The 72089-nt window shown below is 33.1% G+C and overlaps 5 protein-coding genes, 2 non-coding genes and 1 pseudogene across 8 annotated transcripts; 6 read left to right on the top strand and 2 right to left on the bottom strand.

Moving 5' to 3' along the window:
- Nucleotides 1-648: 648 nt before the first annotated feature.
- LOC133677050 (peroxidase N1-like) lies at nucleotides 649-2184 on the bottom strand. Its single transcript, XM_062098892.1, has 3 exons — nucleotides 1645-2184; nucleotides 1333-1495; nucleotides 649-1248 (listed from the first exon to the last, which is right to left on the bottom strand). The coding sequence occupies exons 1-3, from the start codon at nucleotides 2032-2034 to the stop codon at nucleotides 827-829; spliced, it is 975 nt and encodes a 324-aa protein (XP_061954876.1). The 5' UTR covers nucleotides 2035-2184; the 3' UTR covers nucleotides 649-826.
- A 32520-nt stretch (nucleotides 2185-34704) lies between these two features.
- LOC133677259 (small ribosomal subunit protein eS4-like) lies at nucleotides 34705-36490 on the top strand (annotated as a pseudogene).
- Nucleotides 36491-38430: 1940 nt separating this feature from the next.
- Nucleotides 38431-40409, top strand: LOC133677258 (uncharacterized). The gene is made up of 2 exons (XM_062099174.1): nucleotides 38431-39336; nucleotides 39816-40409. The coding sequence occupies exons 1-2, from the start codon at nucleotides 38548-38550 to the stop codon at nucleotides 40017-40019; spliced, it is 993 nt and encodes a 330-aa protein (XP_061955158.1). The 5' UTR covers nucleotides 38431-38547; the 3' UTR covers nucleotides 40020-40409.
- A 202-nt stretch (nucleotides 40410-40611) lies between these two features.
- On the top strand, nucleotides 40612-40682 carry TRNAG-GCC (transfer RNA glycine (anticodon GCC)). Its single transcript has one exon. It is a non-coding gene; the product is annotated as a tRNA-Gly (tRNA).
- Nucleotides 40683-41549: 867 nt separating this feature from the next.
- Nucleotides 41550-43874, bottom strand: LOC133677260 (uncharacterized protein At5g01610-like). Of its 2 annotated transcripts, XM_062099176.1 has the most exons (4): nucleotides 43620-43874; nucleotides 42778-42832; nucleotides 41730-42121; nucleotides 41550-41611 (listed from the first exon to the last, which is right to left on the bottom strand). In XM_062099176.1, exons 1-3 carry the CDS (start codon nucleotides 43704-43706, stop codon nucleotides 41751-41753), a joined length of 513 nt encoding a protein of 170 aa, XP_061955160.1. In that variant the 5' UTR covers nucleotides 43707-43874; the 3' UTR covers nucleotides 41550-41611; nucleotides 41730-41750. The 2 variants fall into 2 exon arrangements, with proteins under 2 accessions (XP_061955160.1, XP_061955159.1); XM_062099175.1 differs by having other exon boundaries at nucleotides 41550-42121.
- Nucleotides 43875-56227: 12353 nt separating this feature from the next.
- LOC133676744 (abscisic acid receptor PYL4) lies at nucleotides 56228-57321 on the top strand. Its single transcript, XM_062098474.1, has one exon. It carries the CDS (start codon nucleotides 56487-56489, stop codon nucleotides 57150-57152), a length of 666 nt encoding a protein of 221 aa, XP_061954458.1. The 5' UTR covers nucleotides 56228-56486; the 3' UTR covers nucleotides 57153-57321.
- An 11901-nt stretch (nucleotides 57322-69222) lies between these two features.
- On the top strand, nucleotides 69223-71853 carry LOC133676545 (protein trichome birefringence-like 34). Its single transcript, XM_062098227.1, has 5 exons — nucleotides 69223-69679; nucleotides 69851-70028; nucleotides 70635-70831; nucleotides 71169-71327; nucleotides 71415-71853. The coding sequence occupies exons 1-5, from the start codon at nucleotides 69336-69338 to the stop codon at nucleotides 71761-71763; spliced, it is 1227 nt and encodes a 408-aa protein (XP_061954211.1). The 5' UTR covers nucleotides 69223-69335; the 3' UTR covers nucleotides 71764-71853.
- Nucleotides 70080-70160, top strand: TRNAL-AAG (transfer RNA leucine (anticodon AAG)). Its single transcript has one exon. It is a non-coding gene; the product is annotated as a tRNA-Leu (tRNA).
- Nucleotides 71854-72089: the final 236 nt, after the last annotated feature.

Genomic DNA, 72089 nt, shown 5'->3' with positions numbered 1-72089 from the left:
TTAAAATGTCAACAAAATTCAACTCTAATTCAGTAGACAGCACGTGCTAAAGAAAGCTGAGACAAATAAATGTCTTACAAGCATATTTCTTAAAATTCATTTCTAAAAAAAAAAAAATTAACTTTGTATTTTTCTTTATTTTTTTCTATTGAATTATTATAACTTCATAACCTAGATCATAAAATTAACATGTTAACTCAAGTTAACTAACCCTTTACTATTCAGGTTACAAGTTTTTTATATTAGCTCAGATTGATTCGGGTCGGTTTTTTTGATATATTTTTATTTAATTTCTTGCTTTTATATTTATTTGGCTAATAATTTAGCTACATTATTTTTCTTTTTTTGAGAAGCTTTTTTTTTCAAGTTATTGTGATTTTTTTTAATTTGATTAATTTATTATCATTGTGTATTTTTTATCATTTAACTAAAATAAAAATAACATATTTAATTTAATCGGATTTATAACTTGAATAGAATTGTTTTTCTTCCTTTTTATGTGTTGGCAGTATCTAAATATTATTTTTTACGAAAAAAAAAATCTGAATGCACAACGTAGCACGGTGTCACAATATCTAGCATATACTAATACAAATGTAATGACCCAATCTTTTGGTTCAAATGATAAGCTTTACAATTACACGAGAGTTGAAAAGTAATCAACCTTATCTAATTAATTCTTGACCTTTTGATTTGTGTCCCATTCTTGCAATAGGATACATATAATTATTATGAACTTTATCGCAGATCTTGTCGGGTAAACAGAAAAATGGAAAGATTAAGATGAAAACAACGATACATTAATAGATTTCGAAACGAATATTGTTCAATTTATAGCAGAACACACTCTTCGAATTTCACCATTAGTGCCGGTTTTCACACCGATGTTACTCATCTTGACCATGGACCTGCCGAACTCCGCACCAAACGTAAGCCCAGCCAGGCCTCTGACACCAAGGAAGCGCTGGACAAAAGTTCTTGTGGTTGCATCAGTCCATAACTTTTGATCAGATTCAAGTATTCCTTGACCATTTCTCAAATTTGAAAAGAAAGATGAATCAAAACGATTTTGGCTACCAGTGTCTAGAGCAATACGCCTTGACCCATCACCATTCTGTGGACAGAGTGTCTGTAGTTGAGAGACGAATGAAGGGTTGATGGATGGGTCCGCGCCATTTCCTGTTGTAGTGAAATTGTACAGTCTGTACCTGAAGAATTGACAAGCAGTGGTTCCTATGGTGTGTCCTCCTGTGATAAAAAATTACAAACAATAATCAAGACGTGCATGGTTTGAAGTTGATGAGCTTGCTTAGTTAATTTTTTTTTCCTTACCAACAAGGGTAACAAGATCTTGAGCGTTGAGACCAAATGCTGCAAACTTCTGTTTCTGCACGTCAACGGAGTCGGTGAAACCTGGCAAATTAGATGTATCGGATGCCAATGAAACCCTACCGTCTCTCCGTCCTGTGGGCACTGGCCAAGTGAGTCCATTTGCCTGCATGCATGAACATTATATTTATATGGGTATAAATTAGAGTAATGTTGATGCAAGCAAAACTCTTATATAGACGGAGAAGCATTAGATCGGGAGTACCTAAAATATCTATAAAAAAAAACAACAACAGCTAGCAAGAAGGTGAGTACCAAAACAACAGAATCACGAGCAGCAAGGGCTAGAATGTCTGCACATGAGACAACGCCAGGGCACTCAGCTTCAAGCCGAGTCTTGGCATCAGCAATGACCTCATATCCTCTCAACAGAAGGTTTGGCGTAGCAGTTTTTTCAGTATTAGAGCCATCAATGAGGATGGAAGCATCACAACCATTCACAAAGCAATCATGGAAATGCATCCTGAGCAGCCCAGGTGCAATAGAGGAATCAGACGTGAAATGAGACTGGACTGTTGCCCGAACAATGGATTCAGCCCTACGGCACGTCGTTGCATAAAACCCAACACGAGTGCCTTGGCCTTGCACCATGGTGGTGCCAACCATGGCCACCAAAAGAAGCATTAAAACTATTTTTTGGCTCATTATATATGCTAGCTAAGAGACTATAATTATTCTTCAAACGCAATTTTAGTAGCACACAAGCTTTTAGCTAGATTTGTGAGTTCTTCTGGGAGGTAAGCGCGCTAGGTAGCTAAGAGTACTAGAGTAGTGCATATTGCCATTGTTTTTGGTAACATATATAGGCATTTTTAGTCAGCTAAGCTGAGGCAGGAAGTAAGCAAAGTCGGCTATATAATAGGCAAAATAAGTCTGATTAAAATTGGAAGGATTCAAAGTTGAGTGGAAGATACAGACGAGAGGTGAGTGGGAAATGATAAGGTTGCAATGTTCATCTTTGTCGTGTTACGCCGAAGGTTTTGCATGCCAGTAGGTCTCACGCGGTGGAGAGAAGACTTAGTCAACCCTCCTTCATTTTGTTTGTTAAAGTCAACTATTCAACTCTCAACTCTACGTAGGGATTATTTTCATTTTATCCATAAAAATGAAAAGAGTTGGTTTACTTTATAATGACCAACCTTTGTTTAAAATCATTAAGTGAATCTAATTTGTAATTTTATAGAATATACACAGAGCCGGCTTATTTGAGGACTTGAGCAAATTTATAAATGAAGACTTTTAAAATATATATTTTTTATGTATATGTGACAAGTAAAGCTTTAAATAATTTTTATTTTGTATTTGAAATTTTTTTAAAGCAAGTGTAATTCTTATTTTATAAAGCATAATTGATAAACATATCTTACTTTTTTTTTTTTTTATCAAGTGGGGGTTCTGAATCATTACTAAAATTGTTCACGTGGCCGACTTGCTCATACACACCAAAACAATTATCATGATAATAGAAAATTAAGGAATAGCAAACTTTTTTTAATATGAAAATTTGAGAAATCTGACTTGTCATTATAAAATTATTTATTTATTAGACTTTACTTAATATATAGTTTAGAATTTTTGAATTAAAATAATTATTTGATATGGTATTATAACTGTAATGATCAAAGATCATAAGTTAAAATGATAAATTTATAATAATATCATATTAATTACTTCATAGACTTCATTTTGAAAATAAAATAGACATAAAAAAATATAAAATTTATAATTTATTTAAAATATTATTTAAAATAATATGTTAGGAAAAATATTAAAATTTTGATTTGTATTTACATAAATTTTTAAACTACTCTTGAAATTGAATCAATAATGTTTTAAAAAGGAAACGAGAAATCCAACAAGATAGTGTGATATATATGAATTGGCTTTGGACCCAAAATAAGCTAGACTCTTATCCATTTTCAAATATCATCTCACTTTTTTTTTAACTTGAAATTTTTAAGTAAAAATCACAAATCTTTACTTTTTTAACTATAAGGATTAAAAAATTTCAAATCAAGCAATACGTGATAAATAAAATTTGAAATTTTCTATTGTTAAAATAGACTAGCCTTGGTGCTAGAGTTTTGTAATGGGTTAAACTATTTTCTACATAAAAAATAATGTTTGGTTGCCTTAAACATGTTTTAAACAAAGAAATAAAATGTGACTTGAGTTATATACCTAACAATGTTGAATAAGCTGGTTTCATTGCAAACAATAATAAATAAATCATATTTAAAAAGAAAAGTGATTAGAATAACATGGAAAAGAAATAGTTTTTCAAAATGGGATAAATGAGTATCTTAATTCACATCTCATTAAATACAGAATAACAAAATGGAATAAAAAATAGACATACATTTTTTTATCTTGGTTAACCAGAGTTAGCATGATATGCTTATAACCCCAATAATCAAGGCCAAGCCAAATTAAGATATTCTTTCAAATCTGCAGCTTAGATCATGATATATGAATAAACTGATAAAAAAATTAAAATAATTATAAAACTTTATTTTAAAAAAAATATGTTATTTTTTCAAACTCATAACTTGGGTCATTAAATCCAAGGCATCCTATTTAAAAAAAACCATGAAATTTAATTCTCAATCAATCAAATATTGAAGGATGAAATTGATAAAAATAAATTTTAATTATACAAAAAGAATTAAAAAATAGCAATAAAAAGAATGAAGATCAAGATTAAAATACAAAATAAATTTTATTTTTGATTGAATGGTGAAATTGAAAAGAAAAATCAATTTAGCAAAAAATCAAAAAACAATTTTTTGATGAATGATGAAATTGAAAAGAATAATAACTTTTACAAAAGGGCCAAGAAAGAAATTAAAAATCAAAACAATGAGGACTAAGTTCAAAAATATAAACCATCAATTTGGATTGAATGACAAAATTAAAACCAATAGAACTTTTATAAAAGGGTCAAAGAAAAAAATTAAAAATTAAAAGAATAAGGATCAAATTGGAAAATATAATTTTTGGTAAGTTAGGATTGAAAGATGAAATTGAAAACAAATAAAACTTCTACAAAAGAACCATGAATAAAAAATTAAAAATCAAAAGAATAAGGACTAAAGTTGAAATACTAACAATAGAAAGGATCCAGCTGTGGTTTTCGGGAGATGAGAGAGAAAAATAATTAAAAAAAAAAGGTTTATCAATGGCAAATCAAACCACCAACATCGACATGTGTTGCTCCACAAATAAGAGAACATGACAAAGCTTTCAACAAAGCGACTGAAAGGCATTAAAAAAAAGCATGTTAACTTTAGTTTTAAAATTTTTATTTTTAATGGTATTTTAGTCATTTTACTATGCCTTTTAATTGTTTAATATTTTTTATATTTGATCAACTACTAAAATCACCTCTGACCTAACATTATAATAACAAAAAAAATCATTATGAAAAATATAAAAATATCAATTGACATCAATTTTAAATTGTTTGTTTTTAAAGGTATTTTTGTTGTTTCACTTTATATTTAAGAGGAGAAAAGATTTATTTATTCCTGGTTAATGGGTTATGATTAATGAGCCCTATGAAGATATTATAATGTCCTTGATTGCAAACGTTAGGTTTTTTCGGTTGAGAAGTAAAATCGATATTATATTGATACAGTGAACAATATAAATGAAAATGAAGCTAACATTTTCACCCAATTGAATTTATTTTTTATTTTTTATATGTTTTACTTCAAAAAATAGTTCCACCGGATTGGAAACATGGAATATTCAAAGGCAGACACAGTCCTTAGGCAGTGCATAAAGAAATAGTTCCATTCAAAGGCAGACACAGTCCTTCGGCAGTGCATGAAGAAATAGCTCCACCGGACTGGAAACATGGAATATTCAAAGGCAGACACAGTCCTTAGGCAGTGCATAAAGAAATAGCTCCACCGGACTGGAAACATGGAATATTCAAAGGCAGACACAGTCCTTCGGCAGTGCATGAAGAAATAGCTCCACCGGACTGGAAACATGGAATATTCAAAGGCAGACACAGTCCTTGAGCAGTGCATAAAGGAACTTCTTTAATAGACATATTGTAGAATGGGTAATATTTCCACACAAATTAAAGTAAAAAACTCTCGCAGGATAAATATTTTTCAAAATTTCCAAGTGATCTTGTCATTTGCAAGTTGACTTTTATCAAGCATTTCGATCCCCCCTTGCAACCTGCACATATATATGACTTTTATAATTCTATATATTATATCTATAATAAGATTGAGTATGAGATTCTACTTACTCACTAAACAATGATTTTAAGTCTTATTGTAAATCCAGTTGTCATCTGCAAACAAAGTCAACAATTTCAAAACGTCAACATGTATTTACATAAAGATTATATATAAAAAATCCACTTTATTCAATTTATTTCATAATTAACTAGTCTAAGCTAGTTTAATTTTGTTTGGGCACTTTATTTTATTTGTTTATTCAGGATATTTGTATTATTAGTACCTTTTTTTCAATTCAGTATATAAGCTATATTTTATTGTTTTTTTATATATAGTAATGATTTTTTTACTGTGTCAATCAAATATTTTCATTTAAAAAAACTATTTTTTCCTTCATATTCAAATGAGATAAAAGTCAACTTTGAACAATCAATTTTAATTTCGAGATTTATGTTGTTTCTTTTGAAATGATATTGTATTTAATGAAAAAGAATTTATTTTTCAATTAAAATAAATCTACTCATTTGACAAAGAAAAATAACAATTATTTAGCTTATAATTAATATTTAATTTTTCAAGATATGATTATGTTAATTTGATTAAAATAATAAATCCTTTTATTTTATTAATAATTTATTAATTTAGATTTATAGTTTTGACTATTCTAAACTAATCTAATTTTGTTTCATGCCTTTTATTTTTCTTATTTATTTGTGATATTTGTATTATTAATATTTTTTTTCAATCCAGTATATAAGCTATAATTTACTTTTATATATATAGTAATGATTTTTTTACTGTGTCAATCAAATACTTTCATTTAAAAAACATTTTCCTTCATATTCAAATGACATAAAAGTCAACTTTGAATAATCAACTTCAAATTCCAGGTTTATGTTGTTTTTTTTAAAATGATATTATATTTATTGAAAAAAGAATTTATCTTTTAATTAAAATAAATCTACTCATTTGACAAAGAAAAATAACAATTATTAAGCTGATAATTAATATTTAAGTTTTCATGATGTTGTAACCTATTTTTGGGTCCCCCACAAAATATATATATATAAAAATATATATAGCCAAAGGAGGTTAAGAAAAAATAACAGGAGGCAGAAGCGCTCAGAAAATTGTCGGAAAATTGTTCAATGAGGTTAAAAATACAAAGATTGGATTTTTGACAGTATATTATTGAAGGAGGAGAGCCATGTTGAGAAGGAAAATTTGGATTGGAGGAGAAAAGCCCAAATTTGGATGTTTTTGGATTTAATTGGATTTTTAAATGATTTTATAGGGGATTTGATTGCAAGAAAAATTGATTTTTAAGTCAATTTGGGCTTTAATTGGAAGAAATTTAAGTTCTGGAGCCAAAATATATTTTTTAGGAATTTATTAAGTCAAATCAGGGGCTTAATTGCATAAATATTGAAGTTGAAGGGCCAATTAGGGACTTAATTGAAGAAATCCGAAACCAGGGACCAAATTGAAGAAGGCGCGTAAGTATAGGGGCTGGAATTAATTGATTCAGGGGCCTAATTGAAGAAATTGGAAGTTATTTGATCAATTAAGGGCTCAATTGCATAATTCAGAGGCCAAGGACCAAAGTGAAAAACGCGGCCAAATATAGGGACGGGGTTCGAATTCGGCAGGGATGCAATTGAAGGGACAAAAGATGATTGAGGGCTGCTTTGTAAATTGACGCGTTTTGGCGTTTTGCAGGTTTTAAATGAAACGGCGCGTTTTCTCCAAAACGACGCCGTTTCATCCGTTCAAAAAAAAAAAAAAAGAGGGTAGAACGGTGTCGTTTTGAACGACACTGTTCATCTTTCTTCTTCCCCCCGAAACAGACAGCGGGGAAGAGGGAAAACGATGCTTTTTTTTGAATTTTTGCCGGCCCCCTCTCTTTCTCTCGCCTGGAGCCCACCGACCGAACACAATGGCCGACCACCCACCGCGCACCACCCGCCGAACCTCGACAGCCGCGCCCATGGCCGACCAGCCGGCTGCCCCCCCCATGTGAGCTGTAAAAAGCCATGCCCTTGGCTCTATAAATGGGATCCAAGGATGCTGAACCGAAGAAGAAAAAGGAGGAGGAAGAGACCCGAAAGAGGGAGAAAAAACGAAAAAACAGAGGAGAGAAAGGGAAGACCGAGAGAGAGGACCAAGAGAGGCGAAAAAAAAAAGAGAGAGAAAAAAAGAAAACAGACCGAGAGAAGAGAGGGAAGGGAAGAAAGAAAAAAGACCGAAACATTGAAAGAGCAAAGGAAGAGTTGAAAACTTGAGGGAAACCAAACCGGGGAGGGTCACCAGAGCACCGCCGCTGCTGCCTGGAGCCGCCGTCCGTGAGCCACGACACCGCCACCGGCCTCCGCCACAGCACCGCCAGAAACGCAGCAAGCCGCCGCCTGCTCCGCGTCAGGTAATTTTTCTTCTCATCCGTTGCTGCATTTGGTGTTTGTTTCCTGCATGCAGAACGAATAACGTTCTGCATGCAGGAGGGTGGAGGGGAAAATAATCCCCCCCCCCCCGCCAGCATTGTTGCTGGGCCAGGCTAGTCCTGGCCCAGCCTAATCTTCTGGGCCGGGTCCGGCCCAGAAGAAAGTAATAGTTTTTGGGCCGAAATCGGCCCAGTAAATTCTGGGCCGAAATCGGCCCAACACTTGGGGCTGAGACCGGCCCAACCCAGTTAGTTGGGCCGGCCCAGCCCGATTTAATATTATATATTATATATATTTTTGTTTTATATATATATATATATAAATTTAAGAAAATTCTGTAAAAATTATTTAAAAAATATGTTTTTTTTTGGTAATTTTATTATTGTATTTTGATCAATTTTGGTTTGTATTTTTATGTTATAGAAATACAAATTCGGTTTTAAAATACCCGGTTTTCGTCAAAACATCAAAGATTTTCAAAATAAAAATGTTTTTTTTGCTTTCAAAAAAATTTCTAAATATTTTTAAAAATATTGTTGATTTTTCTGCATTTTTTTTTATCAAAGTGGATTAATATTTGGTTATATTTTTATACCGTAAGAATATCAACCCGGTATTAAAGTACCCAATTTGCGTCAAAACAACAAAAAAAATATATATACATAATTAAAAAATGTTTTGTTTTAAAATACGGCCTAGTCTCTCCAATATATATATATAAATATTACAACATCATATTTTTTCATACAACAAAGAAAATTTCAAAACGATATATGTATTAACATGCATTTTGGCTTTAATAACCAGTTTATTCAAGCCATGAGAACTAGGCCAATATTTCAAAAATTCTAAAAAATCTTTTTGTTTTATTTTTTAGATATGGGATTATGAATTTATACACAAAACTTTTTCCTGATATTAAATATGTTTTTTTTGTCATAGACATTAGCACGGTTAGGTTTTACCCGATAAGATAAGGACCTCCTTATTGAGGAGGACTTTTCTTGAACCATAGATGGACCAACAACTAGGAAACACAACGGGACCTTGGTTTTATCAGACAAACAAACAAAGCAGCTTACCCTAGGTAGGGCGTATTTGGGGTGCTAATACCTTCCCTTTACGCAACCAGTCCCCGTACCCGATCTCTGAGACCAGTTAGGGTTCCTAGTGACCAAAATACTAGGTGGCGACTCCCACACCATTTTTATTGCTAAGAGACAAAGAACTCCTTGTCTCTCCATATTTACCAGATATATCTCCCCATACTACACACCTGAGGGTGGACGATCGCCGCGACGTCGCGCACCCCGCGACAGAATGGCGACTCCACTGGGGAAAAAGTGGACTAAGCTTTGTTTTTTGTCTGATTTATTTGTGTCTTCATGCGTTATTGTTAATTTACCTTTCCTTTGGTTATTTGCTTATATGCTTTAAATATTTTTACGCAATATTGTTCATACATTTGTATAGAACTGTTTCATGCATTTGTATAGAACTGTCACATGCATCACATATTTTGATTATTGAGAGCACACACAAACTTTAAGTTAAGTGGGGGACTAGCAGCTTACCTTACGACTTTTAGTCAAGGTTTAAGTTTGTGTAAACCCCAACTCTTCGCTGAGTGCTTAGACTGGTAATGGTTGGTACATGTGCCATCTCATTGCCTACAAGCCCCCATATTGCCTCCACGAGGGCAATCACTGGGACAGCAAGAGACCCTTTTTAGAGACTGAATAGCCAACCTACCCTCGTCAAAGCACAAAAAAATTTAGAACTGACTATAGGGTGTATGCTCCACAAAATGCATTTTGCATAAAACCATCTAAACCATAAAGCATTTGGTTTTCAGGTCTTTTGAAACGAAAAGATGGCCATCATTACCAAATTTTCTACTGTGGAATATGGGCAGAATTCTGAATTGTCACAACTATCAGAAGGAAACTGCTCTAGATATGATGCAAGGAAGCTTCCAGTAGTCAAAGATCTGAATTGCATAGCATATGAGATGAAGAAAATATTAGGCCATAGTCAGAACATTGATGAGGCATCATTTTTTGGGAAGTATGGGCGATTGTTAGAAATTGCAAGGATAGAAGTATTGAACCCAGCAATCAAAGCCTTGATTAATTTTTGGGATCCCGATTACAGATGTTTTTCCTTTGGAAATGTGGATTTATGTCCCACTATAGAGGAGTATGGAATGTTGATGGAGTTTCCCAAACACCTACACCGGGTTTACTTTCCTTTGAGAAATGACAAGGTGATTCCTGAATTGTCGAAATTATTGAAGATTCCACATCTGAGCAGATTTTTAGAGAAGAATGGCAGCGGTTTAAAGTGGAAATTTTTGGAAGTTGAATTAGAAAGGAAAAAAGAACAATACGACTCAGTGCTGGAAAGAGACAGGTTAATCGCTCTGGGAATCTATGGTCTTGTGTTGTTTCCAAGCTTAAAAGGGGTTATAAGTCTAGAAGCTGCTGCTGCATTCGTGGAATATGAAAATACTCATGTCAACCCTACAACTGCCATATTAGCTGAGACTTTGCTGACCCTCAACCATTTTAGAAAGACAGGGAAAGGCGCAGTAAGATGTTGTACTCAGTTATTATACATCTGGATGGTGAGCCATGTTGAAACCAAGAAGCCGATCTTTAATAATTTTTGGTGGTTTAACCAAAAACCCTTGAAGATAGTGGAGGAAGAAGAATGGGGAATCCTGGGTGATCAAGGTTGGATGGAAAAACTGCAAGAGTTACCTAGTAGCAGCTTTAGTTGGAAGGCCCCTTGGGTTAAATCAGTTGATGTCATAGTAAGTTGTGGACAAAAATGTTGGGTACCTTTAATTGGGATCACAGGTTATGTCAGCTACGCTCCGGCTCTGGTGATAAGACAGTTAGGTGGCATACAACACATCCCAAGAACTGTGGGACTTGCTGAATTTTTTGGGTTTTTCAAGGATCAATCCGCGAGAGAAGTTCTTGAAACCATCAAACAAGATTGGTGCCATTTGACTATGATTCAAAAGGAGTCAGAAAGTTTGAGAGACCCGAGCTCAAGTGAAGGATATGAAAGGTGGAGGAATTTGACCCCGATTGCCGCTCCGAAAAAGCCATGTCCAGAAGATGGGTCTTCACGAATTGAAGAAGGGACATTGAAAAGAAAAAAGGTCAGTAATGAGGAAGACCTTATGGAGCAATTAGAAAGGCTCCAAATAGAATTGGGAAAGAGCAAGGGAGATAAAGCAGCATTAGAAAGGATGATGATGGAAGGAGATAAAAGCAGAGTGTTTCTAAACGAACAGCTCGAATCCAGAGATGCGAAAATAGGGGTGTTGGAGTTGTAATTGAGCAAAAGAAAGGCTGTAATAGAAGAATCTGAGAAAGAAAAAGGAAAACTGATTTTAGATTGGATGCAAAGCAGCTCTGAATTGGAAGCATTGAAAGCCGACTTCAACGGATATCAAGAGAATGTCGAGGACAAATTCTTGCATGTTCAAGCGGAGTTGTTGGACCGAATTGAGAAGTATGATGAGTTAAACAAGAAATACGTGATGAGAGAGAGTCACCTAGCTGAATTACAAGAGTTCGGAAGAAAGGGGAATGAAGAGGAGGTTTTGAAGGCAGATTTGGCAGCTAAGAAAATTGAAATTAGAACGCTGAAGATGAAGTTTGACAAAGAACGAGAAAAGGTGAAACAGTTGACCAAAAAGTTAGAAGTTTCAGAAAAACATAAAGAACAGATCGACACCAACAACCATACCTTGAATCGTAACAACATGTTGCTTATAGAGAAGATGGCCAAAGTAGATGAGCAAATGGGTGAAGCTGCCATTCACGCACGGATTATTAGAGCCAATGCTCGAAGGGTAGGAAGGGACATTTTTCGTTATCGACGAAGCTTGGCTGAGACGGACGCCTTCTTAGAAAAAATTGAGAATCGAGGTCTCGCTTTTCTACCAGTGGCTAGAGATATGAATGAAGAGGAAGATTGATGTATTTTTCTTTTTTATTTTGTACCATCTTTTTAAGAGATGTATTAGCCAATATTAATGAAAAGGGGCTTTGACCCATCTTTTGTAAAAAATATAAGCCTACCAAAGCAGCAGCTTGAGCAGAAATTACTCCTGATAAGGAATGCGACAAAAAGAGTCCATGCCCATTATACAAGAGGAATGTTGGCCATCGATCGTTTTTTTTGAAAAAAATTCATATGCATTCATATATTGTTTCTTTATCATACATTCATTTACATTTCTCCATACCGCCAGACCGTGAAACATAGGTCCCACATCCAAAATCCACAACACCCGGTCTCGAGCAAGAATGGAGAACGAAGAGAGAGCTCACTTAGAGTCACATTATCAGACCGAGTTGGAGTCCGTAAAGAATGAAGTTTCTCGGCTAACCGACTTACTGGAGCAACTTCTAAGAGCTAAGAATGGGGAGGGAACATCAGCACAACAGCTTGAAGGAGTACCAGCAGTTCACATTCCTCAAACATCTCAAAATCAGGGGGCAAACTCGGCCAATGGGCAGCAGTTTGTACCTGTTACTCCTATTCTACCAACTCATGCTCCAGTCACTGTTGACTTAACAGCGGAAGGAACCCCAGATAATAGGTCTCCCAGTCTGATGGACCAGAACAAGTTATTTGCTTTGGAAGAAAGATTAAGGGCAGTTGAGGGTAATGATTGGTTTGACCCTATGCGAGCAGCTGAAGTGTGTGTGGTACCAAACATCGTGGTACCAAAAGATTTCAGGATACCAGAGTTCATTAAGTACACTGGTTTGGAATGTCCAAACACCCACCTTCGTTCCTACTGCAATAAAATGGCAGAAGTGATCCGTGATGATAAGCTGCTAATCTATTTCTTTCAGGATAGTCTCTCAGGGTCCGCATTGAGTTGGTACATGAGGTTGGATAGTGTCAAGATCAAAAGCTGGAGAGACTTGGTGGAGGCTTTCCTCAAACAGTACAAGTTCAACATGGAAATCGCTCCTGATCGAACAAGTCTAATGGCAATGGAGAAAAGGAGCCAGGAGTCGGTAAGGGCTTATGCGCAAAGATGGAGGGATGAGGCCATGCATGTCCAACCCCCTTTGATAGAAACAGAAATGGTGAGCTTATTTGCCAATACCTTCAAGGCACCTTATTATGAGCACCTAATGGGTAGCTCCTCTCAACATTTTTATGATGCGGTACGCATAGCTGAGAGGATAGAACAAGGGATTAAAGCTGGGCGAATAGCAATGCCAGTAGAAAAGAAGGGTTTTATTGGAAGAAAGAGGGAAGGTGATATTAGCCACTTGGAAGGCGGGTATAGGGGCAAGAAAGTAGATTCCCACAATCCACAAGTACCTACCTCTCAATTCTCACACATGAACTTTAACCAACCTTTTTCCTCCAATCGAACAAATAACCAGTCAAACAACCAAAATCACTACCAAAGACCCTATATAAGATACCCTTCAGAACAACTACCGCCACTACCCATGCCTTTGAAGGACATGTACGCCAAACTATTGAGCATTGGGCACATCGCTCCTATCCCTACACTACCATTACAACCACCATTCCCAATTTGGTACAAGCCCGAGTTGACTTGTGAGTATCATGCGGGTAATCCCGGGCATGGGATTGAAACCTGTTACGCTTTCAAGAAAAGATTGTTGGAGCTTATTAAGATAGGATGGGTATCCTTTGAAGACAAGCCCAATATTAATTCAAACCCGTTGCCTAAACATGCCTCAAGCAGTAGTGGAATAGGCATGATAGAGGTGGGAAATCAATGCAAGATGTTGAAGGTGTCTATGGAAAAGATGTACAACATGTTAATACGATCAGGATTTCTAGAGGCGAATGTGGGAAGCCATCCGGCGGGAGGTGATTATTGTGAGTTCCATGGAAGAGATGGACACCATATTGAAGATTGCATCGAGTTTCGTGAAAAGATTGCAAAAATGTTAAAAATGGGGCAATTGAGAGTTGAACCCATGGAGAGCAGGGGTGAGGTGAGCATGATGGAAGGTCAGGATGAGATGACAGGAGTATGCAGGATCCAACAAACGGCTAATGGGCCCCCAAGGCTAATCTTGGTTAAACCATCCTACACAAAAGGGAATCACAATGCCATGCCCTATAATTATGGTTATACCTCCAACATTCGAGCCCCTCTTCCTTTGTTCCAAACTGAGATAAGTGGTTTGACCAGGAGTGGTCGTTGCTTTACGCCCGAGGATTTGAGGAAGGCAAAGGGCAAAGAAGTGGTAGATCTGGACAAGACACTAGAAGTTAATAAGCCGATAACGGAAGAGGAGTCGAATGAATTCCTGAAGTTGATCAAGCACAGCGAATATTGCATCGTAGATCAACTAAAGAAGACTCCAGCTAGGATCTCCCTGATGTCCTTGATAATCAGCTCTGAGCCGCATCGAAACGCCTTGCAAAAGGTATTGAATGAGGCATATGTACCCCAAGACATTGAGCATAAAACCATGGAACATCTAGTAGGGAGGATCCATGCAACTAACTACCTCTACTTCACGGCTGATGAACTTGATGCTGAAGGTACCGGACATAACAAGCCCTTATACATTACGGTTAGGTGCAAGGACTGCCTCATAGGAAAAGTACTCATTGATAATGGCTCGGCCCTTAACGTGTTGCCAAAGCACATTCTGGAAGAAATGCCGATCGATGAATCCCATATAAAGCCAAGTACTATGATGGCTAGAGCGTATGATGGCTCGCCTAGGCCAATAATTGGGACTTTAGAAGTGGAGCTATATGTGGGACCACAATTGTTCCTAGTAACACTTCAGGTTATGGATATCCACCCTTCCTATAGTATGTTGTTAGGAAGACCTTGGATTCACGCAGCAGGGGCAGTAGCTTCGTCATTGCACCAATGTCTGAAGTATATCATGAACGGGATGTTGGTAACTGTCAAGGCCGAGGAGACAGTATCCATGATAAAGAATGTGGCTGTGCCTTTTATCGAAGCAGATGATTGCAAGGATAACAATATCCATGCCTTTGAGATTGTGAACACTGACTGGGTGCCGGAGAACACAGTGCTAAGAAGGCCAAGGATCTCAGAAGCAGCAAGGATGGCAAGTCTATGCTTTTTGGACCGCGGGATCCCATTTCAGTATAACCTCATTATCGGGATACCAGAAGGGGTTAGTCCGACAATGATGAAAAATACTGCTCAAAGATTTGGGTTAGGGTATCAACCCAGCCAAGAGGATTATCGGTGGGCTGCTGGTCGAATAAGGGCAAGAAGGATGGCTAGAATTAAAGGAAGAGAGCCTGAGGAAGAAAAGCTAGAAATCCCTCCTCTTAGCGTGTCATTCCCAAAAGCTGCATACATAATGCAACATGATAGAGAAGCTGAAAGCCTTGATCAAGAGCTGTCAAACATGAGCATAAATACCTTGGGAGAAAACAAGGTGGAAGGAGATAACAAGAAGGCAGTAGCAAGAAAGGGAGATGAAGCACTCCCACAACTAACGGTCTACACCATAGAAGACGTCTCCGCCAAGACCTTTGTGCGCAAGTTGGCTCCGGACGAGAAGTTTCAGAACTGGGTGATCCAAGAAGCTCCAGTAGTTTTTAAAATGTAAACCCACTTTGGTTGTCTTAACATGCTTTTTTCATTGCTTTGTTTGGTTTTTTTTTTTCTCTAGTCGACAATCAAGGCTCGATTGTCAGCTAGATTTCGTGTTTGTCATGGAGCCTACCTTTTCTTCAAATAAATTATGAGATCATGCACTTTTCACAAATTGCCTTCTTTTCTTATGCATTTACACCAAACACTTCTCGCTTTCAGGAATCCTGAAAGCGGATCTCCTACAACATCACATACATTTAGCATCAAGAATAAATGGCCAAACTTGAACGAACATGTGATAGCTATGGAAGAAGAAGAGTTGGATGAAAGCAATATCAGTGAATTCACCAGGCTAGTAGAACAACAGGAACAGACTTGGAAACCTGCTGCAGAGGAACTCGAAACCATCAATGTAGGCAGTGATCAGTTTAAGAAGGAGTTAAAAATAGGTACCCTAATTACTTCTGAACAAAGGATAAAAATGATCGCCCTATTACAAGAATATTCAGATGTCTTTGCTTGGTCCTATGAAGATATGCCTGGTTTGGATACAAATATTGTAGTACACAAGATACCGTTGGAGGAAGGTTGTAAGCCAGTCAAACAGAAGCTGAGGAGGGCCCACCCGGATGTTTGGATGAAGGTCAAGACAGAACTCGAGAAGCAATGGGATGCTGGCTTTCTAGAAGTAGTTAGGTATCCACAATGGGTATCTAACATTGTTGTGGTGCCTAAGAAAGAGGGGAAGATTAGAGTGTGCGTGGATTTTCGGAATTTGAATAAAGCTAGCCCCAAGGATGATTTTCCTCTACCACACACAGATGTTTTAGTGGACAACGCTGCCCGGAGTTCGACATATTCCTTTATGGATGGTTTTTCAGGATACAACCAGATAAAAATGGCTCTAGAGGATAGGGCGAAAACAACTTTTGTCACACCTTGGGGTACATTCTGCTACAAGGTCATGCCATTTGGATTGAAGAATGCAGGAGCAACCTATCAAAGAGCAATGGTGACTTTATTCCACGACATGATGCACAAGGAAATTGAGGTGTATGTAGACGACATGATTGCCAAGTCTAAAAGGGGAGAGGATCATGTTGAAATTTTGAGGAAGTTGTTTGAGAGGTTGAGGAAATATGAATTAAGGCTTAATCCTGCAAAATGTTCATTCGGAGTTAAGTCGGGCAAGCTGTTAGGATTTGTGGTAAGTGACAGAGGAATAGAGGTGGATCCAGATAAAGTAAGGGCCATCCAAGCCATGTCATCACCCAAGACGGAGAAAGAAGTAAGAGGATTCTTGGGAAGGTTAAACTACATTGCTCGGTTTATAGCTCAGCTAACAACAATGTGTGAACCTATATTCCGACTACTAAGGAAAAAGAATCCTGGAACCTGGAATGAGGAGTGTGAGGAGGCATTCAATAAAATCAAGCATTATTTACAAAATCCACCTTTACTAGTTCCTCCGGTATCAGGAAAGCCTTTAGTATTATATCTCACAGTAACTGAAGCAGCCATGGGATGTGTATTAGGACAGCATGATGAAACCGGAAGGAAAGAAAGAGCCATTTATTACTTAAGCAAGAAATTCACTGAATGTGAGTCTAGATACACGGAGATAGAAAGGCTTTGTTGTGCATTGGTGTGGGCAGCAAAGAGGTTGCGACATTATATGTTATACTATACCACTTGGTTAATTTCAAAAGTGGATCCTCTGAGGTATATTTGTAACAAGCCCTTTCTCTCAAGTTGAATTGCAAGGTGGCAAGTTTTATTGGCAGAATATGACATAGTATATATGACAAGGAAAGCTGTGAAAGGAAGTGCAATCGCGGACCATCTGGCCGATAATGCTGTTGAAGACTACGAACCTTTGGATTTTGACTTCCCTGATGAAGATATATTGTCAATAGAGAAAGAAGAAGAGAAGACAGATTGGTGGACGATGTTTTTTGACGGTGCAGTGAATGTATATGGTAATGGGGCCGGTGCAGTAATAATCTCTCCCGATAAGAAACAGTATCCAGTTTCGGTTAAACTGCATTTCGAGTGCACCAACAATACAGCTGAGTATGAAGCTTGTATCCTCGGTTTAGAAGCAGCATTAGAGTTGAAGATAAAGAAGATAGATGTATATGGAGATTCAATGTTGATTATTTGTCAGGTTAAAGGGGAATGGCAAACCAAGGAGGAAAAGTTGAGGCCGTACCAGGAATACCTATCCATGTTAGCAAAGGAATTTGAAGAAATTAGATTCACCCATTTGGGAAGGGAAGGGAACCATTTTGCGGATGCTTTGGCCACGTTAGCTGCTATGACTACCATTGATCTCAAATGCAAGGTACAACCGGTACACATTGACATTAGAAACGACCCAGCTCATTGTTGCTTAGTTGAAGGAGAGATGGACGGACAACCTTGGTATTATGATATCAAGAACCTTGTGCAAAATCATGAATATCCGTTGGGAGCTTCCAAAACGGATAAGAAAACCTTGAGAAGGTTGGCTATAGACTTCTATTTAGATGGAGAGATTTTGTACAAAAGATCATTTGATGGAACCCTGTTAAGGTGTTTGAATGAGGAAGATGCTAGAAAGGCATTACGGGAGGTCCATGAGGGGAATTGCTCAACCCATGCTAGCGGACATATGATAGCAAGGAAAATCCAAAGGGCTGGTTATTTCTGGATGACACTAGAGAAAGACTGTATCGACTATGTCAGGAAATGTCATAAATGTCAAGTTTACAGTGACAAGGTCAATATGCCGCCAGCTCCTCTATTTAATCTAATATCCCCTTGGCCATTTGCAATGTGGGGAATCGACGTGATCGGTCCTGTTAACCCAAAAGCTAGCAATGGTCATAGATTCATCCTTGTAGCTATTGACTACTTCACAAAGTGGGTGGAAGCCAGTTCATATGCCCACGTAACACAGAACGTAGTGAAAAGGTTTATAGAGAAGGACTTGATTTGTCGATACGGTCCTCCGGAAAAGATAGTGACAGACAATGCACAGAATTTCAATGGCAAAATGATAGCAGAGTTGTGTGCCAAATGGAAAATCAAGCATTCGAATTCTTCACCATACCGACCAAAGATGAATGGAGCAGTAGAAGCCGCCAACAAGAACATCAAGAAGATTATTCAGAAAATGGTAGTCACGTATAGAGATTGACATGAGATGCTGTCATTTGCTCTTCATGCATACCGCACTACAGTCAGGACCTCGACGGGGACTACCCCATATTCTCTGGTGTACGGTATGGAGGCAGTGATGCCTTTGGAAGTGGAGATCCCGTCGTTAAGAGTGTTGATAGATTCAGAATTAGAGGAGGCCGAGTGGGCCAAAGTAAGATATGAGCAACTGAACTTGATCAGCGAAAAGAGGATAGCTGCAATATGTCATCACCAACTTTACCAGAAGCGGATGGCCAAGGCATATGATAAAAAGGTTAGACCGCGGTTGTTTCAAGAAGGGGATCTAGTATTGAAGAAAATATTGTCGTTACCTGGGGACGATCAAAGCAAATGGGCACCGAATTACGAGGGTCCTTACGTAGTAAAGAAGGCATTCTCAGGAGGAGCGCTGAAGTTGGCTAGAATGGATGGGGAAGACCTAGCTCGACCTGTGAATTCTGACTCTGTAAAAAGATATTATGCTTGATGTAGGCTCCTAAATCAATAAAGCAAAGTTTGGCCATTGACTTCTTTCTCTTTTGCATTGATCTCACAACAATCATTTTTGCATTAATCCCAATAGTGCATGTCTTGTTGTTATCACACCTAAAAAGTTTAGCATCGGCTGAACGAATTTCTTCTCCATACAAAAGCCTAGGCTATAATCACACCCCTACACTGGGGGCAATAAGAGATGTTTTCATGAAATTTTTCCGTGTTTAAAATGTACGGAAGCCTATAGATTTGAAAACCAAGCTAAAGCATTTGACAAAAGCATGACAAAGAGGCAATGACAAGTCATACGGACTACTTGAAGAAAGTCAGAGACAACACTAGAGATGAATCCAGCATACGACGTCAAAAGCAAGCGGCCAAGGAGAACAAGAAGAAGAGGATGGGGCCTATGTTTCAAAACCAGGTACGAATGCATGCATGACATCTAATCATAAATCATTGCATATATGCTTTCTGGATCATTACAGGAGGAGTTCTTAATACATTCCAGCAAGATTGGAGACGAAGAAAGAATCATAGTGGGCGATAGCAAAGAATCACGGTTTCGAACTATAGTGGATTCTGGGACAACAAGAAGAACAAGACAAAGAGAGAAAATGAAAAGTTTTGAACCCTGCCATCAGGAAGAACGACATCGACATCAGCTTTGGTAATAGGGAATCGCCAGACGGGATTCCAAGTTGTTTGAGATCGCCAGAAGGGATCTCGTATTTCGATATTTGTCAAAGGAGGTCGCCAGAAGGGACCTCATATGTCAGCTTTGAATAAAAGGAATCGCCAGATGGGATTCCAAGATTGAAGGAGATCGCCAGAAGGGATCTTGTGTTTTGCTATTTGGAGGTCGCCAGATGGGACCTCGTATTTCATTTGAATAAAAGGAATCGCCAGATGGGATTCCAAGTTAAAGGAGATCGCCAGAAGGGATCTCGTGTTTCGCTATTTGAGGTCGCCAGATGGGACCTCGTATTACATGTTGGTTAAAAGGAATCGCCAGATGGGATTCCAAGTTGAATAAAGGAGATCGCCAGAAGGGATCTCGCATTTCACTATTTGGAGGTCGCCAAATGGGACCTCGTAAAAAGAAAAAAAAAGAAAAAAAAAAGAAAAAAAAAGAAAAAGGGAATCGCCAGATGGGATTCCAAGTTGATTAAAAGAGATCGCCAGAAGGGATCTCGTATTTCGATATTCATCACAGGAGGTCGCCAGATGGGACCTCATATTTCATGTTGGTTACAAGGAATCGCCAGATGGGATTCCAAGTTGATTAAAGGAGATCGCCAGAAGGGATCTCGTGTTTCGTTACTTGAGGTCGCCAGATGGGACCTCATATTACATGTTGAATAAAAGGAATCGCCAGATGGGATTCCAAGTTGATTAAAGAAGATCGCCAGAAGGGATCTCGTGCTTCACTATTTGGAGGTCGCCAGATGGGACCTCGTATTTTCATGTTAGTAAAAAAAAGAGAAGATAAATAAAGGAATCGCCAGATGGGATTCCAAGTTGAGATTGCTATAAAAAAACAAGTATCAGATCATTCAAGCTTCGACCAGATCAGTTCCGGGAGTTTTGTTTTGGGGTTTTATCTTTATAAAACTTACTGCGCAAAATCTCTGCTCCGTAAGCATTATAAAGAGGGGGCATCTGTTGTAACCCATTTTTGGGTCCCCCACAAAATATATATATATAAAAATATATATAGCCAAAGGAGGTTAAGAAAAAATAACAGGAGGCAGAAGCGCTCAGAAAATTGTCGGAAAATTGTTCAATGAGGTTAAAAATACAAAGATTGGATTTTTGACAGTATATTATTGAAGGAGGAGAGCCATGTTGAGAAGGAAAATTTGGATTGGAGGAGAAAAGCCCAAATTTGGATGTTTTTGGATTTAATTGGATTTTTAAATGATTTTATAGGGGATTTGATTGCAAGAAAAATTGATTTTTAAGTCAATTTGGGTTTTAATTGGAAGAAATTTAAGTTCTGGAGCCAAAATATATTTTTTAGGAATTTATTAAGTCAAATCAGGGGCTTAATTGCATAAATATTGAAGTTGAAGGGCCAATTAGGGACTTAATTGAAGAAATCCGAAACCAGGGACCAAATTGAAGAAGGCGCGTAAGTATAGGGGCTGGAATTAATTGATTCAGGGGCCTAATTGAAGAAATTGGAAGTTATTTGATCAATTAAGGGCTCAATTGCATAATTCAGAGGCCAAGGACCAAAGTGAAAAACGCGGCCAAATATAGGGACGGGGTTCGAATTTGGCAGGGATGCAATTGAAGGGACAAAAGATGATTGAGGGCTGCTTTGTAAATTGACGCGTTTTGGCGTTTTGCAGGTTTTAAATGAAACGGCGCGTTTTCTCCAAAACGACGCCGTTTCATCCGTTCAAAAAAAAAAAAAGAGGGTAGAACGGTGTCGTTTTGAACGACACTGTTCATCTTTCTTCTTCCCCCCGAAACAGACAGCGGGGAAGAGGGAAAACGATGCTTTTTTTTGAATTTTTGCCGGCCCCCTCTCTTTCTCTCGCCTGGAGCCCACCGACCGAACACAATGGCCGACCACCCACCGCGCACCACCCGCCGAACCTCGACAGCCGCGCCCATGGCCGACCAGCCGGCTGCCCCCCCCATGTGAGCTGTAAAAAGCCATGCCCTTGGCTCTATAAATGGGATCCAAGGATGCTGAACCGAAGAAGAAAAAGGAGGAGGAAGAGACCCGAAAGAGGGAGAAAAAATGAAAAAACAGAGGAGAGAAAGGGAAGACCGAGAGAGAGGACCAAGAGAGGCGAAAAAAAAAAGAGAGAAAAAAAAAGAAAACAGACCGAGAGAAGAGAGGGAAGGGAAGAAAGAAAAAAGACCGAAACATTGAAAGAGCAAAGGAAGAGTTGAAAACTTGAGGGAAACCAAACCGGGGAGGGTCACCAGAGCACCGCCGCTGCTGCCTGGAGCCGCCGTCTGTGAGCCACGACACCGCCACCGGCCTCCGCCACAGCACCGCCAGAAACGCAGCAAGCCGCCGCCTGCTCCGCGCCAGGTAATTTTTCTTCTCATCCGTTGCTGCATTTGGTGTTTGTTTCCTGCATGCAGAACGAATAACGTTCTGCATGCAGGAGGGTGGAGGGGAAAATAATCCCCCCCCCCGCCAGCATTGTTGCTGGGCCAGGCTAGTCCTGGCCCAGCCTAATCTTCTGGGCCGGGTCCGGCCCAGAAGAAAGTAATAGTTTTTTGGGCCGAAATCGGCCCAGTAAATTCTGGGCCGAAATCGGCCCAACACTTGGGGCTGAGACCGGCCCAACCCAGTTAGTTGGGCCGGCCCAGCCCGATTTAATATTATATATTATATATATTTTTGTTTTATATATATATATATATATATATATATATAAATTTAAGAAAATTCTGTAAAAATTATTTAAAAAATATGTTTTTTTTTGGTAATTTTATTATTGTATTTTGATCAATTTTGGTTTGTATTTTTATGTTATAGAAATACAAATTCGGTTTTAAAATACCCGGTTTTCGTCAAAACATCAAAGATTTTCAAAATAAAAATGTTTTTTTTGCTTTCAAAAAAATTTCTAAATATTTTTAAAAATATTGTTGATTTTTCTGCATTTTTTTTTATCAAAGTGGATTAATATTTGGTTATATTTTTATACCGTAAGAATATCAACCCGGTATTAAAGTACCCAATTTGCGTCAAAACAACAAAAAATATATATATACATAATTAAAAAATGTTTTGTTTTAAAATACGGCCTAGTCTCTCCAATATATATATATAAATATTACAACATCATATTTTTTCATACAACAAAGAAAATTTCAAAACGATATATGTATTAACATGCATTTTGGCTTTAATAACCAGTTTATTCAAGCCATGAGAACTAGGCCAATATTTCAAAAATTCTAAAAAATCTTTTTGTTTTATTTTTTAGATATGGGATTATGAATTTATACACAAAACTTTTTCCTGATATTAAATATGTTTTTTTTGTCATAGACATTAGCACGGTTAGGTTTTACCCGATAAGATAAGGACCTCCTTATTGAGGAGGACTTTTCTTGAACCATAGATGGACCAACAACTAGGAAACACAACGGGACCTTGGTTTTATCAGACAAACAAACAAAGCAGCTTACCCTAGGTAGGGCGTATTTGGGGTGCTAATACCTTCCCTTTACGCAACCAGTCCCCGTACCCGATCTCTGAGACCAGTTAGGGTTCCTAGTGACCAAAATACTAGGTGGCGACTCCCACACCATTTTTATTGCTAAGAGACAAAGAACTCCTTGTCTCTCCATATTTACCAGATATATCTCCCCATACTACACACCTGAGGGTGGACGATCGCCGCGACGTCGCGCACCCCGCGACACATGATATGATTATGTTAATTTGATTAAAATAATAAATATTTTTATTTTATTAATAATTTATTAATTCAGATTTATACCTTTGACTAGTCTAAGCCAGTGTTATTAAACCCGGCCCGACGGGTCGACCCGGGACCCGATGGCTGGACCGGTCCGGGTTTACTAAAAGACCGGCTGGGGCAACAACCCAGTCAAACCCGGGTGACCCGACGGGTCGACCCATGACCCGGGTGACCTGGTCGAACCCTGACGAGACTCGGTTTTTTTTTTTCAAATGTGGGATTTGAAACCCATTAATATATAACTATATATACTCTATATTCCCAAGAAAAAAATCATGTTTTTTCAATGTGGAATAAAAAAATCTTTTGGTTTAAATACTTCAACTTAAAAGGATAACATAGTATATTTTCAATGTGGGATTTGAAGCCTTTTAGGTATATATACTCTGTGTTCCCAAGACAAAAATTATGTTTTTTCAATGTGGAATAAAAAACCTTTTGGTTTAAATACTTCAACTTAAAAGGATAACAAGTATCTTTTCAATGTGGGATTTAAAGCCCTTTCGTATATATACTCTATGTTCCAATGAAAAAAGTTATGTTTTTTCAATGTGGGATTTGAAACCCATTAGTATATATACTCTATGTTCCCAAGAAAAAAATCATGTTTTTTCGATGTGGGATAAAAAAAACTTTTGGTTTAAATACTTCAACTTAAAAGGATAACATAGTATCTTTTCAATGTGGGATTTGAAGCCCTTTCGTATATATACTCTATGTTTCCATGAAAGAAGTTATGTTTTTTCAATGTGAGATTTGAAACCTATTAGTATATATACTCAATGTTTCCAAGAAAGAAATTATATTTTTTCGATGTGAGATAAAAAACCTTTTTTGTTTAAATATTTCAACTTAAAAACTTAACATAATATCTTTTTCATGTGGAAAAAAAAACTTTTTAAAATATTCTTTTAAACTTCATTGTTTACAACATGTATAACCTATATTTACATGGATTTTTTCATATAAAATATTAAAACTTTAATTTTTTTTTAAATTTTTCCGAGTTGATCCGGGTTGAACCGGGTTGAACCGAGTTGAACCAGGTTGACCCAAGTTGATCCATGAAACCTGAGACCCAGCCCCTTAGCCGGGTCAACCCCGGGCCGGGTTTAATAAATATGGTCTAAGCTAGTCTAATTTTGTTTTAAGCCCTTTAATTTTATTTATTTATTTGGGATATTTATATTATTAATAATGTTTTTTCAATTCAGTAAATAAGCTATATATATAGTAATGATTTTTTGACCATGTCAATCAAATACTTTCATTTAAAAAAAAAACCCCTTTTCCTTCATATTAAAATGGCATAAAATTCAACTTTGAAGAATCAACTTCAAATTCAGGGTTTATGTTGTTTCTTTTAAAATGATATTGTATTTAATGAAAAAAAATATCTTTCAATTAAAATAAATCTACTCATTTGACAAAGAAAAATAACAATTATTTAGCTGATAATTAATATTTAATTTTTCATGATATAATTATGTTAATTTGATTAAAATAATAAATCCTTTTATTTTATTAATTCAGATTTATATTGTTGACTAGTCTAAGATAGTTTAATTTTGTTTCAAACCCTTTATTTTCTTATTTATTTGGAATATTTATATTATTAATATTTTTTTCAATTCAGTATATAAGCTATATTTTATTTGTTTTTTTATATAGTAATGATTTTTTTTACCGTGTCAATCAAATACTTTTATTTTTAAAAAATTATTTTTTCCTTCATATTCAAATGACATAAAAGTCAACTTTGAACAATCAACTTCAAATTCAAAGTATATGTTATTTCTTTTAAAATGATATTGTATTTAATGAAAAAGAATTTATCTTTCAGTTAAAATAAATCTACTCATTTGACAAAGAAAAATAACAATTATTTAGCTTATAATTAATATGTTAATTTGATTAAAATAATAAATCCTTTTATTTGATTAATAATTTATTAATTCAGATTTATAGTTTTGACTAGCTAAGCTAGTATAATTTTGTTTCAGGCCCTTTCTTTTTTTTTTATTTGGGATATTTGTATTATTAATACTGTTTTTTCAATTCAGTAAATAAGCCATATATATATATATATATATATATATATAGAGAGAGAGAGAGAGAGAGAGATGATTTTTTTGACCATATCAATCAAATACTTTCATTTAAAAAAACTCATTTTCCTTCATATTCAAATGACATAAAATTCAACTTTGAATAATCAAATTCAAATTCGGGTTTATGTTATTTCTTTTAAAATAATATTGTGTTTAATGGAAAAGAATTTATCTTACAATTAAAATAAATCTACTCATTTGACAAAGAAAATAACAATTATTTAGCTTATAATTAATATTTAATTTTTCATGATAAGATTATGTTAATTTGATTAAAATAATAAATCTTTTTATTTTATTAATAATTTATTGATTCAGATTTATAGTTTTAACTAGTCTAAGCTAGTCTAATTTTATTTCAGGCCATTTATTTTTCTTATATATTTAGGATATTTGTATTATTAGTATTTTTTTTCATTTCAATATATAAGCTATATTTTTTTTTAATATAGTAATGATTTTTTTACCATGTCAATCAAATACTTTCATTTAAAAATAAATCCATTTTTGCTTCATATTCAAATGACATAAAAGTAAACTTTGAATAATCAACTTTAAATTCGGGTTTATGTTGTTTCCTTTAAAATGATATTGTATTTAATGAAAAAAAATTTATCTTGCAATTAAAATAAATGTACTCATTTGACAAAGAAAAATAACAATTATTTAGCTTATAATTAATATTTAATTTTTCATGATATGATTATGTTAATTTGATTAAAATAATAAATTTTTTTATTTTATTAATTCAGATTTATAGTTTTGACTAGTCTAATTTAGTCATTCATCACCACCACCTCATGTCGTGCATGGTGACAATCTATTTTTTCTTTCACACACTCTCCTCCTCGTCCTTCTTCTTCTTCGAAAGCATTTGGAAACGCGAGCCAACCCGCGTTTAAAAAAAAATTAATTTTTTTTGCTAAAAATTAATATTTTTTCATGTTTTGGATCGTTTTTATGCGCTGATCTTAAAAATTATTTTTAAAAAATAAAAAAAAAACATCATTTTGATGCATTGCGGCATGAAAAACACTTTGAAAAGCAACCGCAACCACACTTCCAAATATGCCCGAGTCTTCTCTCTCTCTCTCTCTCTACTCATACACCTCCTGCCTTCGCCTCTTCTCTTTTTCACTACATAGACTATACAATACATATACACTGAGCTTTTCGAGTTATGAAGAGTCGGTGCTACGCACTGCCATTGCATATATATTTTTTTAAGAATAACTAATACACTCTCTACAAGTACATACTTTTATGTAGGTTTGACACCATCTTTTTTAGCCACTAATCAATAGTGCAAACACAAACCACTTCCTATACAAATCAGTTACCTCTTTTCTCCAATTGTTATTTCTAGTTAACATGTCACCGACATTCACTAACCACTTCACCAACAACATGTCAGACACTAAATCCAATAGTGGGCGCTAATGTCTCCACCAATCAATTCACATGCAATCCTGAGGTGAGCTAAAGTGACCAAAGCCTACAAATACTTTGGGTCACCAGGTAAACAGGACAAAGTTGTAATTTTCACAAACTAAACACTTATTTACCCTTGTATTTTCTCTTAATTATTTCATACACCTATTGATTTAAGTATCGAATAGTCCATTCATTCCACGAGGGGCTTGTTTTTTAAGACAAACTTTTAGCTTCCGGTCAAGCCTAACAACTAGCAAGCTTAGAAACAAAGCCCATGTTAAACTTACATGTCTTGGCCAAAGATCACAACCTATGGAAAGCCTATTTTTTGTGTGAAGTTTTTTCATGACTTCATCAATGACATTATTTATGGAAAATTGAACAAAAAACTAATTAATTCTATTTTATTATTCACTAAAACACTTTTCATTACTTATAAAACTCTAGGACAATGGAAAGTAAATGATCTCCCTGTTATAGGGATTCCCGCTGCCACGAGTCTCCAACAATTCTCTCATCAGGTGTAGGTGTTCAACGATATTGTTGCAACAATGTAACTATATTTTCTCACTATTTCTCACCAACATAACAATAAGATCCCATGCATGCATCGTTAAATGTGCAACAACAACTTTAGTTTCATGAAGAGACATGGTAGAATGACATGCAAGCGAGTAACATTAGCACTTCTATGCTTAGAATGAGCTAAACCCTTCATTCTCACATGTGGTGCTCTAAATGGGGTTCTTGTCATCATGAATATCCATCACAGTCTCACTTATATACCTCAAAAATACATAGGCATTAGACAAGATCCATAACTCCACAAGCATCTAAACACTGCCCCCATCAAGTGAGAGATTCTTCACTTGGTCATGAAATACTACACACTTAACTTTCAAAAAATGAGGTCTCCATGAAAATAAGTTTAGACAATTATAAGGGGCTTAGAGACCCTCGAGTGCACATATAAAATATGATAAGCATCATAAAGCTTTTTACACAAATCAGTGTCGAGCACTATCCTTCATTTTCATGATCTCAACTCCAAACTCATCTCTCACTTTAACACAAACATTCTAACTAAAACAAAAAATCATCACTAAGCTCATCATCATCACACAACGAGAAGATGAGAGCATTAGAGCCTATCTATAAAGGTTCAATAAAGCAACACCCAAAATGAAAAGACTTTTTGAACTTATAGCTACAAAAGCTTTGATTAGTGGAGTATATAATTATTCTTTATAAGAAAGGTTATACATTCTTCCAAACAGAAATCTTCTCAACATCAAACAGGCAATTCAAAATAATATTAAGGTGAAAAAAGCTAGCATGATGAGATAATAATACTCTTGTTTCCATTCATATAGAGTAGAATTTCTTTAATATCACTAGTCTCTAACCATAACATCTAAAAAGAGTACAAATTGATACATTTGTGATCGCATGACATTTTCTGAGCTCTTGACTACTCCTCTAACCACTACATGAACTAAGTTTCTAGTTATTATCAAAGAGAAAAAAATTATACAATAACCTTCTCTTATGAAAAGTGGCGTGAACTGAAAAAAAAACCCTAATAAATTCTGCTTTTTCACTTTGATCATGGACATGATACTAAAAAATATCATGCTTTGAAATAAAAAGATAAAAAGATTAATCACTAGAGGTTGCCTTCATCAATTCATGAAGAAAAAAAACTTGAGTATGAAATGAAGGAAGTCTACACATTTGAGGATCTCACTAAGATTAGATAATCTTTAAATTAGCTATAAAAATGATATCTATATTTTTAAAGCTTTTCAATAAAAGTAGTATTTTTTTTCATATCTCTGATGTCTTCAACAATAATCTTCATTAAAATCTCTAAATATGTCTCCATGAAAATCTCCACGGTGAGATCTTAATGTCTTCAAACATGTCTCCATGAAAATCTTCATATGTCTCCATAAAAATCATCATAATGAGATCTTCATGTCACCATTGAATCTCCACATGTTTCTTCATGAAAATCTCCAAGGTGAGATCTTCATGTCATCGAACATGTCTCATTTGAATCCTCAAACATGTCTTTAATGTCTCTAAAAGGATCACGGATACTTCTCTTGGTCCTCGCAACCATTTATCTCTAAAAAGATCGGGGTCCCTTCTTTAAGTATTCATGAACACTTGTTTCCAAAAAAATCAAGGGTCTTTCTCCATGATTACTCATTAAAAACTTTTTTAAGTCTTAAACACATACACCGATCATATTACTTACATTTACACTCACTTCTTATTACTGTATAAAGCAACACAATTAATTATATTCTCTCTTGCAAAAACATTGACAAACAATTATGAGAAGTCTTTGATACAAAACAAAACGGTAACATCACTTGTATAAAATAAGTAAGTTTTCTTCCTCCACCTCTACTAGTTAATTCTTTCAAACACGTATGTTTAAAAGACTTGGGTGGAAAATGATGGTGTAAAAAAACAAAAAGATAGAGCAATTAATTTGAGCAGTATCCCAAAAGAATACACACCCCCACAAGTATGGACATCACTTATGCCACATTGTTTAGGCCACCAAACAATTGTATTTTATCCTCCCCACTCTCATGTTTTTCTCTCGCATGTTCTCTCTCCTCCTTTCTCTCACATATCTTCTACCTTTCTCTCTTATTTTCACCACACATATTGCACAATACACACACACTAAACTTTTTTTTGTTACAAGAAATCAGTGTTAGGTATCGTTTACACACAAAATATTTTTATGATTAACTGGCATATTTTTTGACATATTCTCTACAAGTATGTTTTTTTATATAGGGTCAACACCATTTTTTCTAGCCAATGGTTGACAATGCAACTACGAACCATTTTCTATGCAAATCAAACACCATTTTTTCTCTACCAATAATTATTTTTATCCACTATGTCATTGATATTCACCAACCATTTTACCAATAACATGCCATAAATTACATCCAATTATGGGCACCAATATTTTCACTAATCAATTTTCATGCAATTCTCGATATGAACTGATATGACCAAACTTTATAAATACATTAGGTCACTAGGTAAATAGAATGAAGTCATAATTTTCTCAAACTCAACACTTATATTGACTTAAGCATCGAAGAGTCTTTCATTCTATAAGGAACTTGTTTTTTAAGAAAAACTTTTAATCACAAGTCAAGCCCAATAACCAGCAAGTCTATATTAAACCTACACGTCTTGTCCTAGGGTTGTAGGCCATGAAAAGCCTATTTCATATATGAAGTTTTTTCTTGACTTCATCAAAATTCTTTGTGATGTTTTTTTTTGGTTAAATTCCCTTGCTCTTAATTAATTATTGGCTTTGATGGAGGTAGATGTTGTTTTCAAGAAATATATTTAAAAAAAAAACATGATTTTTCTTTGTACTTTACTTTGAAAGTTGATGAAGTTGTGAAAACTTTATACTAAATTAGGCTTTTCAATGTTGCATCTTGGACTGATAGAGTGGTTGGGCTTGACCACTAATTGGTGATGGGATGGGGTTACTTCCACGCTTTTCTACAAAAACAAGTTCTTTATTAAAATATGAGACTCTTTGATGATTAAGTTAGTGAACATGGGAGAAGAAATAATATACAGGAAAGTGAAGGAGAGTGAAGAATGAAGAGTGTATTTTTTTTCTTATATAAACCTGTGTTATGTATGACATTCTGTCTTGTGTAGTAATTCTTTGTTTATCTGGTGACCTGAGGTATTTTTAAACTTTAATCATGTCAACTTACCTCGTGAAGAATAATGTAATAAAGGATAATAATTACTTTCATCACACGTACCTCATGAAAGTGAAGAAAAACAAGTTAACTATTATTGTATCTCGTTGTGCCATTAGTGAAAAGATAAACACTTGCAATTGATTGGTGAGAGAGGTAGGTGTTATAAATCGAAGAGAGTGTGGTGTCATATTAACTTTCTTAAAACTTGTCATTTTACATTATTGTGCGTGCTAGTAGCTAAGATTTTGCATGGTACTAGATTGAGGCCCAAATATTCTTTTATGATCCACTCGGGACAAAGGCAGTCCATTTCGGCTATCCTAAACGAATTGAGCTTTTGTTTTTTTAATTTTGTTTTGCATTAAAGAAGTTTTGCGAATAAATATTACGATGCAGGTGGAAGCTAAAGACATTAACAAATAAAGAAAGAACACGAGAATTTTAATGAGCGAAAGGGGCTGCAGATATGAACCCCAAGTTCGCAGGTTTTATTTTCTCTTGAATAATCATCTTCCAGGAGGTTTGCAAAGTCTTGAATAGACTAGAAACTCTATCTCAACTAGAAAACAAATATAAAATTACAAAGGAAAGAAGTATAAAATCCAAAAATAATAAAGAAAATCACAAAACTGCCAAAACCAGGGCTCTAGGTCGAGATTTTGAAAATCTAAAGATCTGATTACTTTCCTCACACGTACCTCATAAGAGTGAAGAAAAACAAGTTAACTATTATTGTATCTCGTTGTGCCATTAGTGAAAAGGTAAACACTTGCAATTGATTGGTGAGAGAGGTAGGTGTTGTAAGTCGAAGAGAGTGTGGTGTCGTATTAACTTTTTTAAAACTTGTCATTTTACATTATGGTGTGTGCTAGTAGCTAAGATTTTGCATGGCACTGGATTGAGGCCTAAATATTCTTTTATGATCCACTCGGGACAAGGGCAGTCCATTTTGGCTATCCCAAACGAATTGAGCTTTTGTTTTTTAATTTTGTTTTGCATTAAAGAAGTTTTGCGAATAAATATTACGATGCAGGTGGAAGCTAAAGACATTAACAAATAAAGAAAGAACACGAGAATTTTAATGAGCGAAAGGGGCTACAGATATGAACCCCAAGTTCTCAGGTTTTATTTTCTCTTGAATAATCATCTTCAAGGAGGTTTGCAAAGTCTTGAATAGACCAGAAACCCTATCTCAACTAGAAAACAAATCTAAAATTACAAAGGAAGGAAGTATAAAATCCAAAAATAATAAAGAAAATCACAAAACTGCCAAAACCAGGGCTCTAGGTCGAGATTTTGAAAATCTAAAGATCTGATTACTTTCCTCACACGTACCTCATAAGAGTGAAGAAAAACAAGTTAACTATTATTGTATCTCGTTGTGCCATTAGTGAAAAGGTAAACACTTGCAATTGATTGGTGAGAGAGGTAGGTGTTGTAAGTCGAAGAGAGTGTGGTGTCGTATTAACTTTTTTAAAACTTGTCATTTTACATTATGGTGTGTGCTAGTAGCTAAGATTTTGCATGGCACTGGATTGAGGCCTAAATATTCTTTTATGATCCACTCGGGACAAGGGCAGTCCATTTTGGCTATCCCAAATGAATTGAGCTTTTGTTTTTTTAATTTTGTTTTGCATTAAAGAAGTTTTGCGAATAAATATTACGATGCAGGTGGAAGCTAAAGACATTAACAAATAAAGAAAGAACACGAGAATTTTAATGAGCGAAAGGGGCTGCAGATATGAACCCAAAGTTCGCAGGTTTTATTTTCTCTTGAATAATCATCTTCCAGGAGGTTTGCAAAGTCTTGAATAGACCAGAAACTCTATCTCAACTAGAAAACAAATCTAAAATTACAAAGGAAAGAAGTATAAAATCCAAAAATAATAAAGAAAATCACAAAACTGCCAAAACCAGGGCTCTAGGTCGAGATTTTGAAAATCTAAAGATCTGATTACTTTCCTCACACGTACCTCATAAGAGTGAAGAAAAACAAGTTAACTATTATTGTATCTCGTTGTACCATTAGTGAAAAGGTAAACACTTGCAATTGATTGGTGAGAGAGGTAGGTGTTGTAAGTCGAAGAGAGTGTGGTGTCGTATTAACTTTTTTAAAACTTGTCATTTTACATTATGGTGTGTGCTAGTAGCTAAGATTTTGCATGGCACTGGATTGAGGCCCAAATATTCTTTTATGATCCACTCGGGACAAGGGCAATCCATTTTGGCTATCCCAAACGAATTGAGCTTTTGTTTTTTTAATTTTGTTTTGCATTAAAGAAGTTTTGCGAATAAATATTGTAGGTGGAAGCTAAAGACATCAATAAATAAAGAAAGAACACGAGAATTTTAATGAGCGAAAAGGGTTGCATATATGAACCCCAAGTTCACAAGTTTTATTTTCTCTTGAATAATCATCTTCCAGGAGGTTTACAAAGTCTTAAATAGGCCAGAAATCCTATCTCAACTAGAAAACAAAATAAAAATCTAAAATTACAAAGGAAAGAAATATAAAATCCAAAAATAATAAAGAAAATCACAAAACTACCAAAACCAGGGCCCTAGGTCGAGATTTTGAAAATCTAAAAATTTGATTACTTTCCTCACACGTACCTCATAAGAGTGAAGAAAAACAAGTTAACTATTATTGTATCTCGTTGTGTCATTAGTGAAAAGGTAAACACTTGCAGTTGATTGGTGAGAGAGATAGGTGTTATAAGTTGAAGAGAGTGTGGTGTCATATTAACTTTTTTAAAACTTGTCATTTTACATTATGGTGCGTGCTAGTAGCTAAGATTTTGCATGGCACTGGATTGAGGCCCAAATATTCTTTTATGATCCACTCGGGACAAGGGCAGTCCATTTTGGCTATCCCAAACGAATTGAGCTTTTGTTTTTTTAATTTTGTTTTACATTAAAGAAGTTTTGCGAATAAATATTACGATGCAGGTGGAAGCTAAAGACATAAAAAATAAAGAAAGAACACGAGAATTTTAATGAGCGAAAATGACTACAGATATGAACTCCAAGTTCACAGGTTTTATTTCCTCTTGAATTATCATCTTCCAGGAGGTTTGCAAAGTCTTGAATAGACCAGAAACCGTATCTCAACTAGAAAACAAAATAAAAATCTAAAATTACAAAGGAAAAAAGTATAAAATTAAAAAATAATAAGAAAAATCACAAAACTACCAAAACCAGGGTCCTAGGACGAGATTTTGAAAATCTAAAGATCTGACAGTTAAAGTATCTACTCCAGGGGAAATGGTCTTCAAATATTTTTTTAAAATTTTTAGCGCAATCTAATAGTCGGATAAAAAATTATAACTATTTGAGCTGTTATTCTGGACTATCGCGATCAAAACTCATCTTGAACCTAAATTTATCTCACTAGTCTATAAATATATCTGTTAAGCCATTCAGATAATCTATTTGAAACAGTTACTCATCTAATGATAACAGGCCTACATGTAACTATCTAGAATCGACCGTTATCACCTAAATGTGTAACATTAGTTTCATAATAATTGGTCTGTTATGGGTTCCCGATGTGCATTTTAATGCGCTTACAAACGAGGAAGGCAAAAGTGAAGGCATTGCTATTTTGATGCAGAGACGTGTCCTTCATGGGAAGGTCAGGACAGATAAAACATACCCTTATGGGTTTTGTGGGGGAAGTACACTTATGTCTTCACTCCTATAGGTCTACTGGAAAAAAAAAAAAGGACTTGTGTTTCCATGTGTTTGAGTGGGATATTGTGTTACTTGTTGGTTTCCCTTGTTTAATGCACAGTTCAAGCTTTGCAAAGGCCAACCGGTTCAGTTTGGGCAGAAAGGCATCCCTTACTTGAACTCCTATGATATCCAGGCCCGCATTATCAAGGCCGAAGACACCATCAAGCTTGACTTAGAGAACAACAATATAATTGACTCCATCAAGTGTGATGCGGGGAATGTTGTAAAAGAGGCTGGGTAAGGAGTAATCAAGATCAGGGAGAAGCACAAAGGAAGCTTTGAGACAATCCACATCCAAGAATCCACTGGCCATGAGTTTGCCACTCGCCTAGGCGACATGTTCACCATTGGATCAGGCACCAAACTGCAGGTTTTTCTTCCCAAGGGAAAGGATATCAAGTTGTCCATCATCGAGGAGCGCCTAAAAGAGGCTTGAAGCTTCTCAAACTGCTGCTCAGAATTTATGAATTTTCCTTGGCATAATTTTGCTTCTGGAGCTAGTACTGTTGATGAACATACTCAACTAATGTTCTGTTCTTATAATTTACCGCGCAATCTTGAACTATCTTTGTTCGTATAATTTAATAGCTAGCTAAACATTGTGCAATTGCTGATCTTGATCGCCTTGGCCCTATCTTTGTCTTCAATATTCAATTTTCTTTCTTTCTTTTTCCGGGCTAACCCCTAGTCTCTGAATCGTGGAACATTTGGCTGCTAATTCTTATTTGACATGGAATGAATGGCGAAATCCAAGAGGGGCAGTATCAATCATGAAAATTCTCTTGATGCTTTCCAGGAAATCTCTAAATTTCTGATTACCATGAAGCAACTTGGTGATTATTACCTGGAAGCTTTTGAGATAGCCATTGACAGTATTTGCCTAAGTTCTGCCTACGCTATAAAAACAGGACATTGGAACATCGAAGTCTTAGTATCCCACTCGAATACTTTCCTTGTGCATCTTCCTCTCTAGTTTCAATCATTTTATCAAGATTATTATGGACGGATAACTTTTGGTGAACAAAACAGGTAAGACGCATGGTCTAGGCAGAGATCATCAGGAACAAATTGGGAAAGCTTGTTTCTATCATCACTACAGGAAGAGGCCTGTTAAATCAACTACAAAGGGAATCTAGCCGTCCGAAAGAGCAAGAGATCATAATGGAGTAAGAGGGGACCTATCGACATAAATCGCGACAAATAACAGGACGTCAATTTCTTAGCTGGTGTGTGCGCCTCTGGTTCTGCTGATGTTGAAACAACTGCTTTTGATGATAGATGCCTTAGCTAGACATATGGTCACCACGCGACGGCGAAGAGATAGAAGTTGCAGATGCATTCTCTACCGGATATGCTTTTATGCTTGATTAGAGGGCTAAATTATGATAGTGATAGAGCTGCATTATGCGCCTCAACGCTGCCAAGGATATATGGTGATATCAACTTACAGGTCAGTCTTGTGGACAACACACTTCTCCCTTAATTGACTTGTATATATAACACCAAAGGCTCAAGTATCTGTCCTGGGTTAGAGTTGTTCATACTTCTTGATATGCTTTGCTAATTTTAGAGCCATTGGTTTTTTATGGCAGAGGAAAAAAAACTATATCATGAATAATAATTAAACATTTTTTTATTAAATAATAGAAAATATCATGCATCAATCAATATGATTTTTTTTTAATAATTCTAGGTGTACATTGTTCACATTGATTTGATGATGGGTTTGAAAAAAAATTATTTGGGTGATGCTTCGAAATTCAAGCTTTAAAAAGCAAGGAAATAAGAACATTTTCACCATCAAATCAATCTCTTGAAATTATAGTTTTTAGTTTTGACCGGGTAATCAGATCACTCGAGTTAATTTTTTTTAATCAAAACAGTGTTGTTTTGATAAAAAAATAAAAGTTGACGGGTTACAACTAGATCTTACCAAGTCAACCCATCAGGTCACATCAGATTTTTTTTATATATTTTTTTTTTAATCTGGTCTGGTTTCAATTTTAGATCGGTCAGATCTCATGTCTACCTGCTGGCCAAGCCGGATTTCAAAACTATTATTTGAATTATTAAACTGTTATTTGTGGCAGAACTGTAGAAGTGGGAAGATAATTATCGATGAAAATGAAAAAGAAAGCAGTAATTGCTGCACAATCTCAATGTCTTGATGTCGACGTAAATATGAAAAGTTTTAGTGTTTTTTTTATTATCATGATATTTTAATATTAAAAATAAAAAAAAATAAAAATATATTTTTAAATAAAATTATAAAAAAAAATCATAAGACACGTCTCACTAAATATTAACTTAGAAACTATCTCCAACTTTATATATACTATTACAATGACCCAAAATTGATGTGATCCATCATGTGCTCAAACAAGAGCCGATCGTCCAAATTCATTATTTTGGGATAAAAAAATCTCCTAGCCTAAGTTTATTAAGGATTTTTTATAGAGAGTTTATTAAGAATGTTAAAATAAGAGAAAATGAAATATTAGCTAAATACTCTAATAGATTGTTGGGTAACAATTCATTATTCAAAAAATCTTAATAAAACTCCTCTTTTTAAATGAAACTCGTTAATATCATAGTTAAAATATAGACAATTAACAACTTTTTTTTTTCTGTAACTCAATAACTTTCTTACTTCTCACACATTCAATACTAAAAATATAAATAAAATGAATTTTTGAACCAAAACTAATATTCCGAAAACATAGGGATTGAAAAGAAAAAAAAATATATATATGTGAATTTAAAAGTATTTTTTCATATGAATTTGAGATTGACCATATGGTTTCTTCTTATTTTAAACTTTGGTTATCTTTTGCTTAGAATTTTTTTTCCATAACAAATTTTTAGAAATTGGTTATTAATTTGATCATAGAAAACTGTAATTAAAACAATATTGTGTGTGAAATTAAAAAAAAAATGTCACATTGTGAATTGTTATAGTGAAATATCTATTATTTTTAATATATTTTGTAATTGTAATCTTCTTGTTTAATTTTGTTAGAAAGTTCCTTAAATAAGTTTACAAGAATTCACAACCAACATAGAAAAATTTAGCACTCGTTAGTAGTGTTTTAAACTCAGTTTTGTTTGGTTTGAATTTTATATTGAATCGCTTGAGATTTATTTAATTAAATTTGATCAATTTGGTTGCTTAACTTCTCACTCGGTAGATTGAGTCGATTATGTTTAGTTTGGATTTTTAATTAAACCACATAGAAGTTGATTTAATTAAATTTAGTGTAATTAATTAGTCAATTTTTCTTTTAATCAATCCAGTCAAAACCTAGATGAGATCCGATTTAACTAAAAAAAAAACATTTTTTTTTAAATATTATTATTTTACAGTAAATCAATCAACTCATGTTTACTCTTATAACAAATGACACGAGTTAAGCCAGACTTTATAACCATGCTCCTGGGTTTTTTTGGTTATATATGTATATGAATAACCCTCATGGATAAATTCGATGTTGGATCGTTTCTTTCCCTCCAAAAGAGATAAAGCAGTGAAAGCTCTTTCCTATCATGTTCAACTCAATCCCTTTCCAATTATGAGAATATTTTCCTCTTGTCATCATCCCATTTGCTGAAATAAAATCTAACTCTATGGCCATGCTCACCACATGCACAAATCTTCCACTATTTTTCAACACTAACACACCCTCCTCCTTGTCCTTTTTTCACTACTCCTACAACAATGGCTGCCGCTACCACCACCACCGATGCCTCCCCGAAATACCGGGCCCCGACTGATTTCCACCCCGAGATACCAGAACTCTCGGTTTCCGAAAATCCCCATGACGGTCTCCACTTTTGGCAGTTCATGGTTGCCGGGTCTATAGCTGGTTCCATTGAGCACATGGCTATGTTCCCTGTTGACACTCTGAAAACCCGCATGCAAGCCATTGTCGGTTCCGGGTCATACCCGGTTCAGAATGTTAATGTCCGGCAGGCTTGTAAGTCAATTATGAAAAATGAAGGCGCTGCTGGGTTTTATAGAGGTATTGGTGCAATGGGACTTGGTGCAGGACCTGCTCATGCTGTTTACTTTTCAGTTTATGAGCTTTGCAAGCAGTATTTTTCTCGTGGGGATCCGAATAACTCTGTTGCTCATGCGGTTTCGGGTGTTTGTGCTACGGTGGCGAGTGATGCTGTTTTTACTCCGATGGATGTGGTGAAGCAGAGGTTGCAGTTGAAGAGTAGTCCGTATAAAGGAGTAGTGGATTGTGTGAGGAGGGTTCTTGTTGAAGAAGGGATTGGTGCGTTTTATGCTTCGTATAAGACTACTGTGGTTATGAATGCGCCTTTTACGGCGGTTCACTTTGCCACTTATGAGGCGGCGAAGAGGGGTTTGATTGAGGTTTCACCGGATATTGCAGATGATGAGAGGTTGGTTGTCCATGCTACTGCTGGTGCTGCTGCTGGTGCTTTAGCTGCTATTGTTACTACCCCTCTCGACGTTGTTAAAACGCAATTGCAGTGTCAGGTAAAAAGCTCCTTGCTTCGATTGCTATTGTGATTAGTGCTTAACTGCTTTAAACAAACCTTCGCTTCTTTTCTTTTCTTTTTCCTTTTATTAATGATGCTGTGTGATAAGCTATAGAAGCAATCAATTTGGTTTAGGAGTTAATCAAAGATTGCTTGATCATATCCTGCCAGCAATTGGTATTATATGTTTCGTCTGGCATGGTTCTACTGTTCTTAGTTTGATCTTAGCAAGTAAAGTTCAGTTTTATAGGTAAATTCTGAGAAATCAATGTTGTTTTGGATTGAATTTGGTGCAAGGTTGAAATCGTTAACGAATACGAAAAGAGCTTCTCTTTAGACTTGACTGGGGTGTTAAATTGATTAACTCTTATCTTGAACTTGAAAACATAAATGAATTTGATCAGAGGTTGAGAGCAGATTCAGACAGGTCCAGCTGATTTAACATGTTTCTCATCAAGTTTCTTGTTTCTTACACAGGGGGTCTGTGGCTGTGATAGATTTTCTAGTAGCTCAATTGGAAATGTTATTAAGATTATCGTGAAGAAGGACGGATACCAGGGGCTTATGAGGGGATGGATACCCAGGATGCTCTTCCATGCTCCAGCTGCTGCAATTTGCTGGTCTACCTATGAAGCATCAAAAGACTTCTTCCATCGACTCAATGGCAACCCGGATAACTAAGGAATTTTGAATCAATGAATCTTCAGGCGAGTCAACCAAGTTGACAAGCACCAGAAATTGCATCGGACAGCCATGGAAATCCGATGGAATATAAGCATAATTTCCCCAAACCTAAACACTAATGATTTTGAAAGGGCAGGTAAGATTATGAAGAAATCCAATTCACATGTACATTATGTAGATTGGGTCTTGAAGATTGAGTTGTACTAAAAATCAATCTATCCTTTTTATTATGTGTTGATCTTATTCCCTGCTGTATAGCATTTGCATGGAATGTAGAAATTCCCAGTTTCAAAGATTTAGGGGATGCAAATTTGGGTGTATATGTTCTGGCTCTTGATAGCATTCATTAGCTGGAATATATAATGGTTTAATATTTTTGTGCTTTAATCCAAGTCTTTGAAGTGTCCGAGCCTTGGAGTTTGTGATATGATGAAAGAATTATTCACCGGAAATCCGATGGCATGGCTGCCATTTTGGATGTTCTCTATCCCAGACTTCTGAAGTCATGTCTGGGACTGCCTACACAATCTGGGACTGCCTTCATTTGGATATAATACGTCTATAAGTGTAAGCGGCTTCGTAACAAGAAGCACCAGTGGTCTAGTGGTAGAATAGTACTCTGCCACGGTACAGACCCGGGTTCGATTCCCGGCTGGTGCATTTGTATCTCTTTTTTCCATTAAAGGCTCAATTTTTTATGCCAACCTGCAATGCACCTAGAACTTGGTAATTTAGAAATTTAAAGGACTAAATAATAATTTTCTCAAAGGGACAATAAATTGCAAAATATATACTTCAGCCATTCTTGTTGGCAAAGGGAAGGGCGAAGAACTACTTCGTTATGTATATCCCAATATTTGTTGGATCTCTTGATGAGCCTAAGAAATATCCAAGTTATTCTTGCTTCATAGTCATGAGCTTCTTTGCCTTTTTTGATGGATTGAATCATGGCGATGAGGTTTTTGCCTTCATTATCAGTGTTCGAACTGAAGAAGCACCATCTTCCTGGTAGCTCCCCTGTCAGGAGGCTGGACTTTCAAGGGAAAATAATAATGTTTATTCGAAATGCACCCAAATCTGTGGTTCAGCTTTTACTTGTAGACCACAATTTTTCTAAGGATCAGGGATGCTGGTGCAGTCAAAAGCGTGTGGGTATAGCACAAGTGCATGCAGCTGCAGCAGTCTATAGAAAAACTCTTGCAACATGCTAGCTGTGTTCAAAAACTTTTGATTCAAAATTAATCCTCGGCGTCGCGCCCACAAATATATATAATATTCACATACCTTTTAGCCCCTTCGCTCTCCTTGTTTTGAGGAGGGGTTTCAAGCCTAATTTCAGCTTATAATCTGCCATAACTATTATCTTAGCTCACGAACTACAAATAGGTGTAGCTCGGTGTTGCGGTAAACGAGCAATCATCAAATTTATCATTCTAAATGCGACATTTTCAGTTTTGACAATAACTTTGCTCCATCAACTTGTGATGAAATGATAAAGGAAGAAAATAAATAGAAGGTAACGGTGTCTACGATCAACACAGATGATATAATCATCAATCATTGGACATAGAAAAGTCGATGCATCACAACTACAAACAAAATGAAATTAAATTCGGTCAGTCATTAACTCATTATAATCACAGTAGACGAGGGCATGGGGGTCTAGAAGCAATAACAAGGGAGTAGCATTTCACAGAAATATAATACCTCAGACGCATTATAATCACTTCAGAACTTATCTACGCTCACCCCATCTCGAAGAACCTCGTAAGCCCCTCTATCCCTGGTTCTCTTCATCCCAGCTGTGAAGTTCAGCTTTGATCCAGCAGACACAATACAGGACACTTTAACCCAGATCATAACTTTAGTCTTCATCCCCTCTATATCAGCTAGTTTTCCTTGCTCCAAAAACGCAGTTACTGTGGTCGAAAAACGCACAACAGACGAGTCCTTGTAGCCAACTTCACAGATCGAGGGAATAAACACAGTAAGCTTCCGTGTCTCTTCATTGAACTCGTAGTTGGTGGCATCACGAGGAAAGATTCCAATTGGCAAGTCATACTCCTTAAGCAGATCTGGTAACGGCTTTTGCATTTTTCCTATATAAACAGAGTCATTCCCTTAATGAACATAGAAGCAAAGAAAAATGCATTTATAAGTTCTATTCAGGAGATGGCTGCAAAATCAGCAGTTGTCTTCAAAATATCACAATTTAGATGTTTGGCTCCAGGTTGGCAACTTATTCCAGGAAACTCTCCTGACATCTACTCAATTTACTCAACCGACTTATTCAAAACTCAAGAAGATTAACCAACAGCACAGCAGAATTTTAAGTTACCCTTCAGCCAGCAGCACATGATTCATTTTAACCAGAACAGTCTCAAATTTACTCATGTTGACATTATATATACGTCATTTTGACAACTGTCTAAATCCTATTCAAGCTTTAAAATCAGATTTATTTCTCATTGCAATACATAGCCTCCAACTTCAAGGTCCCAAATGATTAGAGAATTTCAGAACTTCCCAAAGTAAGGAATTGGATTTAAATCTATAGGAAAGTTTTTGACATTGGGATCCCAAAAGAAACTTGGAACTATAAAGCATTTGTTTGAGCACAAATGCAGTACAGAACAGCAGAAACAATGAATTTAAGAATCATAAGTAGGAAGGTTGGAAAGAATTAAGTAGAAAAACAGACAAACTACAACAATACAATGTGGCTGAACAGGAAGAAGAAAGCAAATCAACAAACCTTTGAGTTTGTTCACCAACCATTTGGTTCCTCCTTCAATGCTTGTCGATAATGACTGATAAATAAGAGAAAGATGTCAGCTGGCAAAATGCAATAACTGAGGTAATTACAGCAGAGTTCACAGGAAAAGGGCAATAATTTGGTATGATGGATGATTTATATGAAGGGAAAAGGCAATTATATTATGGCACAACCTTAAGGCAGAAAATGGGGGGAAACACTTCCACTATGTCTAACTAAACCTGATAAAAACCCATATCCCATCTCATCCTGCAAAACATTAAAAGAATTCTAACACATCCAAGATCATCTAACTCTTCACAAAGTCCAACTTCTACTCATTAGCCTTAGCCATTATTTCAGCTTTAGTAATTTCAAGATCGCAATGATACAAGTCATGCAGTCAATTGGTAAGTAAAAACTCTAATAAGGTTAGTTCTTCAATCTTCAATTATTTATTTAGCTTTAAATTAAAAAATTAAGAGCAATTAACACCCAATCTCCAGCATTATAAGAACCTCAACAAAACCAACTCAGCAATCTTGAATTCTCATCAAAAGCTACAATCCTTCATCTATTTTAGTAAAAATCAAAACCTTTATTTCTTCTATAAATTTATTTCCAAACAAACCCCAAATTCTTTTTTTTCTGATTCTCAATCATAACGGATAATTACTTTCACAATCATTATCTTAATCCCACCATTACGCTTATAATTACAATTACTTTTCAAATCACAACCTAATCAATAAAGGAAACAACTTTATGCGGCAGATCGAACTTATTAATCATTAAAAAAAATTCAAGAACCCCAAGATTAAAAGGAAAAGAAAAAACAATACATTGATGTCGTCTCCGACAGAATTGAACTCCTTGTTAGCTTTCTGACCGATCCAATAAGACCCAACTTTGTTCAATATCGCATCCATCTGCTCCTGTAATATTTTCTGTTCTCGGGGTCTCTCTGTTTTTCGATGTCTATAGAATTGACTCTCTCTTCCTCTGACTTTATCTCTCTAAATAGAGGCAATTTTTTCTACAGAGAGAAAGCAGGAATTAGAGAGGGGGGAGGGGGAGAGCTAGGGAGACGTAGTTATCGTTGCGTTGAGTAGTCTACAAATATTTTTTTTTCCGATTGAAGCCTGCCACGTCAACGCCACGTCATCCTTTTACAATTTCACAGGACTTGCTTCTTTCGTGAAAATAAAAATTAGCATTTATTTTAAATTTATTTTGTAATTTACTAATTTATGCTATAATAAAAATTATGTTCATCAAAAGAAAATTGAAAAATAGTGAAAGAAAAAAAAATGTTGGTTGTCATGATTCTAGTAGCTAAAATGGTCAAGTCAAGATTCCAAAAGAGAGAGAGAGATTGACAGTGAAGGTTTTTAGCCTTTATTTTTCTGGATAAAACAAAGTATATTGGAGCATGGAAAATCTTGTAGTCTTAGCCTCTCATTTTAATTTTATTTTGCGATTTTTCATCTATTTTTAACTATTTTAAAATCATAAATAAATTTATTAAGATTTATAATGTATTTTAAGTGTTTCCATGTCAACAAATAATGAAAATGAGTTTTTTCTGTTTCAAAACTTGAAAACCCGATTTCTAACGGTTTTTCAACCACATGAACTAGAAAGTAATCAATATATTATCTATTTTATTTAAAAAAAATGTATTACATGTCATTTATTTCTTGTTGCAGAAAATATAAGGAGAGTGTCTAACTTTTTTTTTAATTGCTTTTTTGTAAAATTTGTAATTAATAGCCTCCCTCTTTTGTAAGTGTTTTTTAGTTTAAATTAATTTTTTATTTCAATTTAAATCAATACTCTCTCTCTCTCATCTTTTTTAAATTGTTTTATTCAATTTTTTAAATAGTAGTTATTTTTTAATTATTTTATATTTTTATAATATTTTAAAGAGATTATTACAATTTATATCAAATATAAAAGAAAAGTTGATATAAAATATTTATATTTTCATCTATTTTTTGTTTTGAGAAAAAATATTAGCTTAGCAATTTAGTAAACTTTAGCTATAACGACTCTTTTAAAATTGATTGATTTATTTATTAGTAAACTTTATTTTATTAAACATAAATAGCTTCTTTATATTTCTCAATTAAAAAAATAATACAATAAAATGCATATGTAACATTGGTGCATTCTTCTATTTTGTTAAAAATTAACTTAGAATCTTACTCTCCGCATAGCTTGGATTTTAAAGCTATATTAAATTGTGGTAGATATTCAAAGCTATTAAATTTAGTAATAATAGGTTTGATTGATTAAAATCATGAAAGCCAAGTTGATCCAAAAGCAATAATTACCGCATTTACTCTTGCCAGCCAATATTGAATGGCATGCATGAAGATTCCATGAAAGATCAATGTGTGATTTTTCAAAACTACTACTATCTTTTATACAATTTAAGCCAAATTAGGTGCGAAGATTTTGTCAACAGAAAATTTGACTCACATGTTGATTATTATTTATATCCTTTCTTTTTCAAAGATACAAATTGAAACACACACACACGTTATTAAAAATAAAATAAAGGGGATAAGAAATGAATGATGGAATTGAAAATTAAAATTTTATTCTCATTTTATAATTTTTTGATTAAAAAAAATAAAGTGGGAAAAATGAAGTGAGAATAAGAATGAAAATTAAACATAATTTCGTTCTCATGGAAGAGATGAAAATAAAAATAATGAATTAAAATGATATTTAATTTTTAAATAATATATTATTTTTATTCGTCATATATCAACTACCTGTGAAAATGAAGTGGGTATTTCTTTAAGAATTGTATATTATAATTGTTTTTATCACTAACCCCCCACTCTTTCAATACCACAACCACCCCTCTCTTTTTTCCACCATCATCCCCACCCCTCATCTTTCATTGTCACTTTAATATATTTTTTATATTATTATCAGAGGTGAAAAAAAAATTAAAAAATTTATTAAACCAAGAAAATATAAAAAAAAACTGAAAAAATCAAACAGTTTGGTTTCAGTTTTATAAGCCTGAAACCAAAAAACCGAACCGAACCAAATCCAAACCGAAAAAAACCAGAAAAAACCGAGCCAAACTGGAAAAAAAATAAAGTCAAACCGAAAAAAATCGAGTCAAACTGGTTTGAACCGGGTTTTTTCTCAAAATAATCAATCCGAACCAAAACATGTCAGTTTGAACTGGTTTTAGTTTTTTAAAAAAAAACCCGGTTTTAATTATTTTTTTTAGTAAAAACTTAACCAAACTGAAAGTTATTACCCATAATTATTTTTACTATCTCATCTTTTTAGTTACTATTATTCTCAGGATGTTATTAAAAATATATTAGTTTAATATATTTTTAATTAATAAAAACACTACACATTATCACACCCTCACAATAATTATCTTTGTTATTTCTATTGTCATTATATAAAATTATTTTTAATCATGATTTTTTTCCTTTTCTAAATTTAAGCATTAAAAATTAAAATTTTCATTATGATTACTTTTTATTATTTCAAACATGGTGTTGAGCCGAAATGTCATTTCACTTCCTTTATTTCTATTGCGAACATTTCATTTCTGACAACCAAACATCTAAAACACCTAAAGTCTTTAGTATTATTTTTTTTTTCAAAAGAAAAGAAAAGGTCAATTTAAAAAAGGAAAAGAAAAGGAAAGTATCAAAACATACTTAATTTAGTTTTTGGGTTAATATAGTCTTTTCATACATATTAATTAAACAAACGTTTGATACGATAATTTATTTAATTATCTTTTGATATACAAAAATAGATTTTATTAAATCACTCTTATTAACGAGTACCCTTAACTGGACCGTTGCTTACTTTCATCATTCAACTTTGTTTATTATTTTATTCTTATTTTTCCTTCATCCTTATTTGAGCTTTGTAATTTGAGACTTTGGGGTCATGGCGTTGAATGGGTTTTTAGGAAAAGTGCCAATGATTTTATATTTAAAAGAAATTACCAATGAGTTCTACTATATTGTTTTTGAAAATTTTTATTTTAAATTTATATATAATTTTAGATTATTTTAATATGTTAATATCATGAATTTTAAAAAATAAAAAATTATTTTAATGTATTTTCAAATAAAAAATACTTTGAAAAATAACTAATTAAAAAATCATTAGGTGAAAAAACAAGTATGGAAATATTCGAATACATGACTATTATTATAGTAAAAAATTTATTTTAACTGAAAAATTAAATTATTAAGATTAAAAATACGATTTATATAAACAAGATTGAAATTCATAGCATCCCATTTCCGCTTTACTTCCTTGAAAAACCCAAAAATGGGAGAAAATTCTCACAACAGAACTAGTGATTCTTTATCTTAGTTTATATCACTTGCATCACTACTGGGAAAAAAAAGAAAAAAAAAACAGAGTTTACAGAGAAAATTCATACTAAAATAGATTCTCAATAAAAACTATAACCATGAAAACTCCTTGTTTTGGTAAATAATCCATAACATGATTCTTCTCTCTAAAAACTATTTTATATTTATTTTCTTTTTAAATCAAAATACAAAATCATATATTTAAAAAAAAAAAAGATTTCCTTCTCCAATCATCGCCAATTCATTTTAATTATCTTTTCTCTTTCTCCATCAATAATTTTCCTACAATTCATTACAATACTTAAACATCCTTAAAAATGAATCTTTGTACCCTTAAAAATTAATTACTTTGAATGATTAACCTAAAATAATTGATCTTTATTTTTTAAAAATTTATATCAAAAGTCACTAGTTAACCCTTAATTTAAAAGAAACCAATTTTTGGAAGAAAAAAAAACAAAAGGAATTTCAGATTTCGGGTTTTTATTTATTTGTTCAGGTCACACGTTTCTTTTTTTTTCCCCAACCTCTCTAGGTACTTTTAATTATTTAAATGCAATTTTTAAAATATTTGTCTTCTTTTCTATTCAAAAATAATAAAAAAAAAACAGTAACAATGATTTTATATTTTGCCCTTACTTTAAGCACAATGACTTCTGACTTCGCCATTTCAATACTTTTGCTTTAAATAATTGACCATTCATTTCTATAAAATTTGTATATTCGGCCATGCTACCAACCAGCTTTTGGCCCTAACATTAGTCAATACATCTTCGAATATAAAAAATACACATATAGCATTAAACATTATTTCCTAAATACTCCAAAAACAATCGTCCACTTTAATATGTTTTTTTTAAAAAAATTAATAATTCCATATCATAATCAAGTTAGTTAGCACATAGAATTAACAAGCTAGAGGTCAAATTAAAAAATAAATGATATATTATTCACCTTCTTAATAAATAAATAAATAACTTAAATCAGGGTTTGGTTTCTAGACCCACACACAACTAGGCTACTACTGGTAAATCAGGTACTAGACCTAATCATTGTATTTTATCAATCAACATGTTATTGGTCATTTTAAAAAAAAATAAAAAACGAACTACATGTCATTCATTCTTTTAATAAAAAAATAAAGTAAGGACATGCACACGGGCCTAGCCTTCTACTGGTAGGCTAGGTGTTGGACTTAGTCCTTTATAGTCTTTTTTTTTATTGGTTTTTTATTGACACCTTGAAAGAAATTTACCAGTTTCACTTACTTTTCAGTTTTGATGTGGTTCTTAAATATTAATAATAAATTATTTATGAAAATAAATTATTGAAATCAATTATTTTTATTAAGTTCTTTGAATAGATTTTGAGGATCACTTTATCACATTTATGATTTTTAAAAAAAACTTTTAATCACACAAAATATGAATATATTATTTTGAAATTGTTTGTTAATTTGTTTTAACAATCATAAAAGATTTTTTTTAAATAGAAACAATGATTTTAGTTATAAAAAAAATTGTGTTTGGTGAGATAAACAAAAAATACATTAAAAAAATAATTTATCTTAATGAGAAAAAATTTCAAAACAATTATATTTAATTTTAGGTTTAATAACAGTACCATAAAATTTTCAAAGACCTATATATATTTTTTAATTTTTTTAAAAATTGAGTCCTCACATAGTAAACTAATAAAATACTAAAATCAAAATTATAGATATTTGGTCTCAATTTGGATATGATCTTTTCCAACACACAAATCGGGTTTATGGTAAGTCTGAGTTAATTCTTTTAAACTTTTGTGTGTTTTTGTTTATGAAAAAATCAAATATACTTACTGCATGGAAGCTTATGGGAAGAATGTACAAAAATTGTTAATTACTGAAAAAATACAAAAATCATAGACACTATAATATCTCAATTTCAATCTTAATATATTTGTGTATAAATTGTTCTACACCTATAGAATATGCGTGATAGTGTTATATTAGATAAAAGGAAAAGAAAGTCGAACATCTATCCTGGTTCCACTTTGAATTATTCAAAGGGCCATATATCCTGGTTCTTGCTGCTTGAATTCAAAGGTCGAGCAATTTTTATTTTAATCATAGAGAATCTTGCATCATGTCCATCGTTTCAGTTAAAAAGCAAGCCTAATTTATTATGTTTCATAGATCCAAGAACATGGCGAGGATGGAAATATTGAGGGATCACAGGAGACGAAAGCCCTTCACGTACCAATAATTAATTTAAGAGCAGATGATTCTTTAGTTTCAACAGTTTGAACACTTTATATCTGAAAATTTATAAATTAACCCTTTGATTCTTGCTGTCCAACATGGTTTTAAATCACAGCTGTGTACATGGATGGATGCTTGGGTGAAGCGATCTTCATGGATTCTATGCAACGGTCCACGTACAAAAAAGAGATGATGCAACAAAATACGAACCTCAATGAAGAGTTGGAAAGGGAAAAAAATAGATGGCTTAAATTTGAATTTTTATTTTACTATTTTAGTATCCTAAAGTTTTGTAAAATTAAAATTTGATATAACAGTTGATTCAAATGTTATTAATAATCAAATTTAAAAGTTTAAGGTTATTATTTTAGATTTAAGTTGTGTCTGAGCTTTAAATTGAAATTGTTGGCCATGATCTTGGGTAAAGAAAAGTTTAGGGAAGGAAAGAATAATAACCTTAAAGTTATTATAAAACTATATATTCAAAAGCAAACAATATACTCAATAAAAAAAATAATTAGAATAAATAAAAACAATAGAGATTAGGGCAAGATAAAGATAAAGCATTTTTATTTCATATAATCTTATAAATGTAGTCATAACACAATATTATTTCAACAATACTTCTATTTATAGTCCAATATGTATTAATACTTGTAAGCTCAAAAGTCATAAGAAGAAATAGAGTTCAAATGAACTTGGAGATGATGAATGATCGTGAAGACGAAGAGGTGAAAAAAGGCAAATAGACATCTGTATACAATGTATGATTTCATAACACTCCTCCTTGGATATCTTTTATACAACCTTACACATTGGAAACCTGTTAGGGAAAAAAAAGTACAATGCATATTAATTCTCTTTTATAAATGTATTACCATTAAGTCTTTAAGCTTTCACATTTTAATATTCCATCGTAATCTTTCAAACATTATAGTTGGTAATACTTTAGTGAACAAATTTGTTAGATTATTTTTAAAGGGAATTTGTTGGACATTAATATCACCGTACTTATCAAGGTCATATGTTAAAAAGAATTTTGGTGAGATGTGTTTTGTTCTATCTCTTTTGGTGTACCCTTCCTATGCATACAACATTGTCTTTATACAATCTGATTGGATTGCTAAAGGATAAATCACATGTTCCTCGAATATATTGAGTCATTGATCTCATTCACACATATTCTTTACATGTTTCATGAATTGCAAGTATTTCATCATGACTAGATGGAGTGGAAACTAATGTTTGCTTTATAGATCTCTATGATATAACAGTATTACCACACATAAAGAGAAAACCTGTTTGAGATCAATTTTTATATGGATCAGATAAATACCTTGCATTAACATACCCAATTAATATATGATTAACATTATTTGAATAAAATAAGCTCATATTCATAGTTACTTGTAAGTAACAAAAAAACATGTTTAACTCCATTTTAATATCTTTGGGTAAGAGAAGAAATATATCTTGCTAGTAAATTCATAAAGAGTATTATATGAGATCGTGTATTAGTAATGAGTTACATTAGTACACCAATTTTATGATTTCATAACAAAAGTTGAATTTTGTTTACTATATTAATAAACCTAAAGTTTTGCAAAAATTGAAATTTAATATAGCAATTAATTCAAAGGTTACTCAATGGTCGAACCTAAAAGTTTTAGGTTATTATTTTAAATTTAAGTCATGTCAGGTCTTAAATTGAAATTGGAAAAAAGACTAGAAGCCTTAAAGTTGAATTTTGTTTATTATGTCATAACCCATTTTTGGGTTATTCTCTAAAATTTATCATTTTAAAAAAAATTAAAAAAATAAAAAAAAATAATAATAACAAGAAGACTAGCAATTTGGCAAAAGCAGGCTGATGAGGATTTCAAATGTATAGAAAAATCAAGTTGTGATTTTAGATGAAATCAAGAGCTTAATCGTACCCATTGTACCTAAGACGAGAGAGATAATACTGATTCAAGGTCAAATTAAATGATTATTGGACAAATCTGCATAAAACTTAAGATTAGAGACATAATTAGATTTTTAATAGGCCAATTTGATTTAATCATAAGCCAAATTAAAAGTTTAATTATATTTAGGAGTTAATTTGGGTCAAATTAAAGTATTTAATTAAGTGCAATGACTTAATTATACTTTAAATAAGTCAAATTAATTTTATTAGGGACTTAACTGGTGAAAATTAAGTTTAGGAGCTCAATTTGGGTTTAATTGAGAATATTAGAATTTTAGATGACCAAACTTAATTTTTACAAAGTTAATTGGTTGAAATCAGTAGTAAAATCGCAAGACAATCAAAGTTTAGAGATAATTAAGGGTTAAATTGAAAAAATTCACGGTCAATGACCTTTTTGAAAAAGGTGTTGAACTTCAGGGACTCAATTGATTGAAATTAAAGAGAATTGAAAGTTTAATGATCAATTGAAGGTTAATTTGCATAAATCTAAGACCAATGACTAAAATGAAAAAGGTGTTGAAATTCAGGGTTGATATTGAAGTTCAACAAAGGCAAAATTACATAAAATTAGAAGTTCCATGCCAATTAGAGATGCAATTGAATAATCAAAAGTCGAAGGACTAAATTGAACTTTGGTCAAATCCCTAAATTAAAACTCTAAAGCCAAAACAACATCGTTTTGAAGATTAAAAAAAAAAGATAAACCAGACAACGCGTCGTTTAGTTACTATTCATCACCCCTATATTTTGCTCGAAAAAGCTGCTCGAGTGGCTACTTTTTAAGGGCATTTAATACTACTTCTCCCTACTAAACCTGAAAAATCATACACCACCATGATGACCTAACATTGTACTACACTCCAGCGTAAATCTTGCCCGCTAATTGCCCTTATAGCCGCTGCGACACCGTTCCAAAGAGGCATACTCAGACAGTCTTTAGCTGCCAACTTTTCAGGTCATGATGACAACTTTAAACCAATGGTTGAGATCCTTCTGATTCGAATCAAGGGCAAAGATTTGTCTCCAATAAAGACAATAATCATCTTCCACCCCCTATAAATAGGAGTGGATTCCAAGCATTGAAGATGAAGAAATCAGAGGCCAAAGTTGGGAAAAAATCAGCCTCCCCTTGGTTTTTCTCCTGCCATTGTTGCTCTTCCCTCTCTCTCCATCGTGTTTACAACCACCACAACCTCAGCACCATCGTGAAAAACAATAGCCCAACCTCCTCCACCAACTCATATTCTCATTGGCATAACTTCTCCCTCTCCGACGCAACTTTCTTCTTCCAGTAATCAAAACCAACCCTCCTCGTTGGTAGCAACTTCAGCCCCACTGTGAGCCACTAATGCCTTTATTATCCTCACGTCAAACTAGTGACGACATCCATACCTTCCACGCAAGGTAGTCTTCATCTCTCTTCTTTTTCTTCCCCCCGCATCTCCATGGCCACTGTATATAGAATTCATTATGCATGCATTGCAAATATAATTAGCATGGTCACTGGGTCGGGACAATGACTATGCAATGATGGGCTAGACCCGTTTCAGCCAACCTAGATGGTTAGGCCGGGTCTAGTCCAAAACGAAGGAGAGAGAAAGATTGTTAGGCTGCTAGTTAGCTCAACCCGACTAAGTCGGGCTGGAATGTTTTAGCCCAAGCCCATATGGTTGGGTCGGGTCCAGCCCAATATATTTAATAATATAATAATATAATAATATTAAAAAAATAAGAAAAGAAAAGGACAAAATTTCAAATTTTCTAAAAGGCATTTTAAAATTATTTTTGGATCGCTCGCATGTTTTTTCAACTATTTTACATAATATCAGGCTGTAAACTTACATTGTAAGATACAAACCCAGTATTAAAAATACATGGTTTTCTCCAAAAAAATAAAATTAATTTCCTCTTTCCAAAAAAAATATATATGTTTTTTTGTCTTTGTGCATATGGTCAAATCCTAAAAGATTTTTCATGCATATTTTTTAAAAAAGAGATAAAGTCATTTTATCATATTTTAAAAAAAATCAAAATGGATATCATAATTAGTTTATGATTATCCATTTTTGGCCAAAATATCAAAAATCTTTCAATAATTATTTTGTTTAATTAATATTTGGAGTGTTAAGATTTAGTTGTAGACTTTAATATTTAAAGGTATAAAATTACATTATAAAGTATACCCTCGAGTATTAAAAATACAAAGTGAAAAATAAATGTGATGCTAAAATTTGAACCTTAGAACAGTTAGGGTTTAATCTGATAAGGTAGAGACTTCTTCACGAAAAAAAATCTGCTTTAGACCTTGGAAAAAGAGCAACGGATAGAAACACGACCTAAAAAACAATCAAACAACAATCCATCCTACCTTAGGTAGGGTGCACGATGATGATGCGTCTTTTTCTTGTACAAGCAATCCCTTACTCAGATTCTCACATACCATAGATTTTCTAATAACCATAATAATAGATAAAAGGTCGGTTTTTTACCTGGTCAACCATGTTTTTTTCTTTTAATTTTTTTTTTCTCAATTTAAACTAGTCCAAGTCTTAGACCAGTCAAATCTCATATTATCTTATCAAATAGGTTTGATTTTTACAACTATAGATGTTAGGTCAAGATGATACGTCGAGTTTATATTTGTCTCCTCCGAAAAAAAAAACGTTTTAACATGAAACAGTTCGATGAGGACAAAATTATACATTTCCGTGCACAAAGGAGAGAGTTATAATCAAATTCAAGATTTAGGACTAAATAATAATTTACTCATAACTAGCATGCTACTCCTCATCATGAGACGACGTCATGTAAATTAACAAACCACCGGTTTTATGGTCCATTTATACCTTCTCTTCCATGATGCAATGCCCTAAGGTCATAGTATGTTTTATTCATATATTTTATTATTTGTCTTCAAAATACTTTATATTATAATGCTGGATACAATGCATCCAACTCCAAGCACTTATAATAAATAAGTAAATATAACTTTCAGCAATGGCCAATAGATTCAATATTTTTCTTTCGTTGCATGGTTCCCGAAGTACATCGCTGCCAATAATTCTGTGCCTTTCATCGTCTCCTGTACATTTATTGATATTAACAACACTCCTTTTACAAGCTTTTTGCAGGTTCTTTAAACTGGATTCTTCGTGTTTATCTCTACAGGTTCGCCTCATAAATGCCCCCTTTTTACTGAAAATGAAATATTCCATTCGTCTTGAAAATCTTGAGCATCAGATTCAAAAGAAGCCGCATTCCATAGACAAGACTCTTTGAACGTAGAATTCCAATGTTGCTAGTTGTTCCACGAAGAAGAAATGAACGATAATCTAAAAATATAGAAACTTCACTAGTAATATTTACGCAGTGGACTTCTGATTTAGTTTATTATTTAGAATTTGGTTTTATTATATGAACAGCTAGACCTTGAATACGTCGTCTGATCATATTTATACGACCACCATGGATGCATGTGTTTTTAAAAGTATCAAGTGGGAAGGGAAGACGCCGGTGATCTTAGGGATCAAATACTTTAGGGAGGGATAAGAGAGAATCGCTCCAGAAGAAACAAATCTCCATGCTTGATCAGAAAGAACATTCAAAACAAAACTAAAAGAACATAAAACACCTAGTGGACTAAAGTTAATTTGAAAGAAACACAAGGAAGATGATCATTAACCCTGTTAGGTTCAGGGTATTTGGAAGTGCAGTATCGATTACTTTTCAAAATATATTTCATTCAGAAATGTATTAAAATAATATTTTTTTAAAAATATTATTTTTAATATCAAAACATAAAAATAATCTAAAAACATTAAAAAAAACACTTTTAAAATGCAAAAATAAACAAGTATAACTGGTTTTCATCAAATCAAAAAATCAATAAAAATTAGGTTTTTCTAGTCAATATATTTTCAAATTTGAATAAGAAAGATCAGTTGCGGACAAAATCTGAATCTCAAATCTCTCAAATCAAGCAACTAGGTTTAATTTAATAATGAACATTAATGATGAATGAAGAAAAACCATTAAATGCCACAATGCTAATCCCATGACCTAAATATTCACGGGTCCCAGGCCACTAGCATGTATATATAAGGTACCTGAGGATCATGTGCTAAAGGGGGTCCAACTTGTTCTTGTTTACCAGCAGAAAAAGGGGTCCAAATTTTGGTTCTTCCGAGTGTTTGAAAACAAAATACAAGATAAAAGAATCACGTTAAAGCAACATCAAAAGGTGATAAAGAAATCGTAGAACAAACCCACAATTTCCATGGAATTGTAAACGGGCCTAGCTGCTAAATATTAGACACAAATTATCGCTAGGTGTCTTTTTTTTTATTTCTATTTTTTTAATTATTTTTTATATAAAAAGCCTAAAAAAATAATATAAGAAAATCAAATTTATAATTAATAAAGAATTAATTAGACCGCAACCCCAATCAGCGTGTAAATCTGTATTTATACCTGGTCACAGTTCAAAATGCTTATCTTGTCCTTCGGCTTTACGCCTCTCCAGCAAGTTGATCGTCCATTTGAAGCCACTTTGCCAATTTGCACTTGATTATCTACAAGATTCACAAACCTGCCATTGTCCCTGGCTAGTATAAAAATTCAAAGTGAGGGAAGAAAATGACTCTAAAGCCCCTGTACATAAATTCATTCTTTCTTTGTTATTCTTTATTTTGATTAAAAAAAGTTGATGGTGTACTTCCATGCTTTCTTGAGGGCATGTTAGTAATTTAATTTTATTAAAAAAAAAGGGCCACTTTAGTAATTTAAGCACACCAACTAGGCGCTATTTTACGACACTCAACATCAACCTTTTTTGTTTATATAAAACTCGGTAGTCCTTCTTCTCCATAAGAAAATCGAAGACAGCCACCCACCCACCCCTTCCACCGCTCTCCCTTGCCACTTGCAGAACATCACCAAGTCATCAGTACCCTTCCATGCCCCTCAGAGTAGGAAAGTGACTAGCCTCATCTCCCTTCCTCTCTCTAATATTTATACTCGCACGAATCCTCCAAAAGTCATTAAAACATCAAAGAAACTAAGAACCTGAAAACCCCATCTCTCATAAATCGTCACTGCAGACAAGAAAGCCAAAAAAATGCCTGCTAATCCTCCGAGGTCATCCCTTTTAATCCATAGAATCAACAACACCACAAGTAACACGACCCTAAACACCACCAACACAACCACCGCAACTTCATGCCAAAAACGGTGGTCCCCTCTACCATGCGACGCCACCCCAGTTCCAGAGACCGTCTCACGCTACCACACCCACGCTGTAGGCCCCAACCAGTGCTGCTCTGCGGTGGTACAACAGATCGCTGCCCCAATCTCCACCGTATGGTCTGTCGTTCGCCGGTTCGACAACCCACAAGCTTATAAACATTTCGTCAAGAGCTGCCACGTTATCCTCGGAGACGGTGACGTGGGCACTCTCCGTGAAATCCACGTTATCTCGGGCCTCCCAGCTGCTCACAGCACCGAACGCCTCGAGATCCTCGACGATGAACGGCATGTCATCAGTTTTAGTGTTGTTGGTGGGGACCATAGGCTTGCGAATTACAAGTCGGTTACAACTCTCCATTCGTCCCCCTCGGGGAACGGCACCGTCGTCATGGAGTCTTACGCGGTCGATATTCCTCCTGGAAATACTAAAGAGGACACGTGTGTGTTCGTGGATACCATAGTTCGGTGCAACCTGCAGTCACTGGCACAGATCGCCGAGAACTCGAATAGACGCAATAATAAATCATCATCAGCGTGAGTGATAATAAAAACATTTGTTGTTATAATTTATAGATACATTTATGGTTTGATTTTTTTTTTTTCAAATGGAAATGTATGATTTGGTGAAACACCTTCTTTTTTTGTGAGAATCCTATGCGGGTTTGCCAATGATAATTTCAACACCCCCAGTTTCTTCATTATTATTATTATTATTTGTTCTTTATTTTAGTTTTAATTTTTGCGTAGCCCCATTTTGTGAGTGAAATACCATCCATCGTTTTTAGCGCGCATTTCGTGAAATATTATAACAACAAAGTTGACATGATCATCGGTATTGATAAGAATTAATACTGATATGAGAGCTCTGTGATAATGAAAACTAATCGTGGCTCTTGGTGGGTGGGATATATATATATATAGAATTAAAATCATTTTGGTGCGCCAAGAGATAATTTTTCTGGAGTCCTGAGGATAATGGATCGATGATCTCCATTCGAGTAAGTGCAGAAAAGCTGGCTTCTGGCATTGAAAAAACATAAAATATTTAAAGAAGACAATGGTATTCGAGATTTTTATTCTGTGTGGATTATGACATAAAGAGTAGCAGCAAATAAAATAGGTTTAGAATAAAGAAACTGCTGGGTGTGTAAAGAAATCTTTAATTTCCATGTGAATGGCATATTTGGCTGGGGACTTGAACAATTGCCGACGGCCGTGGAAGGTGCAGCAACTTGCTTTATATTCTAATGATCAATAAGATGCTAAACCTCGTATCGTCAGCAACAAAATCAAGTTGCTGGATGTGATAATACACATGATTCTGTACTAAAAAGTAATCATGGAGATGCATTCACATGGTACATGGTACATCGCCTCCATGCTTATCTGGATTATTATTTTTTTTAAGCGTGATAAAAAAAAAAATTAAGAGGGGTGGTTTTAAGTTACAGTGAGAGATACTACTTGGGTACGAGCTAATTATTCGAAATTAACTTGATTGAACTGTTTTTTTTTTAAATATTTTCAGTTAAAAATTTAATCAGAAAAGTTTGGTTTAGTTTGAACTTCAGAACCACAAAAATAAAATAAAAAAGAATGAATTAACTAAATCAAATTGAAAAAAATTATTATAAACTAGAGACCCATTATAAACTAAAAGCGCGTAAAAATAGCATAATTAAGAAACCCATGATTTAAAAAATATAAAATTGAACCAGTCTATTCACTTCAATTTATTTTTTCTGTAAAAAAAAACAGTTTAATTGGTCCATACCAAACCCATTTGAAATTCGAACCAATGCTCACCCTTAATACTACGTTTAAGTGGTGCAATTAGAACAGGGATTAGAGCTTAATGAAGATTTAAAATCTGCTTGGAAATACGAGTTTTTTAAAATTATTAAAAATTATTTTTTATATTTTTAAATCATTTTAATGTATTGATATAAAAAATAATATTTTTTTTAAAAAAAAATTATTTATATATTTCAAAATAAAAATAATATTTGTAAAAATTATTTATGTTTGGAAATGTGATATAAATCATGTTTTTTAAAATTTTAAAAAAGTTATTAAAAATTATTTTGATATACTGGTATAAAAAATAACTTTTAAAAAATAAAAAAAATATTATTTATATATTTTTAAATAAAAATTATTTTAAATCATAACCATTATTACTGGGATTTCAAAATCAACCTTCATTAAATAGCTTATTTACGAGGAAAACGTGGGGCCAGGAAACCAAGAAAGAGACAGACAACATGGGGGAAGTTAGAGGCTGAGGAGAGAGTATGCAGAGACCAACGGAAGGAAAAGGATCTTGATGGGTTTCGGATCCATTATTATTGTCCACAATATAAATTTCCATTTCCAGCTCAGACTTTTTCCACAGGGAAGAAGGAGCATAGAATACTAATAACGTGAAGAATTGCTGCCCTGTCAAGCTGCAACTTGATTTTTGAAAACTCGACAGTCTGCTAAAAGATTCAAGCAACTTGCAAGATTGTTTGATTTTCTTTCCCTCTCTCTGTTTTTTCTCTCCTTCAAAAAAAAAACAGAGACGGAGAGCAACTTGATCGCAGACGGGCTTCTTGCAGCAAGTTGGCAAGTGGGGGGGCGGGTCTGGTCTGCTTTTAATGTTCTCGTGTAATATTATTTTGTCTACTTTTGAATGGCTTTACGCCTTCCATTCTCTCTCCGCCTTGCTTCTCGCTGATTGGATGATCCGTTGAGAAAACTTGACCTGTTAAAGTCTGTCCACTCATTCACTTGACTTTTCCGTAAGTGCTTTACCACGAAATAACCCGCAGTGAGTTGCCTTCCTTTATTGAATCTGCGGTCAGCATCAAAAAAAGCTGTCAAGAGATTTGAATGAACTCACGTATTTTTTTCATATTAGTTATTTCTTCCGTCGTGGATAGGATGGTTTTTCTTGCAATTCTTTTAAAGGTTTTTTTTATATTAAAACTTTTAAATGTAAGTTGAGAAGTTTATTCATTTATTTAATTATAGCAAGGTCATTTATCTGATTTTATTTACTAAAATTAATATTTTATTTAATTAAATAGTAATAGAAATAGATACATGCATGAAGTCGATTGAATAAAATAAAAAACGAGAAAATATTATGTAAGGTTTCACTTATTAGAAATATCATTCATAAACAAATATTTTTTTTTCAAAATAAATCTTTTTATATAAAACATAAAAGATGATTATAGATTAATTAGAATAATCTCTTTAGAACATTAAATATATACAAACTAATTAAAAAAATAACTATTATTTAAAAAAAGCTAAATAAACAATCTAGAAAATAAAAAAGAGAGAATGAGTATTAATTTAAATATAAATTAAAAAAATATTTTATAAAAATACATATTGAAACAAAAGTATCAATAAAAAAAGAAAAATTAGAAAGAAAAAAAAAATCAAGCGCTAATGGGCCTAGCAAGCCATGTTGCATAGATGGGCTCCTATTTTTTTTATTTGGCCATGGAGTAAATAACAAGTCGTCGTTAAATCCTTGCCACAATAGCGGTCGGAAATTTAGAGCTCTTTGTTTTTTTTATCTAAAAACCTATTTTTCAACATATTCTTAATTCAAAACATTTATAAAACACTATAAACACATTGATAAACTCATATATTGCTTCAAACAACATAAAAATTCACTCAAAACCTAAAATTAACCCAAAAATAAAAAACTTCTTAAGCTCAAATCTGTTACATCAAGAAAAATGAAGGGCAAAGAACACTTAGGATAAACTCTCTTCATCGAATGGAACTCATTCACACCAAAATCAACCTTTTTAGTAGTTAAAATTGGTGTTAATCAAGACTTTCTTTCTTTGTCATCGAAATCTAACAACTCTCTCTCTCCCTCTCTCTCTCATCTCACATTCCATTAAGTAAAAATAAAGAAAATGAGGTTTTGGATGAAAATTCAATTTTAAAAAAATCTAGGGAGCGAAAGTTGTATCTAAAAATTAGGAGGACCAAAGTGATCTTTTCTACTCAATTTCAAAACTGTCACCTATTTTCTTTGTCTTTTTCACTATGATCCTCCTTCTTTCAATCTTGCATTTGGTCAATAAATTTGAAGCCATTAGGCTTCAAATTGACCCAAAAATGATGCAATTGGCCAAAAAAACATTTAAGGACCAAAATTAAAAAAAAAAAACATCATGCACAATGATTTTTGCTACAATGTTTTGTCACAACATTTAGAACTTCTTATAATTTTGTTTCTCATGTTTTTTAAAATTGATTTTCAAAAGATTAATAGTTCTTTAGGTTTATTTTTATAATGTTAATGTAATTTTAGATGAAAAATATTTAAAATTGCATAATAAAATATATATTTATTTTATTAAAACCAAAGACTAAATCAATATTGTTGTTCATTATACATTATTCATTGTGCCTATGCTTATAAAATTCTATTTTTATATATATATTTCTACTTTAATCCCTGTAGTTTATATTATTTCTGATTTGGTTATAAAACTTTATTTTTATCACATTTTAATCTCTTGAAATTAAAAGAAAAACATTTCAGTCTCTTGAAATTAAGAGAGAAGAGGGAGTTTTTATGGGTGGAAATGTGGTTATGAAGGTTTTTAAGATGAATTTTTGGATTTTTCAGTTGAAACAATTAGAAATTTGGGTTTTAGATCCAAATAACTCCACTTCAATTTTTCAACCAATAAAAATCGCTAAAAGCTATTGCAAAAATGACAAGTTGTCTCCCAGGATGAAAAACATGTTATCCATGACATAAAAAAAGGGTGACCGACGTGATTTTGAAAAAGAAAAGCGTACGGCTTTGTCTTGCATGCCCATAGGATGATTGGGTTTTTTTTTATTTTAATTCTAGATATACAAGCCTGGCCTCCCCGGGCTTGGAGCTCTGGATTATTTATTTATTTATTTATTTAAAGCTAGGCACAAGCGGTTTAGTACTTTTGCCCTTCATATTTGTTTTAATTATTTATATTTTATAATATTATTTTAAAAAAATAAAATTATTATAATAATATTTTAAAAACCATCTTATTATTACATCATTTTCAAACTATTAGAGCGGTAATATTTTCAATTACTTTGTAAAAAACTTTTGTATACATATACTATGAGAATTTTAAAAAAAAAATCTCATGATTTTCTTTATATATTTCTTGATTGATATTTATTGGGAAAAGTAGCTCCGTTATTTTATGGTGTTTTCTTCTTAAATAATTGCTAGGAGTGGCATTGATATAATTGTTGGAAGTGGGAGTAACGACTATTCTACCGTTATTAATGTTTTTCAAGCAGGAAAAAAAAACCCTTTATAGCAATTGATATAATATTACCCGGTTGATTTAATAAGTTTAAAAATAATTTGAATAACCAGTAAAAATATTATTTGACTAAAAAAAATTCAAGAAGATATTTTTTAATATTAAGACGACAATATATTAGATCAACTCTGGTTAACTTGGATTATCCTGTGAAATCTGCAACTTAGATCATGAGACTATGATAACTCCATATAAAACAAATCTAAATAAATTTTTGTTCAATCCAATATTAAAGGATAAAATTAAAATATATATATAAAAAAATCAACTCGAGTTAACTTGCTAATTAAGCCGATGACTCAGGTTATGAGATTAGAATAATCCCATAAAAAAATCAAAATAAATTATAGAGTTTGATTTCCAAAAGAATCCATTGTTAAATGATAAAATAAAAATAAAAAAATAACACATTAAAACAATCCAAGTCTACCTAGAATAACCCATAAAATCTATGATCCGGCGCATAAAACCGGGATAATCTCTTGGTTTTTGTTAATTTGGTCTATAAGAATATAACCACGATAATATTTTTCTACTTTCTCACTGTAGAGGTTTCTTCACGAGCAGCTCTGGCTCTCCACAGTTGCTCCACACCTCTAGCAATTGTCTGCCACCGAGAAAACAACTTCTAAAGCATAAAGAAGTATGTTAAACTGAAAATACTACTCCGATCAGGAGCATATTGCCTCCAGAGGTTCCCTGAGCATTGAAGATCACAACGTCCATGGTATACGCAAAACAGCGGCCTAATTACAAAGCTAATCATGAATTTCAGACGATATAGCAATCATGATACAAGTATTTCAGCCTTTTAAGCATGTGCGGGTAAAAAAATAGCTTGGCTCTGAGAAAAAAAAAAAAAAATTCAGGTGACCGTGTATAAGTATGATTGTTATTATTTTTTTAAATGTTTTTTATTTAAAAAAATATGTTAATAATATTTTTTTAAAAAAAATTATTTTTAAAATCAACACATTAAAATAATTTGAAAACATTAAAAATATATTAATTTAAAATAAAATAAATTTTAAACTTTTTTAAAAATATTTTTAAAACAACAAACAGTTGATCAAGCTAGACCCGTACGCTGCTTTAACATAAATCAGAACTGTGCTAATTATATACATAAAAAGTTGAAGGCAAAAACATTGAACACTTTAACTCGGTTTACTATTTTTATCCTTTCTCGAAAAACTAATGTGAATCGACATCTTTTTTTTTTAATAATTTATTTTTTAATTTTTTATTATTTTTTTAAATGATTTTATAGTTTTTTTAATTTTTTTTATTAAGTTGTTTCAATTTCATGATCTAAATCATAATTTTGCTGATTAATCGAGACTAGCTTACAATTTATTATCCTAGTTATATGTTTATCACGCTACATCGGGTTTACTCGAGCTTAGCTTTTTTGTTTTTTTTCATTTAATTATATATTTTTAAAGGTCATTTTTTTAAAAGTTATTTTAAAAATAAAAAGTTTATTGGGTTACTATCTTAGGCAAAAATAAATTATTTAATTAAAATAAAATTAACTTATTAAATTCAATTTAGATTATAACTTGAAATGTTTATTTTTTTATTTATTTGAGATGTATTTATGATATCTAAATATTATTTTTTATATATAGAAAAATATAAACCCGCATAGCGCGTGCTTATATCCAGCGAATTCTAATACCCCGTTCTTTTATTTGACTCTCGCTTAAAATAACAAAAAAGAAAAAGAAAAAAGAGGTAATCTTTGGCTGCCAGATCACGAAAACAATCAAGGCTTACATGTGCTAATGCAATTTGTTGGCTTGTTATGTTGACTTTTAAATTAAAAATAAAATAATTCAGATTGTTAATTTAATTTATTTTAACATGTATTTTAAATAGTATAATTAAATTCAATTATATAATTTAATATTTTATTTTAAATATAAAAATGATAATAAATTATCAATTAAATTTAAATTACATATAAAATTAAATTAATCTCTTCCAAACCAGCTATTAAACTATAAAACAATAGAGAGACCGTTGTTCCACGAAAGCCCATGTATAACAATCTTAAGAGAAGAAAAAGACTCGCCATTTGTGGATAGGCAATTCTTGAAGTGTCATCACTTGATTTAATTTTGTATTTTAAAAGTAATTTTTTTTAAGTTTAATTTTTATTTTATTTTATTTTAAATTACTATTATTTTAGTATTTTTAGATTATTTCAATACGCTAATATAAAAAATAATTTTTAGAAAAATAAAAAAATATTATTAATAACATCATGATTATATTATATAAAAAATAACTAAATTAGTTATATAGATATATGAAAATTAGTTTAACATAAAATATATTAAAATATAATTAGCTCTTCTAAATAGTTTTTTATCATTGTAAAGTACATAAACAATGAATTAGTGGGAACTACATTATTTATATTTACATTATTTAAAAAAACTATTTTATTAATTTAACTTTTTAATATAACATCTTCCATTAGATGCTCTAAGAACACAAAAAGAAAACTATAAACACACAATTTCCTTGCCACATAAATTAGTGGTAACTACACGGGGAGTCCGTGATCCATTAGATGCTAAATAAAAATAATTTTTCTATGAAAAAATAATAATGTATAAAAGTTGTATTTGTTAGGATCAAGAAAACATTTAATAATTTCAAACGTAAAAGCAAATGCATATGTTTTAAAAAATAAAAAATAAAAACACATTAAAAAAACTCCAACGCTAACTCAAAAATTAAATCATGAAGCTAAAACAATAATACATAATAAAATATTTGATCTTGTGAAGTTTTTTTTTTTAATATTAGCTATACAACAATGCTTTTTTTAAGGAAAGTAATAATTTGAAACAAAATGGAAAAAATAATTTCTCCTTTCCCTATTAATATATTTCTCATAAACTTTTTTTTTCTCTTGGGTTCCTAATTTAATAAAAACTGAAACTAATTAGAATAGATATAAAAAAATCAAGATAATTTTAATAAGGGTAAAAAAGGCATCCCTCCAATTTAATTAAAAAATAATAATGTTTTGGTAATACAAAAACAACACAATACTCACGCTTTTTCATGGGAATTTTTTTATAATCCTTTTTCCAAAGGCATGCGGAGGAAAGACAGTGAATAAGATTTAAAAAATATAAATGAAAGGCTGTTAAAAAAAAAACTACTGATATTATAAAAAAATGTCATAATCTCTTAAAAATCAAAGTGAAAAGGTAAAAAAAAAATATGTAATAACAATATCATAAATATATTTTAAACCATTTAAACTTAATGAATTTAAATTAAAACGGGGAAAAAATTTGAAGGCATTTACAAATAAAGCCTAGACGCTTGAGCTTAGCCAAAAAAAAAAAAATGACGAGTCATGTTTAGGCTTGCAATCATGCTTATCGAGTGTGTGCGGCTTCAGGATAATTATTTTTCTAGATCAGGATCTCTTTGATGATGGGGAAAGAACAAGAAATGTGAGAAGAAAAGAGATGTCTTTTTTGGATTGTTTGCTTTTTCTTGTTATTTTTTGGATTTTTTAAAAAACAAAAGTAAGAAAAAGAGGTGTCAAAATCAGGTTATGACAATGTAATTTATTTATTTTTTTTAAAAAAAAAGAGATAATGATGGGTCATGCATGGTAGCAGATGACACGTCACCTTCTACTATGATCATTTGTCACCTTAGGTGCCCAATAAGTTGGGTTCAAACCTATTTTCTATAAGAAAAAACCCTTTTAACATGGAACATGTTGTGAATTTGTTTATAGACTAAATAGACAAGGTGTTTATAGATAAGATAAACAAGGTTAGGTCCGCAAAAAAAGCTAGGAATGTTAAACATGTAGCCTAATAAAAACAGTCGTAACTTTTGATCTGAAGTTTGATTAAGCTGTAATTTTTTAAAAAGATTTCGAAGACTTTAGTTTCTATAAAGTTAAAATCGCATTATCATCGTAGTCAGGAAACTCTTCTAGTAAGGCTTGGAAGTTAGTGTTTAGGATTTTTCATATCTTTATAATTGATTTAAGGTTTTTTTTCAAGTTGGATTAGAAATCTCTTATTATTTTTTCATCTTTGTTTAGAAATTTTTACTAGTGTACAAATAGCCTAAAAGAATTGTAATAGGTAATTTTTATTAGTGATCATATTATTGAATTACAGATTTTTCAAAAAACCACATAGTTTATAGATTAGATAAACATGTTGCGAATATATTTATAAACTAGATAAAAAAGACATTTATAGACAAAATAAATGAGATCAAGCCCATAAAAATATCTAAATGTCTCAAACATAAAGCTTGATAAAAACAGTCATAACTTTTGATTTGAATATTAGATCGAGCTGAAACTTTATTAGAAAATTCTAAAGGCTCTAAGTTCTATAAAGTTATAATCTCATTATCATCGGAGTCAGGAAACCATTCAAATACGACTTGAAAGTTAGTGTTTGAGATTTGTTATATTTTTCTAATTGATTTAGAGCTCTTTTTTCTAGCTAGGTTAGAATTTTTTTAATATTTTTTCAGCTTTGTTTAGAATTTTTTACTACTGTATAAGCAACGTAGAAGAGTTGTAATAGGTAGTTTTTATTAGTGCCCAGGTTATTGAATTATAGATTTTTCAAAAAAACCTCATAGCTTTCTCTTTATTTCTCTACAATTTTGGATTTTAACCTTAGGGTTTAAGAATCCAAGTTTTTATTCATGTGTATATGTCATGTCATTCTCTCAATAAACCTATTAATAACCTCAAATAAACCCCCAATCTCTTTAAAAATAAAAATTAATCCAATCTAAAAACTATTTAGGAGTTTTGATTTAGGTTTTTTTAAATCAAATGAAGGATTAAAAACAATATAATAAAACTCTTATTAATGAATGTAACTCATTGATAGCAAGAACAACTTTTTTAATGGTTAGATTATAGACAACCAGTCCACCTCCACTCTCCTCCTTTGTTTCCCAACAACTCTCTCTCCCCATTATCAAACTTTAAGACCGTAATGTGAACAAAATAAAATTTTGAGTCAAAGCATAAAAACCTCAAGAAATAAAAGCTGAAAAAGAAAAAACAAAAACTTTGGGGACTAAAATAATAAAAAAAACATGCGCCATACACATTGAAATAAAACGAGGAAAAATATTTATTTCATTTTCAAATTTAGTCCCTAAAGTTTTAATTGTTTTGAATTAATAGAATTAAAAATTATTTTGTCAAATTGAACATTAATTCGACGTCATACCTTATTCTTGACATTACAATAATCCCATATCAAGCCAACCAAAATAAATCATCAAACTTAATTTTAAATCAGCTCAATATGAAATGATTAAATTGAAAAAAAAATCAAGTGACTGAAAAAATTTAAAGAACAAAAAAAAAAACATTGTGGATAACTATTGCAATCCTTCTCTTATGTTGCATTTCCATTAGTTTTTTTTTTAATAATTCTTCCATCTCAAATTATCTTTTTTGTTTATGATTTCAAACATCATTCCATGATTTATGAAACATCAATTTTGGGAAACCAGACTATAGTTTTCGCTAAAAATAACAATAAAAAAATAAGGGTCAAATTTAACATCTAAAAAAATGATAGCACACTTTGCTATTTTGAAGAGTCAAGCATGAAAACCAAGTAGAGAGAGAGAAAAGGAAAGAAAAGGATAATGAGTCACCATAGCCATATCAAAGGTACTCCATCATCACGCACCATCGTATAAGAAAGGCCCTGCTGAGATGATTCTAATGGTACAAAAAAAGATCACCTTCAGAGCTCGGAAGAAGCGCACACTCCTCCATAGTGTGGCAACCTTCAAAACACACATCAATCACTTTTTCTCTCTTCATTCAATTTAATCCCTAATTTGAAATAAAAAAAGTTAAACTTTTGTTTCAGCTTCAAATTCAGCACCTCAAGCTTTAAGTGATCTAAACCAATTAAATTTTATTTTATTTTATTTTTTTAAATCAAGTATCAATTTTTTTTCTCAGCTTAGCAAAAAATCCATTCAAGCCAATCGAAATAAATAATTAAGTTAATTTTAAATCAACTCAATGTAAAATGATTAACTTAAAAAAAAATTGAGTGACTAGAAAAATAAAATAAACATTACGCAACATTATTATAATCAACAATAGATTACATCTAATTGCCTCACATTAAAACCAATAATTGTTTTAATTTCTTTTTAATTAGAAGCAGCTGGCCAAGTCTGTCGTGCATGTTAACCGCTAGGTAGCAATTATACGCATGAAAGTATTTATGGAAGGAGTCTAATCAATTAAAAGGATTTGCTAGCATGTTCATGTCACTTAAGATATCAATCGGATAGTTAAGTTTTGATTTAATAATCAGATAAGAGATTTATACTTAACTATCCGATTCATCACTCAATAATTAAGTCTGTTAGAGAGGAAAACAACACGAAGCCCACTGGTGTCACTTTTATTTTTATCCGAACAAATTAACAATAATAATAATAATAAATAAATAAATAAAATAACTCAATTGCTGACCCCCACCTACAATACATAATAGTGCAATATACTAACATTTAAAATAATCTTCCTCGTTATTTTTTTAATGTTTAATTTACAATGTAGGCCATTGCTAGATAATCAAGTCCACGGGATCGATAATTTAGGACCACCCATATATATATATATATATATATATATTTAATCAAATATATATATATATTTGAATAAATATTGATAAGAGAAATAATTTGAAGGTCTTGAGGCAACTTCAAGGCAACGAATATATGGATGTTGAGACATGAACCACCCTGACCTACTGCTCGTATATCCATTTTATTTGACCCACAGAACAACAACTCAGCTCTAACCACAAGGAATTGAGTAAATATAATGCATTACAGCTTGGTTGATCTGTCAAGTTACAAATTAGTCCCTCGACATACATGTATTTGCTTGCATGGACCATTGCATTTTCCCCATATATATATATATATATATATATATAAACAGAAAAAAATAATGATCTCTGCTGTTAACTACATCATGGTGGTCCATCTCCACGAAAAAATTAAGATATTGATGATGATAGGTTTTACATGAAATATTGAATAATTAGAAACTTCTAAAGAACATGGCCTCTTGACAAAAACAGAAAAGGGTATTAAATGCTTCAAGAAACAAAAATAAATGGGAGGGGTATTTTGGTAATACAAGGGGTACCGCCCTTCTGGCTATTGCTTTCAGCAAACTACCTACAAATCGAAACCCACTTCTCCTAACCTTGGAAAGGGAAGTCACGACGTGTGCTCTTCAACAACTGCTGAAGAGCTACAAAAGGGAGAAAGTGATGCCATAGAGAGACTCTGCAACAAAGCTGAAGATGGCAACGAAGCAGCTGATGGTTCCAGCGACATGGGGGATCAGAAGCAGCTTCCATTCCCTTATTGCACTTCTTGTCGCGTTCCTAGTCATAGCTTCCATCTATGTAACCCAAAATAGTGGTGTGCTCGTAGAAGATAGGACTAAGAGTAAGAGCTCTGGTGATTTGCTGTCTAGGTGCAATTTGTTCTCAGGAAAATGGGTTTTTGATAACAAATCTTACCCTCTGTACAAAGAGAAAGAATGCACCTTCATGTCTGATCAGTTGGCTTGTGAGAAGTTTGGGAGAAAGGACTTGAACTATCAGAACTGGAGGTGGCAACCACACCAGTGTGACCTTCCTAGGTATAAATTACTATATCTCTCTACTATCAACCTACAAATTAATCAAATAGCTAGTATATTACTCTTCTTTGCGGTGACTGATAAGATTCATTCTGCAGGCTGTGATGTTTGGCTATGGTTTTTGAGTTTTGTGTGGAATGTTTTTTTCTCTGTGTCATGTTAATAAGGTAGGTTCAATGCCACAGTATTGCTAGAAAGGCTAAGGAACAAGAGGCTTATGTTTGTAGGGGACTCGTTAAACAGAGGCCAATGGGTTTCAATGGTCTGTCTCGTGGACTCAGTGATTCCTCCAGGGCTCCAATCCATGCATCAGTACCGCAATGGTTCATTGCACATCTTCAAAGCCACAGTAAGTAAAACAGAATACTTATCTAGAATATATGAGAAAGCGTTTACAAGAGTTGAGATGGCCGAGTTGGTCTAAGGCGCCAGATTAAGGTTCTGGTCCGAAAGGGCGTGGGTTCAAATCCCACTCTCAACAAATCATTTTTACCTTTAGTTTTGATAGCCCATTCAGTTTATGGGCTTCCGCTGGACTTACAAAAGCAGTCTTCGTGGGCTTGGTCTGGAGTTTTAATTTTGTTTTGGGATTGGGCCCAGTTGAAAATTCTTTTTTTAAAAAAAAAAACAAATAAAAATCTAAAGAGTTTGGTTTTATTATTTAGCGGTCTAGTTTAAATTGTTTTCTTAGAAGTGTTATAAAATTTGGCTTGGCGTTAATCTAGTGAGTGACTCGTTTATGTGTAGCTTGGCTCGGCTAGGTATTTTTTTAATTTTTTTTTTAATTAAAATGATATTATTTTATGTTTTTTAAAAAAACCTTATAATTTGGGTTAACTTATCAACCCGTAAATTAACCTATCATGATCGTAAGTGACTCGATCCCTGAGTATTATAATTCTATTTATGAGATTTTGCAAATTTAGCTTATGTGATTGTTATTAATGTGATTCAGGAATATAATGCAACAATTGAGTTCTATTGGTCTCCTTTACTGGTGGAATCAAATTCTGATGATCCGGTATACCACCGAGTAGATGATCGGACTGTTAGAGTTCAAGGCATTGAAAAGCATGCGAGGCATTGGACTGATGCTGACATTCTTGTTTTTAATACCTATCTTTGGTGGAGAAGAGCCCAAATGACTGTCTTGTAAGAACATTCTCTGTATAAAGTTCATCATCACAAGCAATGTTGTTTTAATTAAACAAAATAAATTAAAATGATTTTTTTTTTAATATCAACCTGGGTGATGAGTACTGAATTAATTTTATGTTAACTCTTATTAAAAAACCCATCTCAAGTTAAGACCGGATTTATTGGGTCAAGCTAGATCAGGTTTAATAATTTTTAACTTCAAGTTATCTTTTTTTAAAAAACTAAATTTAGAGTAGTGATCGGGTTTGCCGAATCCTAGATCTGCGTACAATCAAGCCGGACTAAGTTTATTAATTTTACTTGGTAATCTAACTTGAAAATTTGATATCAGGTGGGGATCATTTGAAAGGCCAGATGGAATTTACAAGAGAGTAGAGATGCCAAGAGTTTATGAGATGGCTTTAAAGACATGGTCAGATTGGCTAGAGGTTCATGTAAACCGAACCAAAACACAAATGTTCTTCATCAGCATGTCACCAACTCATGAAAAGTATACTACAATTTTAACCTATTGTTGTCTTCTCCATTCTCCTTAGCTTACCTCATATTTCAAGATCAAGATTCACGTGTGTTTCAGGGCTTTAGAGTGGGGTGGCGAAAAAGGGCAAAATTGTTACAACGAGACAGAACCGATCTTCAAAGAAGGATACAGAGGAGAGGCCTCCTGCCCAGAAATCATGCGTGTGGTTGAGAAGACTCTTGATGACTTGAAAACAAGAGGATTAAATGTACAAATGATTAACATTACACAGTTATCAGATTACAGAAAAGAAGGCCATCAATCGATATATAGAAAGCAATGGGAGCCATTAAAGGAAGAACAAATATCAAAACCTAGCAGCTATGCAGACTGTATACATTGGTGTCTCCCTGGAGTTCCAGATGTGTGGAATGAACTTCTTTATGCTCACATTATTAATCTTTGACAGATCTTATGTAAATGTATCTTCAATGTATCAGGCTTTAAGTTTTGGTTCTTGTTCTCAGGAATTTGAAATGCAGAATTTGGCCTTAAATCTGTCATTACCCTAGTAGTCTAAAATTATTTATTTGGAATTGTGATAACTGTTGTTTTTAAAACTATTTTTATTTTAAAATATATTAAAATAATATTTTTTTAAAAAAATTATTTTTAATATCAGTATATCAAAATGATATGAAAATATTAAAAAAATATTAATTTGAAGTAAATAAAAAATAAAAAAATTTCAATTTTTTTTCAGAAACAGTTTCAAAACACAATGCCAAACAC

The sequence above is a fragment of the Populus nigra genome, chromosome 17 (assembly GCF_951802175.1).
Source record: "Populus nigra chromosome 17, ddPopNigr1.1, whole genome shotgun sequence".
NCBI classification, from domain to species: domain Eukaryota; kingdom Viridiplantae; phylum Streptophyta; class Magnoliopsida; order Malpighiales; family Salicaceae; genus Populus; species Populus nigra.
Note: the sequence above shows the minus strand (reverse complement) of the source record. Positions and strands in the feature narration are given on the sequence as shown.

Excerpts from the sequence above, each read along its gene's own strand:
- LOC133677050 (XM_062098892.1), bottom strand. The coding sequence starts at position 2,034 with ATGAGCCAAAAAATAGTTTTAATGCTTCTTTTGGTGGCCATGGTTGGC. Across the intron at positions 1,496-1,644 it reads CTCGTGATTCTGTTGTTTTG|GCAAATGGACTCACTTGGCC; the intron begins GTACTCACCTTC and ends TCATGCATGCAG. Across the intron at positions 1,249-1,332 it reads AGATCTTGTTACCCTTGTTG|GAGGACACACCATAGGAACC; the intron begins GTAAGGAAAAAA and ends TTTTTATCACAG.
- LOC133677258 (XM_062099174.1), top strand. The coding sequence starts at position 38,548 with ATGGCTGCCGCTACCACCACCACCGATGCCTCCCCGAAATACCGGGCC. Across the intron at positions 39,337-39,815 it reads AAACGCAATTGCAGTGTCAG|GGGGTCTGTGGCTGTGATAG; the intron begins GTAAAAAGCTCC and ends TTTCTTACACAG.
- LOC133677260 (XM_062099175.1), bottom strand. The coding sequence starts at position 43,706 with ATGGATGCGATATTGAACAAAGTTGGGTCTTATTGGATCGGTCAGAAA. Across the intron at positions 42,833-43,619 it reads CTGTCGGAGACGACATCAAT|TCATTATCGACAAGCATTGA; the intron begins GTATTGTTTTTT and ends CTTATTTATCAG. Across the intron at positions 42,122-42,777 it reads GTTGGTGAACAAACTCAAAG|GAAAAATGCAAAAGCCGTTA; the intron begins GTTTGTTGATTT and ends CTGTTTATATAG.
- LOC133676744 (XM_062098474.1), top strand. The coding sequence starts at position 56,487 with ATGCCTGCTAATCCTCCGAGGTCATCCCTTTTAATCCATAGAATCAAC.
- LOC133676545 (XM_062098227.1), top strand. The coding sequence starts at position 69,336 with ATGGCAACGAAGCAGCTGATGGTTCCAGCGACATGGGGGATCAGAAGC. Across the intron at positions 69,680-69,850 it reads CACCAGTGTGACCTTCCTAG|GTTCAATGCCACAGTATTGC; the intron begins GTATAAATTACT and ends TTAATAAGGTAG. Across the intron at positions 71,328-71,414 it reads ATGTCACCAACTCATGAAAA|GGCTTTAGAGTGGGGTGGCG; the intron begins GTATACTACAAT and ends CGTGTGTTTCAG.